Raw genomic sequence first — 72,089 nt, 5'->3', positions numbered from 1 at the left:
AGGTTATTTCCTCAAAGCAGTGCTGCTTCAGGAAAAAAAAAAAAAAAACAAAAACAACACAAAAGAATGACAAAAAACCCCAACACAACAAACCTACTCAAATCCTCTCACAGGTCAGATTTTCTGTCAGTTATTAATACACACACGGAGGGATATGAATAGAAAAAGCATTCCTGTGCCAAAGCCAACACTGTCACATGAGGAAGGGTGGGCTTTGGATGATAAAATGTTTTTTTTTTCACGGTAATAAAACTAATTATATTTCTTTTCCTCACTGCAGATGTCATTAATCAGTGTGCTCCATGGCCACTAAATGCATGCACTCACAAGATACAGCTAAGCATACAGCTAATTGCTGTAATGATCGTCCTGACTTCAATTACAGCAAAGCTCTTCAGCACGTTGGATCTCAGTGTTTTAAATGCTTAATGCACTTAAGGGCTTTGCTTAAATAAGGTTCTAGTAGATTCATACCCTTTATTTATTTATTTTTTAAAATGAAACTGCAGTAGAGCTAGACTGGAAACAGAGTGTGCTCTCATGTGGCTAAGAAACATCTTTTTTTCTTTTTTCCGCTTCACTACAGCTCCCTAGTCCTGTGATGGACACTTTAGCTTGTAAAGTACCTGTTGGTCTGAAATAGCAAAGCAAAACAAGGATTTGTACCAAAATTCACTGCTAGCAATATATGAGGGAAAAATCATAACAATAAGAAAAAGCACAATAAAAACTTCAGATCAATATGTCACGGGGAACACAGAACACCAGCATAAAAAGAGTTAGGCTGCTGTGATATCTTTCTCTCATGTTCAGTTTAAGAATACAAGAGCTAAATAATAATAAAAATTAAACATGTAGGATAAGGTATTGTAGTTGTCATCTGATAGGGGATGGAGCTGTTTTTGAAAACAAGAGCATCCATGTTTCATTTTGGCAAAGGTCCTCAAGTGATGCTGATCAACTGTTCCGCCTTTGCCCAGTGCTCTACACTCAAGTAGTTCATTTGCAACACATAGAATCATAGAATCACAGAATCAATGAGGTTGGAAGAGACCTCCAAGATCTTCCAATTCAACTGATCACCCAGCCCTAAGCAATCAACTAGACCATGACTAAGTGCCTCATCCAGTCTCCTCTTGAACATCTCCAGTGATGGCGATTCCACCACCTCCCTGGGCAGCCCATCCCAATGGGCATTCACTCTCTGTGAAGAACTTCCTCCTCACCTCCAGCCTATACCTCCCCTGGCACAGCTTGAGACTGTGTCCTCTTCTTCTGCTGCTGGTTGCCTGGGAGAAGAGACCAACCCCCACCTGGCTACAACCTCCCTTCAGGTAGTTGTAGACAGCACACTGAATGTTAGAAAGCACACTGAAACAATGACCTTAAGGCAGATGTACAGAGCTGTGAAGGGACATTTGGCTGCCTCAGGGGTCCCTATTTTGAAATCTCACTTCCAGCTGTTGCTACCTTCTGATGACCTCACTGCTGTGGAATTTCACCTCCTTTTTTTTTTTTAAATTATTTTTTTAGCCCTCCATGGATGATTGCAGCAAAAAAAAAAAAAAAAAAAAGAGACAGGCAGACTTAGGTCTATTTGTCTGTGTTTCACACATTCTTTCAGTGAGATCCTCAGGGTACCTGCCTTGGTCCTAACTATGCATTGCCAGCAAAAACAAAGCTGCATTTGGAGCAGCAGCAGGTACTGAACTGAGTTCAAGACAGAGGAGGCTCTCACAATATGTAAAGATTTGTAAATTCAGACAGATTTCTTTGGGTTATTTTCTTTTTCTGGAGCTCATGATTGCCTGAAGTTTAAAATTGTTGTTTTGAGGACCATTAGCTATGTCCCTGTCCATGGCAGGGGGGTTGGAACTAGGTGATCCTTGAGGTCACTTCCAACCCTGACTGATTCTATGATTCTAAGTGGAGGGGGCCAGGCTCTTTTGGGTGGTTCACAGTGATAAGACAAGGAACAATGGGTTCAAACTTGAACATAGAAGATTTCAGCTCAACATGAGGAGAAACTTCTTTCCAGTGAGGGTGACAGAGCACTGGAACAGGCTGCCCAGGGGGGTTGTGGAGTCTCCTTCTCTGGAGACTTTCCAACCCCACCTGGATGCATTCCTGTGCAGACTCCCCTAAGTGATCCTGCTCTGGCAGGGGGGTTGGACCTGATGATCTCTTGAGGTCCCTTCCAACCTCCGTGATACTGTGATACTGTGATTGCTACCTTGTCCTAAAGGAGTGCCTCTTGATGTGGGAAACTTTGTTTCAATAAAGGCAATTACTGAGAGATTTGTTGTCTTCCTCTGTCTCTGCAGAGAAGAACATTTTTCCTACAGATTCCTTTGCTGATGTTTTTACAAAGTTCACAGAAGAATTGTGATTTCAAATATTCAGATAATTTATTCCTAAATTAGTTTTCAGACTCCTAAAATATTGGATGTTTTCACACAGAACAATTTCAGGATCCTCTCTATTGTTTCCAGTGTAGAATTAAATATAACTGAGATTTTAATTTAGCTTTCTGTATTTTCAATAGAAAACATCCATAATCCTACAAATCATAGAATCATAGAATGGTTTGAGTTCAAAAGGACCTCTAAAGATCATCCAGTCCAACCCCCTCTGCAGTAAGCAGAGACATCCTCAGCTAGATCAGGTTGCCCAGAGCCCTCTTGAACCTCACCTTGAACGTCTCCAAGGATGGGCACCCAACCACCTCCTAGGGCAACCTGTTCCAGTGTTCCACTAACCTCATGGTAAAGAACTTCTTTCTAGCATCCAATCTAAATCTCCTCTTCTCTAATTTCAAACCACTGCCCTTCATCCTATGACTGCAAGCCTTTGTAAACAGTTCCTCTCCAGCTGTCTTGTAGCCCCCTTCAGTTACTGGAAGGTTGCTATTAGGTCTCCCCAGAGCCTCCTCTTCTCCAGGCTGAACACCCCCAGCTCCCTCAGCCTGTCTTTGTAAAATGCCCTGCACAAGATAAGTAAACCATAGAGAAAATAATTTTATCATCTCTGAAGCAAGTATTTGTTAGTTTTTAAAAGGAGGGTTGTACAACAACAGATATTGTTCTCAAGGTTAAATGTCTTCAGTTTTCTTGAGTGTTGCTTGTGGTATATTATAAAATTTGCTGGTTTCTGCCTTTTCTGTTCTGAGTTTTAACTTTGTTCTGTGTTTCACATGAGGGTTTAATGGCCATGGGAGTGGATGAAATATGGGATTTGCAGATTAAGAGAGATTTAATTTTGTGATGTATGGTTGTGGCTGTGCCTCATATCATATTCTTAACTAAGATAAAATAGAGATATAATAATTTGGTCCTTATTCTTTCCCCCCAGGATTAGTTGTCAGTTTGCCTGATATGGTATCCAATTGAAGATAAGAGTGGCTGTCAATGGCTCCATGTCCCAGTGGAGGCCAGGGACAAGTGGAGTCCCTCAGGACTCAGTCCTGGGACCAGTCTTGTTCAACATCTTTGTGGACAGAGGCATTGAGTGCACCCTCAGCAAGTTTGCTGATGACACCAAGCTGTGTGGTGCAGCAGACAGGCTGGAGGGAAGGGATCCATCCAGAGGGACCTGGACAGGCTGGAGAGGTGGGCACGAGCCAGCCTCAGGAGGTTCAACAAGACCAAGTGCAGGGTCCTGCATCTGAGTCGAGGCAATGCCAAGCACAAATCCAGGCTGGGCAGGGACTGGCTGGAGAGCAGCCCTGAGGAGAGGGACTTGGGGGTGCTGGTGGATGAGAAGATCAACATGAGCTGTCAGTGTGCACTTGCAGCCCAGAAAGCCAACCAGAGCCTGGGCTGCAGCAAGAGAAGTGTGGCCAGCAGGGCAAGGGAGGTGATTCTCCCCCTCTGCTCTGCTCTGGTGAGACCCCACCTGGAGTACTGTGTCCAGTTCTGGAGCCTCTATTACAAGAGGGATATGGACATGCTGGAAGGTGTCCAGAGAAGGCCACCAGGATGATCAGAGGGCTGGAGCACCTCTGCTATGAGGACAGACTGAAAGAGTTGGGGCTGTTCAGTCTGGAGAAGAGAAGGCTCTGAGGAGACCTTCTTGTGGCCTTCCAATATCTGAAGGGGGCTACAAGAAAGCTGGGGAGGGACTTTTTAGGCTATCAGGTAGTGACAGGACTGGGGGGAATGGAATAAAGCTGGAAGTGGGGAGATTCAGACTGGATGTGAGGAAGTTTTTCCCCATGAGAGTGGTGAGAGCCTGGAATGGGTTGTCCAGGGAGGTGGTTGAGGCCCCAGCCCTGGAGGTGTTTCAGGCCAGGCGGGATGAGGCTCTGGCCAGCCTGATGTAGTGAGGTGTCCCTGTCCATGGCAGGGGGGTTGAAACTGGCTGATCCTTGTGGTCCCTTCCAACCCTGACTGATTCTATGATTCTATGATTCTAAGTTCAACCTATCACCCAGCACCTCATGACTAACTCAACCATGGCTTCAAGTGCCACATCCAATCCTTTTTAGAACGCCTCCAGGGATGGTGACTCCACCACCTCCCTGGGCAGCACATTCCCATGGCAGATCATTCTTTCTGGGAAAAACTTTCTCCTCCCCTTGAGCCTAAACTTCTCCCTGGCACAACTTGAGACTGTGTCCTCTTGTTCTGGTGCTGGTTGCCTGGGAGAAGAGACCAACCCCCACCTGGCTACAACCTCCCTTCAGGTAGTTGTAGACAGCAATGAGGTCTCCCCTGAGCCTCCTCTTCTCCATGCTAAACACCCCCAGCTCCCTCAGCCTCTCCTCATAGGGCTTTCTTCATATTATTTTGATTTCTACAGCAAATAAAGACTAATTGAAGGGGATATTTAGCTGCAGGATATTATGGTGCCACAGTGCTTCCTCTGTTGGCTGTGGAAACAGACAGTAAGGAAAAGTTTCTACATGGTTGTGATGCCATAGTTAAGGGGAGAAGCAAGAGACCTATTGCTTATTGTTTATGCTAAACCAACCCTGTCTAGCCTAAACTGCAGTCAAGGATGTGTAACCAGGGAGATGGAGTTAATTATGAAACAAAGAATAGTGTTATATATCCTATAATCTATAAAATATCCAAGCCAGTTGCATCTAAAGAGGAGAAGGAGCAGTTTGACCTGGAACATTGTGGGCCACAACCCCCTGAGACCACCAAAAATGATGACTGAAGGTGAAAAAGTCAGGCACAAGGAAGAGAGGTTTCATGTCAAATGATGACGCCTGGAAATGATTTAGATATTTTAGCATGTCTAATGATTATGTAACATTTAGATCTATATAACCAGAAGCTTAAAGCAAGTTTGTTATGCAGGGTAGGTGGAGCTATGTGCATCTGGCACTGCAATCAAGAATGCCATTGACATGAGCCAACAGTGTGAGCTTGCAGCCCAGAAGGCCAATCCTATCCTAGGCTGCATCAAAAGAAGCATGGCCAGCAGGTCAAGAGAGGTGATTCTGCCACTTTATTCTGCTCTGGTGAGACCTTATCTGGAGTACTGTCTGGAGCCCTCAACACAGGAAGGACATGGAACTGGTGGAACAGGTCCAGAGGGAGCCACAAAAATGATCAGGGGGTTGGAGCACCTCTGCTACAAGGACAGGCTGAGGGAGCTGGGGGTGTTCAGCCTGGAGAAGACTCCTGGGAGACCTAAGAGCAACCTTCTAGTACCTGAAGGGGGTCTACAAGAATGCTGCAGAGGGACTGTTTACAAATGACTGTAGTGATGGGACAAGGACAATGGCTGGAAATGAGAGCAGAGCAGATTTAGATTGGGTGTTAGGAGCAAGTTCTTTAGCACAAGGGTGGTGAAACACTGGAACAGGTCATCCAGGGAGGCAGTTGAGGCCCCATGCCTGGAGATCTTCAAGATCAGGCTTGACAAGGCTCTGAGCAATCTGAGGATGCCTCTGGTCATTGCAGGGGGTTGGACTAGCTGACCTTTGGAGGTCCCTTCCAACCCAAACCATGCTATGATTCTAAGGTTGTATGATTCATGTATCTAGCATAATTATAGCAAATCAGATAGCCTACTTCCATGCATGATTGTCTGATCTGGTCCTGAAATCCATATTGCTGTGACCTGGGTGGATATATATTATAAACAAGACCTTTTCTGTGCATTGAAAAAGGCAGAAGGGAAAAGCAGATACGCTGTGCTAAAACGTTTTTTGATGCCTTATTATCACCTTTCAGCAGTGTGTGAAGAAACAGAATGTTTGCACCATGTCCCAAGGCATTTCTTCATGTGAAAGGAGGAGCTGACATTTATTGTGAAAAGTAGTCTTTATTTAGATTGAGAGAGTGTTAAAATATCTGAAGCACGGTGCTTGTAAACCTGATTTCTGTTCACTTAAGCACTTCAATGCTTTTCTCTGCTAAAGGTGCATCTGCCCCTTTGAGGCTACTGAAAGTCTGTCTGACTCATCTCCTTAGCTAAACTTTTACCAGTAAAATGTAATTGGCAACAGATGTGAAAGAAAGAGGATTTCTCAGATCCACTGTTACAGCTAGCCATTGAGACTGACAATATAGAAAGCTGAAGCTTAACTAAAACAGTGTAGTTCTGCATGAGCAGGTGGAAGGATGTGGGGCAAACAGGGAAAAGATCAAATAAATGGACAAAAATTCTTTTCCCAGCATAATAGGTAGAGAAACACACAAGCACACACTTGTATGTGAAGGCACTGCACAACAATGTCCTCTGCCACATCTCTATGGAATTGTGTCTCACCACAAGAAGATCTTTGCAGGAACATCACTTGATTTTTTTTTATCTGACTGAAAAATGAATCATAGAATCCCAGAATGGCCTTAGAGATCACAGAATCACAGAAACATTCAGGTTGGAAAAGACCCTCAGGATCACCAAGTCCAACCCAGAACCCTACTCTACAAGGCTCACCCCTAAACCACAGCCCCAAGCACCACAGCCAAACCATCTTGAAACGCATCCAGGCTTGGGCACTCCACCACCTCCCTGGGCAGCACATTCCAATGCCTGAACACTCTTGCTGTGAAAAAAATGTCCCTAATGTCCAGTCTAAACCTACCCAGTGGCAGCTTGAGGCCATTCCCTCTTGTTCTATCACTAATTACCTGGGAGAAGAGACCAGCACCAACCTCTCTGCAGTGTCCTTTCAGGTAATTGTAGAGAGCAATGAGGTCTTCCCTAAGCCTCCTCTTTTCCAAACTAACCATCCCCAGCTCCTTCAGTCTCTCTTCATCAGATTTATTCTCCAGGCCCTTCCCCAGCTTCCTTGCCCTCCTCTGCACTCCAGCACCTCCACATCTCTCTTGTATTGAGGTGCCCAATCATGTGCTCTAACCTCACTGCTCAAAGCCTCATCCAACCTGGCCTTCAACACGCCCAGGGAGGAGGCATTCAGAGCCTCCCTAGGCAGCCTGTTCCAGAGTGCCACCACCCTCATACTGAGGAGCTTCTTCCTAAGCTCCAGCTTGTTTCATGGTAGTTTTGTAATTCTTTCTGTGTGTTAGCAGAGCTGACCAAAATGATGACCTGTCATAGCTCCTCTTGTCTAAGGTGCTTGCTGTACCAGTGGGTGGTAGCCTGGTGATCACCTTCCAACGTTCACAAAAACCAATTCCATGTCCTGTCACTGGGCTTGAACTGAACAATCTGGAATTGGACAAGATGAGAAGATGTGATCCACAGAGAAATGTCACTCTAAGACAGCAGTAGACATACAAAACCCCTCATGCATTGCAAAAGTGGAAGGCAGCCTTCTGGAAGCTGGAGTGGATGATTGGATAAAAAAAGAGCAAAGGTGACTCTAACAGATGGAGTAAATTGGCTGCTATTAAAGCCAAGCAAAGAAAACAAGGACGGGGAGAGAGAGGTAATGTGTTGCTCCTCACATAACATAAACTTCTTTAAAAAAGCAGCTTAAAGTTGCTTTTGTTCTGATACTGAGTACAGCAAGCTTATGTCTGTCCTCTTCCAGGAAAAAGAAGCAGCAGGCTCTTACCTGTCCTCCTGGGATTACAGAAATGAGACTTGTGAGAACTGGCATTTCAGTTTTCCTAGTGAAGGTGGAAGTGCACAAGCCAGAGTCTAATTCTGGCTTTTGTGAGAAGAGTAACAAATACACAAGAGTCCTACTGCACTCTTTTTATTTTTTTTTTAACTCTTTTTATTTTTTTTAACTCTTTCTATTTTTTTTAGTCTCTAGAAATGTGGCCCATTCTAAATCACAGGAAATCAGTCCTCTGCAATTCCTTAAAAAAAAAAACACACACATACAAAAAAAAAAAAAAAAAAACCAAAGAAACCAAACCAAACATCCCAGCTGTTGCATGGATGTGCAAAAGCAGAGTTACTACAGAGTAGAAAGTGCTTGAAATTTGATGTGAAGGAATACAAAAGACATTAAGAGTAGAAGACACCATATGGGTCAGTGAGTTCAATCCCTCACAGTTCTAACCTGGCAAGCAGTCCTCACACCTGTGTGTACCTGTCTGAAAGTCAGATCATAGAATAACAGGATGGTTTGATCTGCAAGAGACCTCCAAAGGTCATCTACAACCCCCTCCAACCCCCCTGCAGTGAGCAGGAACATCCTCCACTAGATGAGGTTGCTCAGAGCCTTGTTGAGCCTGAACTTGAACAGATATGGGGCCTCAACTACCTCCCTGGGCAACTTGTTCCATTGTTCCACCACTCTCATAGTAAAGAGCCTGTTCCTAACACTCAATCTAAATCTCCTCTGATTTCAAACCATTGCCCCTCCTCCTATGACTACAAGCCTTTGTAAAAAGTCCCTCTCTAGCCTTCTTGGAGGCCCTTTTCATATACTAGAAGGCTGCTATTAGGTCTCTCTGGAACCTTCCCCAGGCTGAACAACCTTAGCTCCCTCAGCCTGTCCTCATAGTCCAGCCCCCTGATCATTTTTGTGACCCTCCTCTGGACCCACCTAAGATAGTTAGGCAGACTTCTTGCATGACTAATGAAGAGAGAAGCACTTCAAGCTGCCTTAGGGATCAACTATCTATAATCAATCTAACTTGGACTAGACACTTCAGATGTTACAACGATGCCAGGTGAGTCTTGGTTTGAGCTTTTAATGAGTCATAGAAGTTTCTCCCAACACAATGATCATCATCATATAAAAAATTATGGTGATGGAAGGTCTAGTGAAGAAGTAATCACTTTACTGGTCCTGGTATCGGTGTCTTAGAAAATATTTGTCCAGTGCCATGTGAAGTATTCATTCAGTGAATGCTTGAGAGAACCATCAAAGGTTTAGGAGATCTTTTGGAAATTGAAAGGGAAGAGAAAAAAAATCTAAGATTAAATGTATGGACATAAATTACAATTTCAGCAGATTCTTTGCATTCATTGAATCACAAATGAGATTCTCAGATCTGATAGGAAATACTAGGACGTGGTTCTGAATGTGTTATTTATCCACAGCTAAAGATGGCCTTGAAGACAATTTACATAACAAAGTGTTAAACAAAAGTAATAAAAATAATAGTTGAGTAAGGAAGAATTATTCAAGATTAAATCTCTCTTCCAAAGGCTATATCCTGTGAAACTGATATGACCACAGAGTGATTAAGAGCAAGCTTCTTTACATGCCTGTCTGGAAATTTTTGTCACTGATACAAATGCCAGGAAAGCTTTCTTTAAAAGAGAAGCTGACTTAGAGTGTGTGACAGGATATTACAGAATCACTCAATAACTGTCAGGGTTGGAAAGGACATCAAGAATCCAGTTCCAACCCCCCTGCCATGAGCAGGGACACCTCATATCAGATCACGTTGCTCAGAGACACATCCAGCCTGGCCATAAAAACCTCCAGGGATGAGGCTTCCACCACCTCCCTGGGCAACCTGTTCCAGTGTCTCACCACCCTCATGGGGAAGAATTTCTTCCTTACAGCCAATCTGAATCTACCCACTTCTAGTTTTGTGCAATCCCCTCTAGTCCTATCACTACCTGACACCCTAAAAAGTCCCTCCCCAGCTTTCTTGTAGGCTCCCTTCAGATACTGGAAGGCCACAATAAGATCTCCAATGCATGCATTGCAACATCCAAATCTTGATTCAATATCTTTATTGAATGTGCTGAAGATTATGTGCTTTGAGTAATCTATCTGTATGAGCAAGCTACTATCCTTTCTTCAGTTTATCTTTGTTACCAGTGACAGGATTATTGCTTTCTTTTTTATTTTACCCGTTGTCCATTTATCCTGGGCAAAGCATGAGTCTAAAAAAAGATCAACTTTAGATTTGTAACTCTATTACTAGCAAAAAAAAAAAAAAATAGAAGATTCCACCTCACCATTTGTAACTCTATTACAAGCAAAAAATATAGAAGAATTCACCTCACCATAACTTCTTTCCAGTGAGGGTGACAGAGCACTGGAACAGGCTGCCCAGGGGGGTTGTGGAGTCTCCTTCTCTGGAGACTTTCCAACCCCACCTGGATGCATTCCTGTGCAGACTACCCTAAGTGATGCTGCTCTGGCAGGGGGGTTGGACCTGATGATCTCTTGAGGTCCCTTCCAACCTCTGATATACTGTGAGACTGTGAAAAAAAGTGTTATTGATGTTTTGGACTAGCAACCACAATTGTCACAGGATCACAGGATGTTAGGGGTTGGAAAGGACCTCTGGAGATCTTTGTGTCCAACCCCCCTGTGCCAGAGCAGGACCATAGAATCCAGCACAGGTCACACAGGAACACATCCAGATGAGTCTGGAAAGTCTCCAGAGAAGGAGACTCCACAACCTTTCTGTTCCAGTGCTCTGTGACCCTTACAATAAAGAAGTTCTTCCTCATTTTGAGGTGGAACCTCCTGTGCTGTAGTTTACATCCATTGCCCCTTGTCCTTGTCCTGTTTTCCTTTTGGCAGTGTGAATGTTGCTGATCTTTTTTTATCATATTTTATTACACTATCAGTAAGAATTTATTTAATCTTGGAACGGGAGACTGGAGCTCTAAAATTTGCACCTGTATTCCAATTTTTCATATATTGTTGTCAGATGTATATACTCTTTCTTCAAATATTTAACAAGAAGGGAGATAATGGTGAGCTGGTGAATATTCTGGATATAAAGACAGAAAGAGAAGACAAGGATGAAAGAAAGTAAAAGAAAGAGAGAGACACTCTAAGGATGATTCTCTTTAACTGGTTTTACATCAAACAAGTAACCAATGCAGTGTCTTAGACCTTATCATTGCAACCAGACACTATTTGACCTGTTGTAAAGTGTCAAGGGTTGGGATTGCACTGCCTAGTAAATGAGTGAGAGATGCTCTCCCTTCTCAAAAGGGAAGAGAAAGGGAATAAGGGAAAGAGAGGTGTGAATAGAAAAAAAAACCTACCCAGCTGTAATGAAAACAATAATAAAATGAAATATCTGCAAACACATTAAAAACCAACATCAAACCCTACCCACTGGTGGAAATTATGTCACTAACACCACTGATGGTGTGGCAGAATGCTCAGACTGGATTCAGATGGGATTCAGGAGATGGAACTGGATTCAGAAACTCATGGATGAGAATCAAAGGACAGAAAGAGTCCTTCTCAGACATTGGCCCTTGAAGAAGAGAACTTCATCCTCATGTTTACTCAAATTTATCACAGTCTCACAGTATCACAGAGGTTGGAAGGGACCTCAAGAGATCATCAGGTCCAACCCCCCTGCCAGAGCAGCATCACTTATGGTAGTCTGCACAGGAATGCATCCAGGTGGGTTTGGAAAGTCTCCAGAGAAGGAGATTCCACAACCCCCCTGGACAGCCTGTTCCAGTGCTCTGTCACCCTCACTGGAAAGAAGTTTCTCCTCATGTTGAGATGAAATCTATGTTCAAGTTTGTATCCCTTGTTCCTTGTCTTATCACTGTGCACCACCCACAAGAGCCTGGCCCCCTCCACTTGACACCCACCCCTCAGCTATTGATAGACATTGATCAGATCCCCTCTCAGCCTTCTCTTCTCCAGACTAAACAGCCCCAGGGCTCTCAGCCTCTCTTCATAGGGAAGATACCAAATATGATGTACATTTAATGGAAGCTGGGGAGGGACTTTTTAGGGTGTCAGGCAGTGACAGGACTAGGGGGAATGAAATAAAGCTGGAAGTGGGGAGATTCAGACTGGATGTGAGGAAGAAGTTCTTCCCCATGAGAGTGGTGAGAGCCTGGAATGGGTTGTCCAGGGAGGTGGTCGAGGCCCCATCCCTGGAGGTGTTTAAGGCCAGGCTGGATGAGGCTCTGGCCAGCCTGATGTAGTGTGAGGTGTCCCTGCCCATGGCAGGGGGGTTGGAACCAAATGATCCTTGTGGTCCCTTCCAACCCTGACTGATTCTATGATTCTCTGAATACCTCTTTGGTCAGTTTAGGGTGTCCTATCCTTTCTGCTTCTCCCTGCAGGTGTGGTATTTTGCTCTGCACCCCCAATGTGGTACACAAGACTTAGCAGTGACCTTGACCTGCATACCAGTCTCTGGTACTCACCATAAACACTGAGTGTTGTCACTACTATGAGCATACACTGCTGTGCATGTCAGAAAGTGCAGTTACTCAGAGGAGACTGAGCTGAAGAGTTTGCAGTCTCAGGCAGTGTGTAAACCATAAACAGCCACTTCAAAATGATTGGTGTATTTTTTTAGGAGCAAATTCATTGCTCTAACAATGTTTCAGGCCCATTTTCAAGTGTGAAGAAAGCTATGAGCAAACTGTAGAAGTTTTCATGACTCTTGTGCTCCATCAGATACCCAATCCATGGAGAACACTTAATTTTAACAGACTAAAAATGAATTTTATCTCATTTTATTGTGTGGGGTTTTTTTTTTTGTGTGTTTTTTTGTTTTGTTTTTTTCTTTTTTTTTGGTTGGTTGATTTGTTTGGGATTTTTTTTTTTTTAGTTTTTGGTTTTTTGTTGTTGTTTGGGTTTTTTTTTAGCTGAGGGAGATTCTTACTGTGAACTTGAAGAGATTATTAGCAGCACAAGAAGTTTTTGTAAAGGACAGAGCATGTACCCATCACATCAGCCTGTTTGCAAGCCAGGGTAATGATTAGCTGCTGTTCATGAGCAGTGATCTCATGATGATCTGCGTGGTCTGGAACACCTCTCCTATGAGGACAGACTGAGGGTGCTGGGGTTGAAGAGAAGGCTCCAGAAAGACCTAACAGCAGCCTTCCAGTACCTGATGGAGGCCTACAAGAAGACTGCAGAGGGACTGTTTGCAAACAGGATGAGAGACAATGGTTTGAAATGAGAGGAGAGGAGATTTAGATTGGATGTTAGCAACAAATTCTTTAGCATCAGGGTGGTGGAACACTGAAAAAAGGTTGCCCAGGGTGGTAGTTGAGGTCCCATCCCTGGAGACATTGAAGTTCAGGTCTGAGCAGGCTCTGAGCAACCTGATCTAGTGGAGGGTGTCCCTGCTGACTGTAAGAGGGTTGGACTAGATGACCTTTGGAGGTTCCTTCCAACCCAAACCATTCCCTGATTCTATGATTATCAGTGAGGAGATAGCTGAGGAGGCAGCAGTCAACAGGGCAGAGAATAATTTGGCAAGAGTGCAGATGACAGGGCTGGGAGTTTGGGCTGCTTGGGACCCAAGTGCAGAATATCTGTTTTAATTACATTTAGCTTCTGAGACTTTGTCTTTCACAGGAAGAGAAGATAATTAGAAAGCAGTCCTGCTCCAGGCTTGAAGCTTACTTTTCACAGCCACACAGCTGAGGGTGGAGTGTCAGGACTTGTGTTAAGCATCATATTCCCAGGGGCCCCAAGCTCAGCCTCTGGAACTTAAGGATTAGCAAGTTGGACCCTTTCACTTGTGAATACTTATTAAGGCATTGCCTGGAGACATGTAGTAATAAAGCATAGGCAACAGCATTATCTTTTGCTTTTTAAGTTTTTCCTTTGTTAAAACCAGTAACCTACAGCTCCCATTCAGTTTAGATGATGAAATAAGTGTTTTGCAATAGAAGAAAAATCACTGTATTTTCAGATGAGAATATGAAGATTTTAACTGGGAACCCTTCAGGACGTTTTTTTTCTTTCACTTGTAAGCACCTCAATGTCTACATAAACAGATTCCAATTCAATATCACAATACTTGGAGACGAAGAGTAAGAATCTAGAATAAGGCTTGAAGCATAGCTGCCTTCCAGTACCTGAAGGGATCCTGCAGGAAGGCTGGAGAGGGACTTTTCCTAAGGGTGTCTAGCAACAGGACAAGGGGAAATGGTTTGAAGCTGAGGGAGAGCAGGGTTAGACTGGATCTTAGGAAGAAATTCTTCAGTATGAAGGTGGTGAGACTATGAAACAGGCTGCCCAGGGAGGTTGTGGATGCCTCCTTCCTGGGGGTGTTGAAGGCCAGGCTGGATGAGGCTTTGAGCAGCCAAGTCTAATTGAGAGGCATCCCTGCTCATGGTGGGGAGGTTGGAATAGATGATTTCTAAGGTCCCTTCCAAGCTAAGCCATTCTATGATTCCATGATTATGAGCCACATAACCCCCTGCCACCAATACCTCTTACAAGAAAATCCCATACCCTGTAGGAGCCTCAAAATTCACTGTTTCTACAGAGTTAGTTGATGGAGGTGCTGGGGATGCTGATGTGTCTTCATGCACACTGTCACATGTTAGCTGAAATAATTCTTTCAGCATCCTTGGGAATCTTCCTGCACTGAAGCCAAGGCTCACCTTTAACCCAAAGTTAAATCTTCCCTGAGCTGATGTCAAAGCATTCAGAACATTCAAGAGATAGATCATGATACCTAAACACAGCTTAACTGCTTACTTTGGAGTGCCCAGGATTGCACACTTAATGCTCCAGAAGTGTGGATCAGTAACACAGGTGAGGCAGAGAGAAAAATGCAACCTAGCAAACTCTGCTAAGAAGAAATAGATGAAAAGGATGCAGTTAGGAATCATTGCTGAAGTGGAATCAAAAATACTAAAAATCTTTGCTTTTTTTAAAAATACCTGCAGGGGGTATCTTCTACTCAGTCTTTTGAAAAGAAAGATATCTGCCATCTGAAACGATAACAAACAGACTAGAAGGAAAGGTACTTTACTACTGAAGAATTTCCCTTTGGATTTAGGTATAGAGTGGGAAAAGGCTTTACTGCTATGGGTTTTTTTGCAATATACCACCATCTGGTGGAAGACAGAGAGAAAGGCAAAGCTTTTGAGCAGAGTTCTGTCCTGGTAAGTCGAAAGCTTTAGTTTCTTAGTATTGGTTGACTTCAATGGGCTCTTAATGTTTTAGTGTACCACAGCACTCAAAACCATGTGGAAGTTCCACAGGATTCTATTCAGCTTCTTTACTACACAGCTGGAATACTCCATCCAGTTTTGGGCTCCTCAGTTCAAGAGGGACAGAGACCTGCTGGAGAGAATCCAACAGAGAGCCATGAGGATGATTAGGGGACTTGAGCATCTCCCTGTGAAGAGAGACTGAGAGCCCTGGGGCTGTTTAGCCTGGAGAAGAGAAGGCTGAGAGGGGATCTGATCAATGTCTATCAATATCTGAGGGGTGGGTGTCAAGTGGAGGGGGCCAGGCTCTTTTGGGTGGTGCACAGTGATAAGATAAGGAATACTGGATGCAAACTTGAACATAGAAGGTGACAGATCCCTGGAACAGGCTGTCCAGGGGGGTTGTGGAGTCTCCTTCTCTGGAGACTTTCCAAACCCACCTGGATGCATTCCTGTGTGAACAACCCAAAGTGATCCTGCTCTGGCAGGGGGGTTGGACCTGATGATCTCTGGAGGTACCTTCCAACCTCTGATACACTCTGAGACTGTGATACTTCAAACAGTTATTTCGTTTTAAGTTTGTTTTTGTTTTTTTTTTTAAGGGGCTTAAGGATATTCTTAAAACTGAACACAAACACACACACACTTAAATATTAATAGAAGATACTTCAAAATATTTTGCTAAATATCAAGCAGGATTTGTCACACACATGATAGGCTATTGCTTTATGTTCAAGGTATTGGTAGAATTTGAACTCTTTCTCTTTCAAAAAACAAAAATTGGTAGCAAGATCACAGACTCACAGAATTATTGAGGCTGGGATAGACCTCTGAGATCATCAAGTCCAGCCTATGACCTAACACTACCACATTGACCAGACCATGGCACTAAGTACCACATCCAATCTTGCCTTAAACACCTCCAGTGATGGTGACTCCACCACCTCCCTGGGCAGTCCATTCCAGTGCCCAATCAGCCTTTCCCTCAGGAATTGCTTCCTAACATCCAACCTAACCCTCCCCTGGCACAGCTTCAGGCCATGCCCTCTTGTCCTGTGCCAAGTTGCCTGGGAGCAGAGCCTGACCCCCACCTGACTACAACTTCCCTTCAGGTACTTGTAGAGTGTGATAAGGTCCCCCCTGAGTCCTCCTCTTCTCCAGGCTGAACACCCCCAGCTCCCTCAGCCTTTCCTCATCACTTTCCCTCCAGTCCCTTCCCCACTCTCATTGCTCTCCTCTGGACCTGCTCCAGCCCCTCAAGATCTCTCTTGCAGTGAGTGCCCAGAGCTGCACACAGTGCTGGAGGTGAGGCCTCCCCAGTGCTGAGTACAGGGCAGAATTCCATCCCTGGTGCTGCTGGCCACACTATTCCTGATCCAAGCCAAGATGCCATCAGCCTTCCATGCCCCCTGGGCACACTGCTGGCTCATGCTCAGCTGTTGTCACCTAGCAGTGCCAGGTTCCTCTCTGCCAGGCTGCTCTCCAGCCACTCATCCCCCAGTCTGTAGTGCTGCATGGGGTTGTTGTGGCCAAAGTGTAGGACCCTGCTCTTGCCCTTGTTAAGCCTCATACTGTCAGCTTCAGCCCACTGACCAATCCTGGCCAGGTCTCTCTGAAGTGTCTTCCTATCTTCAGCAGATCCACACTCCCTCCCAACTTGGTGCCCTCTGTGAATTTACTAATTGTAGACTTGATCCTCTCACCCAACTCATCTGTAAAGATGTTGACTTTGTTTTTCTTTTCATTATCTTGATGCTAATTTTATTGTGGACCTAAATATTCTGCTCTGGATTTGTTTTCCAGCATCCTCACTGTCTTAATTCTTTTTTTTTTTTTTTTTTTATTGCCAGCTGCTAGAGCTTTAAGCTAAATGCTCAAGCACCTCAAAAGTTCACCAATGTGTGTAGAGTCTTCTTTAATTACTTTGAGAGTAGTTTTAGAGCCCACCTTCCTCCACTGCTTAAACAAAGGCACTTTACAACAACTGCCCCTCTTGTACTCAGTAGAAGGTTCCCCTTTGATTTCTAGAAAGCCAGAGGGAATGGAGCTGGCAAGAGAAGTCCTTTGATGGTGTAGAGCTGCTGATCCTTTCTAGTGTGCCATGGAGGAAGAGATCACAGAATCACAGAAACAGTCAGGATGGAAAAGACCCTCAGGATCATTAAGTCCAACCCACAACCCTACTCTACAAGGGTCACCCCTAAACCAGAGCCCCAAGCACCACATCCAAACCACCTTGAAACACATCCAGGCTTGGGGACTCCACCACCTCCCTGGGCAGCACATTCCAATCCCTGAACACCCTTTCCATGAAAGAACTGTTCCTAATATAGAATCTAAACCTATCCAGTGACAGCTTGAGGCCATTCCCTCTTGTTAACTGTGAGAAGAGACCAGCACCAACCTCTCCACAACCTCCTTTCAGGTAGTTGTAGAGAGCAATGAGGTCTCCCCTCAGCCTCCTCTTTTCCAAACTAACCATCCCCAGCTCCCTCAGTCATTCCTCATCAGATTTATTCTCCAGGCCCTTCCCCAGCTTCCTTGCCCTCCTCTGCACTGGCTCCTGCTCCTCCTCTCTTGTGTTGAAGTGCCCAAAACTGGACACAATTCTCAAGGTGTGGCCTCCCCAGAGCTGATTGCAAGGGGACAATCCCCTCCCTGCTCCTGCTGGACACAGCATTTCTAATCCCAGCCAGGATGCCATTGGCTTTCCTGGCCACCTGGGCACACTGCTGGCTCCTCTTCAGCTGCTTGTCCACCAGCATCCCCAGGTCCCTTTCTGCCAGCAGCTTTCCAGCCACACTGCCCCAGGCCTGTAGCATTGCTTGGGGTTGTTGTGCCCCAAGTGCAGGACGTGGCACTTGTCCTTGTTGAAGTTCATCCTGTTAACATTGGTCATGGATCCAATCTATCCAAGTCCCTCTGTAGAGTCTCCCTACCCTCATGCAGACTTTGCACCCCCAACCTGTTCAGGGGAGGGATAGAGAAACAGAGAAGACCTTGGAGCTGTACAAGCAGAAACTTTCTCTAATGATCCTGCACCACTGTGGGTGGCTCAAGCAGAGCAGCAGCCAAAGGATTCTTCTCAGGTTGTCCTCTTGCAGTCACAGAGATGAGGATGCTGTCTGCATCTCTTGGAGCTACTTGTTTCTGCAGAGGAATGTGAAAGCCATGGTGTTTTCTGAGGGGTAGAGTTTTCTGCCAAGTAATTTTTATTTATTTCTGTCATCTGGGGGGAGAGGAGGGGAATCATCTAATGGTTAACTAAAAGAGTCCTTATTAGGAAAGATTTTGAAGATGGAAATTACTGTGAAGACTGAAGAGATTTAAAAAAGAACAGTAGGTGAGCCAGGAAGGGAAGGCAGGAAATACAGGGCAGCCAGCTAGCTAGAGTGAAATGCCATCCATCTGCCTTCTGTCAATAGAAGGCTAATCAAAGTGGATTTCAGTCTCAGGTGGCTTTGTCACTTTCCTCCCCACATCAAATGCCTTGAAAGCCCCATCAGCACATGCTTAGAGAAGTGATAAGACATTGCTTACTATAAAAAACCTATTGAGGTGTATTAAATGTGAAGAAGCAGCAGCTCCAACACACAAACCCATACTTCAGATGAGGTTTACAGCTTCACTAAGATTATGCAATGCTGTCAAGACTTGGTGTAAGTGATGCCAAGCTTTGCCTCTGAAGTAGAGCAAACCAATAGACAGGGACACAACTGTGAGAAGGGAGGCATTTTGACTTGGAGCAGACTAAGCAGTCAAGTGAACGCAGCACAACGGGGGAAGAATGAGCAGAAATTGGATCAGAGGAGAACAAATTACAGTTCCAAGGGTATGAGAATCTGACATGGTATCAGGGTAAGTACTCTTGTTGTTCTTGGTCTACATTGAACCCTTGCACTTGAACATAAAGAGAATCACAGAGTTATCAGGGTTGGAAGGGACCTCAAAGATCATCCAGCTCCAATCCCCTTGCCATGGGCAGGGACACCTCACACTGCTCACAGCCACATCCAGCCTGGCTGTAAAAACCTCCAGGGATGAGGCTTCCACCACCTCCCTGGGCAACCTGTTCCAGTCTCTCACCACCCTCATGGGGAAGAACTTCATCCTAACATCCAATCTAAATCTTGCCTCCTCTAGCTTGGATCCATTCCCCCCAGTCTTATCTCTACACAACATCCTAAGAAGTCCCTCCCCAGCTTTCCTATAGGCTCCCTTCAGATACTGGAACGCCACAATAAAGTCTCCTCAGAGCCTGCTCTTCTCCAGACTGAATAACCCCAACTCTCTCAGTTGCTTCTTAGCCTTTGTGTTACTTGCCAAAAACCAACCAAACCAAACCAAACCAAACCAAACCAAACCAAACCAAACCAAACCAAACCAAACCAAGCCAAACCAACAAAAAAAACCCAAAACTAAAAACAAAAACCCAAAAGTGTTTTTCAGTTATCTGCAAAATCCTATCCAAATATTCCCTAAAATGGACAGTGAGCCTAGCTGCTTAATGCATGTCCCACCAGGAGTGGGACTCCTTCTCTGTGTCATCAGGTAAGGGTTTTGCTCACATTGTACAAGATGCTCACCCACCCTGTGTATTCTGTGCAATCCCTGAAACGTGCTGCTAGCAGAACTCCCTTTTTCCTAGTAAATTCTACTGATGAATAGAAGCATTTCATAATCTCCAGGAGGGTTCAGCTGCAAAGGAGTCTTCCTGAAGCCAAAGATACTCTTTGCTATCAGTGTCTGCATCACAGCAGGGTGATATCTGTCTGCCAAAGCACCCTTATAACTGACTGTTCCAGTAATGGGTTAATGCTCTTCTTGGGTCACTCATCTTCCAGCTGTTTCTGTGCCTGGCCAAGAGAATGATCACACTGCACTGTGCAGAACTCCTCTGAGGTGATTGCAACTACTAATTTCCCCCTCAGGACCTGTCGTGGTCCTTTTGTCATGCGGTCACCTCTGTGCCCTGTTAGATGGTTTGTTTACTCATGGTAACATTAGAACTGGGAGGACCATTTTCATGTCCCTTGAGTTTTGCCTTTGCACAAAGAGCCTTTGGTAATTGGCTGTTATGGTGATTCTGAACACCTAGGAGCACCTTGGGACTGCTGCAGTATCACTGCCACAATAGCAGCTGCATTTTGGAGGATAATGTCCTCATTGCTTCCTTTTAAATGATAGCATTGGCTGGAAACCACAGTAAAGTGTAAGAATAGTAATGAGGGGGTGCTTTACAAATGTACACAATATCACAGCCTGTTAGAGGTTGGAAGGGACCTCCAGAGATCATCAGGTCCCTGTCAGAACAGGATCACCCAGGGTAGTCTGCACAGGAATGCATCCAGGTGGGTTGGGAAGTCTCCAGAGAAGGAGACTCCACAACCCCCCTGGGCAGCCTGTTCCAGGGCTCTGTCACCCTCATTGTAAAGAAGTTTCTCCTCATGTTGAGGTGAAATCTTCTATGTTCAAGTTTGAACCCATTGTTCCTTGGCTTATTACTGCACACCACCCAAAAGAGCCTGGCCCCCTCCTCTTGACACCCACCCCTCAGCTATTGAGAGACATTGATCAGATCCCCTCTCAGCCTTCTCTTCTCCACACTAAACAGCCCCAGGGCTCTCAGTCTCTCTTCATAGGGGAGATGCTCAAGTCCCCTAAGCATCCTCCTGGCTCTCCCTTGGATTCTCTCCAGCAGGTCTCTGTCTCTCTTGAACTGGGGAGCCCAAAACTGGACACAGTATTCCAGGTGTGTTCCCACCAGGGTGGAGTAGGGGGAGAGAAGAACCTCCTTAGCCCTGCTGGCCACACTTTTCTTGATGCACCCCAGGATCCCATTGGCTCTCTTGGCCACAAAGGCACATTGCTGTCCCATGGAGAACTTGTTCTCCACCAGGACTCCAAGGTCAGCTTCATGGAGCTGAAATAAAACACAATGAAAAGACAGACTACTGTCTGAAGAGGAAAATGTTTATAAATAAATAATAGATCAGTTATAAGGGTAATAGAAACCTGGATTTTTTTTTTTTTTTTTAGAGAGATTAAACTTCCTGTGGAGGAGAATTTCCCTGAATCAAACCTGTTTGCTTTAATCCATCTTTCTTGTTGATATGAATACTGAGTGGAGAAGTGGGCCCAGAATACTGCTGCTAAAGAACATAATTAGCATTTTAAATTTGCTAAAAAGGTGTGACAATAGTTTCCATCTAGTGCTTCACTGTAAAAAAAGAGAGAGAAGAGGCAAAGTGAAGATGTTGGCTTTGATTTCTCTTATTTTTTTTTCAATAGGGAAGTAAACTCAGTAGTCTTGCCCATGAATTCTTCCTGATTTGTGCTGTTTTAAGTGAAAAGCTTCAGATTCTTCAGTCAATGCATTTATTCTCCCAGATTCAGGAAAACTTAAAATTCAGAGCTCTAACACAGCATCAAGAACAGGACGCTCTTCCCCTCTTTACAAGTCTCCGTTTTATTGCTGCTGGTTGTGAAGGATCTGTGATCACAAGGATGTAGGTGAGGAAAAAAGAAGGGTTTGCAAATTCTGTTTTGGTTTTCTGGACTATTTCAGGGTAAAATGAACATTAACAATACTTACAGTGTGCACAGCCCATGAACAGACAGACACAGCTTATGTTCCTGAGTACCAATAATACCTACAAAATATACCAGGTATGCATCTGAATCAATCCTTGCTTCTGCTGTGCATTACTTAATTGGTGGGAAAAAGATAAGATTTTTGGAATGAGTTGTTTCACCACTGTGTTCTGCTGGATCATTTGTAAGAGGCTTTTCCATCTGTATTTCCAAATGTTTCTCTGAAATCACATGGTTCCTTCTCTTCTGCACACCATTGCCTGTGGAGAGCAGAGTGGGGCCCAGTCTTTCAGCCAGTTCACTTTGCACTTTGTCATCCACATCTTTGCAGATCTTTTCTGTAGTAATAAAGAAAATCACAGGGTAAGACTGCAGACTAATAGAATCATAGAATCATAGAATGTTCTGGGTTGGAAGGGACCACCAAAGGTCATCCAGTCCAACCCCTCCTGCAGTAAGCAGAGACATCCTCAATTAGATCAGGTTGCCCAGAGCCCTCTCGAGCCTCACCTTGAATATCTCCAGGGATGGAACCCCAACCACCTCCCTGGGCAGCCTGTTCCTGTGTTCCTTATGGTAAAGAACTTGTTCCTAACATCCAGCCTAAATGTACTCTAATTTGAAGCCATTGCCCCTTGTTCTGTAACTGCAGACCTTTGTAAACAGTCTCTCTCCTTGTTCTGTAACTGCAGACCTTTGTAAACAGTCTCTCTCCTTCCTTCCTGTAGCCCCTTCAGATACTGGAAGGTTGCTATTAGGACTCCCTGGAGCCTCCTCTTCTCCAGGATGAACAACCCCAGCTCCCTCAGCCTGTCCTCATAGCAGAGGTGCTACAACCCCCTGATCATTGTGGTGGCCCTCCTCTGTATCCACTCCATCAGGTCCATGTCCTTCCTGTGCTGGGGGCTCCAGAGCTGGACACAGCATTCCAGGTGACGTTTCACCAGAGCAGAGCAAAGTGGCAGAATCTCCTCTCTGGCAAGGCATCTTTTGATGCAGATAAACACACAATCAGCTCAAAATCATGAAAAATCAGTGTTCTGGGATCTTATAATCACCACTGATGAATTCTTTTGCTCTGAAAGTGAAGTGCACTGGGGTATGGTGTCAGACACCGTAACTGGTGTGGTGTCAGACACCATAACTCTTTTGCTGTCAGTAGGGAAAATATCTTTCTCTATGAAGCTTTAGTACTGCTATAAAGCTTCAGGAATGCATGCCTGCAAAAGTGAGAAATGGAAGCTCCATCCACCACATTCCACTGACCATCCATTATCTGCACACTGTACTGTTGATGCCAAACCTAAAACTCAGAGCAGTACATCTATGGTTTCTGCTAAAACAACCCTGTCTGGTTTAAACTGTAGTCAAGGACCTGTAACCAAGGAGACAGAGTTAATTATGAAACAAAGAAGAGTGTTATATAACCAATCTATAGAATAGCCAAAATAATTCCATATAAGGAGAAGGAACAGTCCAACTTATGGTCGTCTGGAACACTGAGGGGCTTGACCACCTGAGACCACCACAACCTGAAGATGAAAAAAGGATGCACAAGGAGGAGGGGGTTTATTTCAAATCATGCTTAGAAATAATTTGTATATTCCAGGAAATCTGATGAATATGTAACATTTGGCTCTATATAATCACAAGCTTTAAGCCAGTTTATTACGCAGGGTAAGTGGAGCTGCCCCTTGTGCATCTGGCACTGCAATAAAGAATGCCTAATTCTTAATGCTATGATGATATCAAGAAGTTTATTCCCTGGTTTTGGTAACACTATCACCTCTACTTTACTTCATACAGATGATGTTAAATATCAAGAAATACTGAGGAAAATCATAGAATCATAGAAGGGCTTAGGTTGGAAGGGACCTTAGAGATCATCTACTCCAACCTCCCCACCATGGGTAATGAATTAGTTCTCCAGGCAGCACATACTCACGAATATTCTCCTCTTCTTTATTCTCTGGTGCAGTGAAAGATCCATCACTGAGCCTTCCTGAAGTCTGTGTTTTCTGGTTTGCTCTGTATATTTCTGCTTCCTGGATCCATTCATGCTTCATTGCTTCATCAGGAGTCAAGCGCAGGGCAGGCTCCCACCTGAAATCCACAAACAGATATTAAAATATTCCTAATATTTCAAATATTTCTAACATACAAATATTTATAATAGTCTAATGTTTCAAATAGTCTAATATTTTAAATATTCTAATATCTCTAATATCTCTAATACTCTAATATTCTAATATTTCTAACATTATAATATTTCTAATATCCAAATATTTCTAATATTCTAATATTTCAAATACTTTAATAGTTGTAATATCCTAATATTTATAATATTTCAAATATTCTAATATCTCTACTATTCAAATTTTTCTAATATTCTAATATTTCTAATATAAAAATATTTCTAATATCCAAATATTTCCAATATTTTAATAGTTCTAATATCCAAATATTTCTAATATCCAAATATTTCTAATATTCTAATATTTCAAATATAAAAATATTTCTAATATCCAAATATTTCTAATATTCTAATATTTTAAATACTTTCATAGTTGTAATATCCTAATATTTATAATATTTCAAATATTCTAATATCTCTACTATTCAAATTTTTCTAATATTTCTAATATAAAAATATTTCTAATATCCAAATATTTCCAATATTTTAATAGTTATAATATCCAAATATTTCTAATATCCAAATATGTCTAATATTCTAATATTTCAAATATTTTCATAGTTCTAATATCCTAATATTTATAATATTTCACATATTCTAATATCTCTACTAATCAAATTTTTCTAATATTTCTACTATTCAAATTTTTCTAATAGTCTAATATTTCTAATATAAAAATATTTCTAATATCCAAATATTTCCAATATTTTAATATTTCTAATATCCAAATATTTCTAATATCCAAATATTTATAATATTCTAATATTTCAAATATTTTAATACTTCTAAAATCCAAATATTTCTAATATGTCAAATATTCTAATATTTCTACTATTCCAATATTTCTAATATTCTAATATTTCTAAAATCCAAATAGTTCTAATATTCTAATATTTCAAATATTTTAATATTCCTAATATCTTAATATGTCTAATATTTCAAATATTCTAATGTCTCTACTATTCAAATTTTTCTAATATTCTAATATTTCTAATATAAAAATATTTCTAATAGCCAAATATTTCTAATATTTGGCTATTATTTCAAATACTTTAATAGTTGTAATATCCTAATATTTATAATATTTCAAATATTCTAATATCTCTACTATTCAAATTTTTCTAATATTCTAATATTTCTAATATAAAAATATTTCTAATATCCAAATATTTCCAATATTTTAATAGTTATAATATCCAAATATTTCTAATATCCAAATATGTCTAATATTCTAATATTTCAAATATTTTCATAGTTCTAATATCCTAATATTTATAATATTTCACATATTCTAATATCTCTACTATTCAAATTTTTCTAATATTTCTACTATTCAAATTTTTCTAATAGTCTAATATTTCTAATATAAAAATATTTCTAGTATCCAAATATTTCCAATATTTTAATAGTTCTAATATCCAAATATTTCTAATATGTCAAATATTTCTAATATTCTAATATTTCAAATATTTTAATACTTCTAATATCCAAATATTTCTAATATGTCAAATATTCTAATATTTCTACTATTCCAATATTTCTAATATTCTAATATTTCTAATATCCAAATCGTTCTAATATTCTAATATTTCAAATACTTTAATATTCCTAATATCTTAATATGTCTAATATTTCAAATATTCTAATATCTCTACTATTCCAATATTTCTAATATTCTAATATTTCAAATATTTTAATATTTCTAATATCCTACTATTTCTAATATTGCATATATTTTAATATTTCTAATATCCTAATACTTCGAATATTTCAAATATTCTAATATCTCTACTATTCCAATATTTCTAATATTCTAATATTTCTAATACCCAAATATTTCTAGTATTCTAATATTTCAAATATTTTAATAGTTCTAATATCCTAACATTTCCAATATTTCAAATATTCGAACATCTCTACTGTTCCTATATTTCTAATAGTTTGATATTTCTTAATTTAAGCCAAAAGATTCAGCATTGCCTTCTGAAAATCAGGCCCTGAGGATATTTTCTGAGAGAAAACAATTATACCTGAAAATAAAAGAACAATCTTATGTGACCTTCAAAATTTTTTTTTTTTTGCTTCAGTGCTGTGTGCTTTCCTGATCAAGATTTCTTCATCATCAAACTATTTTTACTCTGCACTTCATGGTGTTACTAGGGTAGGGAACCCTACTGAATATGGTTTTCGTGGTTTTCATGTCCTGTCAGTGCAAGCCCCAAGAAAGGGAACATAAATGAGACATGAGGCAATTCATTAAAAGATGTCTTCCCGCATTTAACTACTTGAAACTACTGCAGAGGCTTAGAGTAACAAAACCCATATGAGATCTTATTAGAGAAATTAAAGGTGATTTTTCCTTTCACAATCTCCATACTGATTTTATCCCCTCACAGGTTTCGTTCACTCAGTTCTCGTACCTACAAGTACCAAGGGTTCTGGCCAAGACCAATTGTGCATCACAGAGAGGACAAAGGTTCTCAGCTACTGAGTCATAGAATCACAGAATGATAGAATCATAGAATCATAAAAACAAAGAATCATAGAAACATAGAAACAAAGAATCATAGAATCATTGAGTCACAGAATCATAGAAAGAATCATAGAATCATTGAGTCACAGAACCATAGAATTATGGAATCATAGAATCATAGAAAGAATCATAGAATCATTGAATCAATGAATCATAGAAACAAAGAAACAAAGAATCATAGAAACAAAGAATCATAGAATCATAGAAAGAATCATAGAATCATGGAATCATAGGATCATAGAAAGAATCATAGAATCATTGAATCATTGAATCATGGAATCACAGAAAGAATCATAGAATCATAGAAAGAATCATAGAATCATAGAATCATAGAATCATTGACTCATAGAAAGAATCATAGAATCATAGAATCATTGACTCATAGAAAGAATCATAGAATCATAGAAACAAAGAATCATAGAATCATAGAATAATAGAATTATTGAATCATTGAATCATGGAATCATTGAATCATAGAAAGAATCATAGAATCATAGAAACAAAGAATCATAGAATCATTGAATCATAGAATAATAGAATTATTGAATCATTGAATCATAGAATCATTGAATCATAGAAAGAATCATAGAATCATAGAAAAAAAGAATCATAGAAAAAAAGAATCATAGAATCATGGAATCATAGAATCATAGAATGGTCTGGGTTGGAAGGGACCTCCAAAGGTCACCCAGTCCAACTCCCACTGCAGTCAGAGGGGCATCCTCAATTAGATCACGTTGCCCAGAGCCTTGTCGAGCCTTACATGCCTCCAGAGATAGGGCTTCATCTACCTCCCTGGGCAACCTGTTCCAGTGTTTCACCACCCTCATGCTAAAGAATTGTCTTCATCACATCTCTGGAGTTCTTGATTTATTTTAGTCTCTGTAAGTCTTAGGCATGGTCGGTTTTCCCTTGAATTTGGAACTCATAGAGTCATAGAATGGTCTGGGTTGGAAGGGACCTCCAAAGGTCATCTACTCCAGCCCCCTCTGCAGTAAGCAGGGACATCCTCAATTAGATCAGGTTGCCCAATATATGTTTTTCTTTTTGGCTAACAGGAAAATGAATGGCATGTGTGACAGCCCACAACCTTGTCCCATGCAATTGCTGTTAGCTTTGAGATTTTTCACTGCTGCTCGTCTGTGCTGTGGGCTTACCAGAGTGCAGGCTTCCTGGCTGGGACACAAACAACACACTCCTCAGTTTCACCAGTGGGAAGAGTGTCCTGTTTGACCAGCCCACACCATTCTTTCAACCCCTGTTCTGCTGTTCCTTCCACTGCTCAAACACATGTGCATTTCCATTCATACTCCAGTCATATCCATCTCAGTATTTCTGTTGCTAATCTCTACATGCAGACTATTTGGTTCTAATTTGTCTTAGTTCAGTGCTGTCCAGAACTGTAGAGAAATAACTGTAGGAAAACAAACATTCTTGTAGTCACAAGGGCTTAGCAATTTAATTTATATTATTTATATTTATATTTATATCTATATTTATAATTAATTAATTAATTAATTAATTTTTTTGTCTGATGTTTTCATCCACAAACCAAGTGTGAAGAAAAGTATTTATCAAGTCATGGCAAATGTGTCAAACTGCTTTGGACAGACACAGATTGACAGCTGAAAAAGTCATAGTTCCATTCTTTTTATCTCAAAAAGAGTTTTCATTTCAAGCCTTGCTTCATTCCTTTGGAAATTTAAACAGTCTCAACATAAAACTTTTTTTGATTATTTGCTTACGTGTTTTTCGTTGGGGTTTTTTTGCTTGTTTTACTGAAATTATTTCCTAAATTTAACCAGCAACCCAAAATGGATCATAGAGATTTAGCAAATAGAGAATTTCAAAAGCAACCTTCTTCTGAAACAGAGAGGGGTGATTTTATTTTATTATTTTATTATCTTTTAGTTTTTATTTGATATTTGTCACAGATTTCTTTAGGTAAGTACTACTGAAGTGCTAGAAAGAAGACACAAAACATTAGCCTTGTGTAAGATACAGGTAACACTGAAAAAGGTGTGGGACCAGCTTCTGATGATACAAAACTGGTGGGGGGTGGCTGGCACCCTGTCAGGCAGTGCTGCCATTCAACTAGAGCTGGACAGGCTGAGAGCTGGCTGAAGGCAAACCTCATGAAGTTCAATAAGGACAAGCAGAGAGTCCTGCATCTGGGGAAGAATAACATCAGGAACCACTACAGACTAGGGGTTGTCCTGCTGGAAAGCAGCTCCATGGAGAAAGACCTCAGAGTCCCAGTGGACAGCAAGTTTTCCAAGGGACAGCAATGTGCCCTCATGTCCAAGGGGGCCAATGGCATCCTGGGGTGCATCAAGAAAATTATTCCAGAGTCTCACCACCCTCATACTGAAGAACTTCTTCCTAAAATCAAGACCAAACCTACCCTCCCTCAGCTTAAAACCATTCCCTCTAGTCCTATTGCCCTTACAAAAAGTCCCTCTCCAGCCTTCGTGTAGGACCCCTTCAGCTATTGGAAGGCAGCTTTAAGGTCCCCCTGGAGTCTTCTTTTCTCTAGGTTGAACACCCCCAGCTCCCTCATCCTATCCTCACAGCAGAGGTCTTCCAGCCCTTGGATCATCTTTGTGACCCTCCTCTGGACTGACTCCAACAGCTCTGTCTCCTTATGATGGGGACACCAGAGCTGGATGTAGTATTGGAGGTGGTGGTCACACAAGAACAGAGTGAAGGGGCAGAATCACTTCTCTTGAACTGCTGAATGTAGGATGCAGAGATGCTGAATTCAGACATGGCTGAATGCATTTTGCTTTTTTATCCTCAGCTAAGGGGCCACAGTACAGTGTATTGGAACTAAAAAGAAGGAGCATGCATGCACAAAGAGCAAGATCTTTGTGAGCAGAGATTCCAAGAAGCAGAACTGTTTTCATACATCTACCACAGGATATCGTCTGACTGCCACTTCCAAGGTCTGGAACAAATCAAGACATTCAAGCCAGCTAAGTCAGTTCCAAATATAACTCCTGCTGGAGGAAATTGGAAGACTTTTCCCACTGGAACAGGAGTTAGATTTAAGTCCAAAACCAAACCTTGATCTCAGGGTGTGCACTGCCTTGGGACAGTGCATTATCATTATCAGTGTTCTCTGAGTGAACCTTTATCTGGCAAAATAGAAAGGATTTAACAAAAAGGTCTCCACAGATTTAAAAAAAAAAAAAAAAGAAAAAAAGAAAACCACAACGTTGCTTTTGGTGTTTGGTCTCCAGAATCAGCAGAGTGATGATGTCAGCTTTCTTTTGCACCTCATCCTAATCCCACATATAGTCTTTCTGTGCAATGATTTATCCCTGCAATAGGTTGTGAATAATATTAATAATAAATAATGATGATAATATCAATAATAACAACAACAGTTATCCAAATGCTGACATGTGGGGTCAAAAAACCCCAACCAAAAAAGACAGCCCCACTAAAACTGCAAAACACCCCACCCCAAAACCTGAACATAGATTTTAAAGGTGCAAGAGAAGGAAAGCCTGCTGCACAGAAGTCAAAGCTATGAACTCACATTAGACATCCTTTCAGGAAGTCCAAGAAGCCAGCATCATGGGTTTTCAGCACTGTGCTTAGATCCTTGGAGTCTGGACATCTCTTTTTCCCCTTGCTGTTAGTTATTGATTTAGGAAAACCTTTGGAGTCTTAAAATAATAATAATAATAAATAAAGACATGATCAAAAATTACACTAAGAGTCCTTATCAAATATTTAAGAATTGCAAGAGCAGTATCCAGATCCCTCCCACTAACTCCAGTTTTCCCCTGTTGTATTGATTGTCTACCAGCATCATGGAAAACAGTGTTGGTAAATTCCTAGACTATTTTTTTGTTGTTGTTTTCTGTAATTTACACCACCAAATCATACACAGAGGAGTAAACTTCAAGTAAATTAGTTCCCAAAGCCAACTGCATCCATTCTAGCAGTAATACTTTTAAGGAGCAACAGGGCAATGGATTTTCCAATCACCTTGGTAATATGAGGGCCATAAGACATGAAAAGCACAGCAGCAGGTTCATTTTTTTTCCCTTCCTTAGTTTTGTCAACTAAGAAGTAGCTAAAGTTCTCTGAGCCTAATCTTTGCTGGTGCTTTAAGTGGGGATTAGCTGGCAGGGAAGAATCCAGCAAGGACACAAAAATAAACTCAGGAGCAGTTACCAAAGAACGTTCTCTTCCTTGATGAAGCCTGGATGAAATCAGCTGGTGGAAGACCCAATACCTTCAACAGAGGGAGGGAATTTATGAAGTTATTCCTCATTTCATAAACATGCATTAAAAACCACCAGAAGAGATGGGGTATCTCACCCTCCACTTGAAAAGAAGCTGAATGTCACAACTCGCTGTGAAATGCCTACAAACCATTTCCTTTTGTGCCACTTGTGGTGAAAGCAATTAAAAGGGCTCCTTGGAACTGTCTGCACACAGAAAATGTGAGCTTAGAAAGGATGATAGCAGGATCTTCACTACCACAGAAGGCTCTAAGAAAAATCTCTCTGTTAATGACAGCTACATGCAAAAGAAAGATCTTGCACAAACTCACTTGGCGCTTGTGGTGGGTTGAAAATTCCTCTCCCTTCCCCCCCAACATTAACTTTGCCAGGCTAGCTCAGGTGGAAGCAAATGGAAGCTGTATTTACAGGCAAAACTACAATCTCCAATGGAATGCAATGAAGATGTACAAAACCCCACAGGATTTACAATATTTACAGGTATTTACAATTAACAAACAGCACAAGGACCCCCCTAGCCAAAAAGACCAGGGGAGGTGCAACAGCTTCCCTCTCCCTGCTTCTCCCTTACCCCCCTGTACACAAGGGAAGAGAGACAGAAGCAGAGGTATTAGATTTAGCCAAAATAAAAGCAATGCAGCCAAGGTCAGGCAGAAGCACACAGTTAGTATCTCCCAGCCCCAAGCAAGAAGAGAGAGAAATTGTTCTGGGAACCAAATCTTATGGGAGATATCTCTCCAATGGAATTGTTTAGAGAAAACCTTATTTTCCTTTTTACACCCAATAGTGATTTATTTACATTTTTACTACTTTTCTGCTCAAGATCTGTGAAAAAATTTTAAAGGCACAGCCTAAATCTACCACAGCACTAGAAGGATCAGACCTGGGGCTGAGTTTAGTGGTTAGTAAGGAGTAACTAAGTACCTTGCTTTCAGGGGTCACCTATTCTAACATTTGCACTGAGCAGGTGATCTGAGGTAGGAGATGTCAAGGTACATCCCTAAACCTCTTGTAAAAACTTTCACAAAGATGACAGATCCAAACCTAGGGGCAGGCAGTATAAGAAGGGGAAACATCCACAAATTGTGGCTTGAGAAGTGCAGGGTGACTACTAGGAAAAAATTTTGTCACCAGGAGAGTAGAGCAGCATTTGAGCAGGTCACCCAGTGGGTTTCTACTCAAGCCTGTGGTGTTTTCAAGATTTATTAGACAAAGCCACAGGTGACTACTCAAACATTAGCAGAAATCTCGCTCTTAGCAGGAGTTTGGACTAAAGAGATCCAATCCCACCAACTTTGATTTATAAGAGGAATCTGTTTTAACTTGAATTGCTTCACCTTTAACTGAGATATGGTTCTTCTGTTCTAACTTCTTGTGTCAGGTTATACCCATTCCTGGAGGGGGCTGAAAAGAACCTAGTCCCCAGGTGGACAAAGAAATCTGACCCAGGTGGACAGAGAGATTTGGTTTCCCCACCCAGGGGGAGGGAGTCTCCAGGTCAAAGTCTATTTGTGGTAGTTGCAGGCTGTGCCTGGAAAATTTTCCACAGATCTTGAACAGAAAGTAGTGGAATGTAAATAAATCACCATTGGATGTAAGAAGGAAAATAACGATAAGTTCTAAACAACCCCATTGGATAGACTACTAACAAAGTTGGTTTAGATTAATTTCATAGAATCACAGAATCAATCAGGCTGGAAGAGACCTCTAAGATCATCCAGTCCAACCAATCACCCAGCCCTACCCAATCAACTAGACCATGGCACTAAGTGCCTCATCCAGGCTTTTCTTGAACACCTCCAGGGATTTGTCCCCACCACCTCCCTGGGCAGCCCATTCCAAGGGGCAATCACTCTCTCTGTGAAGAACTTCCTCCTAATATCCAGCCTATGCCTCCCCTGGTACCACTTGACTCTGTGTCCCCTAGTTCTGCCATTGGTTGCCTGGGAGAAGAGACCAACCCCTACCTGGCCACAACTTCCCTTCAGGTAGTTGTAGACAGCAATGAGGTCACCCCTGAGCCTCTCTCTCTTTTCAGCTTCCTTGCTCTGAGAGATACTAACTTGTGCTTCTGCTTGGCTTTGCTGACCTTGGCTGTGTTCTTTGTTGTGGCTGATAACTCCCTGCTCTTTCTCTTGTCTCTTGTGTACAGGGAGGGTGCGGGAGAGGTGAGGGAGTGGGGAGCAAGGAAGGGGAAGATATTAGCTCTCCTGGTTTGTCCAGGGGGGTTCTTGTGCTGTTTATCACAGTATCACAGTATATTAGAGGTTGGAAGGGACCTCAAGAGATCATCAGGTCCAACTCCCCTGCCAGAGCAGCATCACTCAGGGTAGTCCACACAGGAATGCATCCAGATGGGTTTTGAAAGTTTCCTGAGAAGGAGACTTCACAACCCCCCTGGGCAGCCTGTTCCAGTGCTCCATCACCCTCACTGTAAAGAAGTTTCTCCTCATGTTGAGAAGAAATCTTCTATGTTCAAGTTTGTACCTGTTGCTCCTTGTCTTATTAGTATGCACCACTGAAAAGAGCCTGGCCCCCTCCACTTGACACCCACCCCTTAGCTATTGATAGACATTGATCAGATCCCCTCTCAGTCTTCTCTTCTCCAGACTAAACAGCTCCAGGGCTCTCAGTCTCTCTTCATGGGGGAGATGCTTAAGTCCCCTAAGCATCCTCATGGCTCTATGTTTCCTTCAGAAGCAAGACAGTGAGTGTACAAAGCAGTGTTTGGCACATGAAATGGATAGAAGAGTTTTGTGTTAGAGCTCATTCTCACACAGAGCCCTTTGCCTGTAATAACCTCCCTCTGCAAGACCAGCCCTTAGCCAGGTATATCCCATTACCAGCCCTTAGCCAGGTATATCCCATTACCTCTTTTGGTTTCCCTTTGGATATCTTGTCAAATGAGTATGCAGTTCAAAGACAACCCCAAAGTTACCTCCATGATGCAGGCAAGTTGGTCAACTTCATTTTCACCTGGAAACAGTGGGTAGCCTGTGTAAAGCTCAGCTATGATACAGCCCAAGCTCCACATATCAACAGCCATAGCATAAGGATGGCCGAGGATCACTTCAGGAGAGCGATAGAACCGGCTCTGGACGTAGGTGTACACTGCATCAAGACAGAAAGTTGGACAAGAAGCAAAACATCACAAGTGAGACAGAAATGTGGGTTCCAGATTTCACAGAGAAAGTGCAACATGTGGTCAGGCATCACGCATCGACTCTACCCATTAGCTAACACGAAGGGATTGCTCACACAGGCTCTGAAAACCTTTTCTAATCCCATCCTAAAATCAGTGCTTTCCTCTGTTCTCTCTGGAAATTGTCCTTTGCTGGGTTTCACAGAAAGAAATCATTCTGCCAATGCTGTGTTTCTGCTTACTCCATGTTCATTTTCCTGTTTGGAAGTCTTCCCCTCGCATCAAGCAAGAGTTCATTATCACAGGCTTGCACTGTAGGAAATATTTGTTTTACTGGCACTGGGGAACATTTCCTACTGCCTTCTGACTTCCCTATTAATACAGTATAGCCCCACAGCAGATGTCAAAAGATCTCATTCCAAGATTGGAACTCATCAGAGCATGCAGGTTAATTCTTTTACCTCTTATGATTCAGACAAATGAACATAAGTACAGCACTCAAGCTCTGATGTTTTCTCACTCCCATCCCTCTGATCAACACTTTGTTTAATATGTCTGCACTCCTTTTCATTCCCATATAGCCACCATCTTTCTGGAAGGACAGTGTCCTGATCTGTACAATTAGTGCCTGTGCCCTTGTGCAATTGATCAGCTGCATTATTGTTGCTTACTCTTTGTCATTCTTGTTGCCAATAAACAGCTGATTTTTTGTTTTCTAGTCGCTGATACTCTACCACTTTGAGGGCTGTACCAATTCTTGTTTCACGTGACAGTTTCCTCAGTTGTGCTTCAGTTTTCTTTTGTCTCATTTTGTGTTTCAGTTTGTTACACTCCACAAAGATTTCAGGCTTCATCTCACCTCACATAGAGTGTGGCATCAGTAAGCTTGCAGATGACACCAAGTCAGGTGGCAGTGGTGATCTTCGTGAGGGTAGAGATACTCAATAGAGGGACTTAGATAGATTGGATCCATGGGCAGCATTAACAGGATGAGCTTCAACAAGATCAAATGCCAGGTCCTGCACTTGGGGCACAACAACCCCAAGCAATGCTACAGGCTTGGGGCAGTGTGGCTGGAAAGCTGCTGGCAGAAAGGGACCTGGGGATGCTGGTGGACAAGCAGCTGAAGAGGAGCCAGCAGTGTGCCCAGGTGGCCAAGAAAGCCAAAGGCATCCTGGCTGGGATTAGAAATGCTGTGTCCAGCAGGAGCAGGGAGGGGATTGTCCCCTTGCAATCAGCTCTGGTGAGGCCACACCTTGAATATTGTGTCCAGTTTTGGGCACCTCAATACAAGAGAGGAGGTGCTGGAGCCAGGGCAGAGGAGGGCAAGGAAGCTGTGAAGGGCCTGGGGAATAAATCTGATGAAGACTGAATGAGGGAGCTGGGGATGGTTAGTTTGGAAAAGAGGAGGCTTAGGGGAGACCTCATTGCTCTCTACAACTACCTGAAAGGAGATTGTGGTGAGGCTGCTGCTGGTCTCTTCTCACAGGTAATTAGTGATAGAACAAGAGGGAATGGCCTCAAGCTGCCACTGGATAGGTTTAGACTGGACAGTAGGAAACATTTTTTCAGGGCAAGAGTGGTCAGGGATTGGAATGTGCTGCCCAGGGAGGTGGTGGAGTCCCCAAGCCTGGCTGTATTTCAAGGTGGTTTGGCTGTGGTGCTTGGGGTTATGGTTTAGGGATGAACCTTGTAGAGTAGGGTTCTGGATTGGACTTGGTGATCCTGAGGGTCTTTTCCAACCTGAATGTTTCTGTGATTCTGTGATTCACCTTACATTCTACCCAAACACGGGCAAACCTAAAATTATCATTGTGGTGTTTGCTTTTTATAACATGATATTTTCATTCCTGATGACAACACCATTCTTGCTTCACAATATATCTATTAATGTTAAGATTTATTAGTAGATGAACTTTTGTGCATTTATTTCTCATTTTTTTTCTTATCTCATGCATATTCTATTTATATCTTTGACAGGGGAAAAGAAAATCCCCAAACTGAACTTAGACTTTCTAAACTAAAATAATGATTTCCCCTACTGTATTAATCCAAGAAGTACCAATCAAAATGTAACTATCCCACTAGGAAAGTTAAGTGAAGTGTTGGGATTGTCCTCCTAGGCCTTTTTCAGACAACCACTCTTTCAAATTCGATTCTGGATGCAACAGAAGTAGAGGAGCTGATCAGGCTTTGGATAAAGGAAAAGCATGGCAACAGCTTACTTGTCTCCTACCAGGATTTGTTCCACAACCAGTGGCTGAACAGTTCATCAGGTTCCCATTAGGGGCATAGGTAACTACAGGAGTTCAATCAAAGACACAAATTTTCCACAGTATTTAAAATCAAGAAAGCTTACTAAGAAAATTACATCAACTTGACTTTTCTGCAGACCTCTTTGGTGTTCATAGCAGCTTGATCCGAAGTCAATAACTTTAACTGAACCTTGGACATTGTGGTACAATAATATGTTCTCCTAAAGAGAAAAAAAGAGAAAACCATCACAAAGGGGAAAAGGGTTTTAAACACCACAGTAGGTGAGTGAACACTCTGAAAAATAAGCAATGCCTAACACATTGGGTTCACACTTCTCTGCATAACAAAAGCTTCAAACTACAGCTTGCTTGGCAATGCATTTGCTAACAGGAGGAGGCATCCAAGAGTGTGCAATTAACCAAAGCAGAGGGGAGATTTGTAAGGCACCCATTCTGAAGGTTAGCTAGCCAGGAACACTAGTCCTTCATGCACAGTCCAAGCCAGGGGACTGTGCAGTGTGTGGTCCTGTCAAGGCACCAACCTCCCAGAGTGTTTGCTGGTGAGTAGAATGACTTCCCCAAGACTCTTAGCTGTTAATCTAGTGAAAGGAAAACTGTATCTAGTTGCACGCTAGGATAAATTAACCAGAACCATTCTTTTGTGACCACAGAAAACCCCTGCCCCAGGATTGAGTGGTACTTCCCAGTTCTTCCTTCCATTGCTTTCAAATTTCCCCAGACTCTCTATAAGTGTACCTCTCTCCACCTCACAGAACTATGATGTAGAGATTTCAAGGAAGTGATAAATAGAAATGATATGGATCCAATGAATTCTTAGCTGGGTATGGATGAGTACAGCACTGTGTGCCTACAATTCCAGCTTAAGAAGTGATTCTGAAACAGCTGGCTCAGGAATATCTGCACTTGATGAATGCCTATTAGGTCTCTTCTGCAGAGCTGGGGGCTGGGGTTATTCAGCCTGGAGAAGATAAGGCTCCAAGGAGACCTTCTTGTGGCCTTCCAGAATCTGAAGGGGGCTACAAGAAAGCTGGGGAGGGACTTTTTAGGGTGTCAGGGAGTGACAGAACTAGGGGGAATAGAGCAAAACTAGGAATGTGTAGATTCAGATTGGATGTTAGGAAGAAGTTCTTCCCCATGAGGGTGGTGAGACACTGGAACAGGTTGCCCAGGGAGGTGGTGGAAGCCTCATCCCTGGAGGTTTTTATGGCCAGGCTGGATGCGGCTCTGAGCAACCTGATGTAGTGTGAGGTGTCCCTGCCCATGGCAAGGATGTTGGAACTGGATGATCCTTGAGGTCCCTTCCAACCCTGACAATTCTATGATTCTATGAATGTTATCCTCATTAAAAATCTAAATCAAAGATTTCCTTTGACTTCTATACAATCTTCTCCATTTCTCAGCACAGAGATAGCTCTCTTTTATCAATCAATTTTATAGTGATTATATGTTAAAGCTTTGAAGGACTGAGCAGCTCCCAGATTGATGCCAAATAATGACAAAGTAGTTCCTAGGGTAATTCGTGGATTCCTAAGGAAACACAAGAGGGAGAAGGTGCTAATGATGAAAGGCAAGACCAGGACTGACTTAGAGTACTCAGGAGCTGTCTGTTCTTTTATGAAAGAGGAACTAGATGATCCTTAAGGTCCCTTCCATTCTGTGGACATAATGCTGGCTTAATAGTGTGTAACTTTAGACTGGGAGCTTAGGAGGGGGGAGGGTGAAGCCCAAGAATTCAGCATGCTATAAAATAACTTAATTGTAAGCTCAGAATTTCATAGGACTCCATTCAGGCATTGGAATGTGCTGTCCAGGGAGGTGGTTGAGTCCCCAGCCTGGATGTGTTTAAAGGTGGTTTGGATGTGGTGTTTGGGGGTATGGTTTAAGGGGTGAGCCTTGTAGAGCAGGGTTCTGGGTTGGACTTGGTGATGCTGAGGGTCTTTTCCAACCTGAATGTTTCTGTGATTCATGCTCATGGTAGGACTCTGTCTCTAGCACTGAATCTCTCACAATACAGGGCAGCTGACTAACAGCTAACTCAGGTTCTGGGGGCAGTGGTTACCTAGAATCAAGTCCAGAGATACTCCATACTCTACCTAACATTGAGAAATATCACAGCAGGCAGATGGAATAATACACACGAGTTTCAGGCAACATAAATTCATGAAACTGTGCAATTGTAGAATGAGAACAAAATTCCCTCACAGCTAACTCACTAAATGTTCAGTAACAGGTTACTCTCTTTAAACACAGACTGTACTCATTCATCTTGCCAGCCTCATTCCTTGTCAGTGGCTGCCTGGATATAGTTTTCCCATTGGGCTAATTTGTTGTTGATTAAGATATTCTGCTTATTTTGCAGCCTTCACTTCTCACTGTCAATGGAGCTGGCAAAGATGCTGGCAAGACAATGGGTACAGACAGCATGTGACTCTTCAGACATCTCAGTCAAGGCACAGGAAGGAAAATGAGAGCAGATTTTCATCAGCAGCATTTTTACTTGAGAGGTGGCTTATTGATTGATTGATTGGTTGATTGGTTCAGTTGCTACTTTGCAAAAGGATTCAAAAGAAACATTGACCTGAAATGAAAATGTAAATAAATTACTTCAGAATTCTTAGAAAACTGAAAAAAAAAAATTGGGACTTAAGGATAATGGAAGGATAATGGAAGTGTTTCCCCTGGAATGAATTGCTTAACAGCTAGAGCAGCAGAAATTGCATCACAGATGTTCCTCCAAAAACTGGTGAGTACTCTAAATACTATACTGTAGAATTGCTTTGTCCTGGTCTCAGCTGGCTACTTAATTTTATAGCACTGCATATGAAGCTAAATAGCCTTAACAGGATAACCTGAAACAAGCTGCCTTGTGAATGTCTCCTTGAATTACAATGTCCCTCATATTGAAATACTTAATTTCACAAGCAGGTTTTTTTTTTTCCCTTTCTCTAAGCAAAATGTCATTGCCTGAATCCAATTCATATTTGCATGCATTTTAGCAACCAGACAACATTGCAGTGAATGAACTGAATCAATGGCAAGAGTCACTTAATTCTAGTTCTAATAGAGTCTGAGATAAACCACAGCTTCTGTACCAATACCCTCCTGGGTTTGTAAGGATTCTGAGAGCTCCTCTGGATCAGTAAAAAAAAGCAGGATAAAGCTAATGTATTCTGTACAGAATAACAGGTTGTGAAAGGACTGTACTTACAGGCTTCAGATCACAGTGAATGATTCTTTCCTGGTAGAGCACTTGCAAACATCTCAGCACACCCTGAGTGAAGTGGCGGATTAAAGACAAACTGAAACCTTGGAAATTGTTCTTTTTGATCAACTCATACAAATTTATTCTGCGAGGGTTGTGGGAGTGGAAGAAGAAGACAGAAGGCAGAAAAGAGATTAGGGAACTTATTTTTAAAGGCATGATTAGCTCACAGTTCATCAAGAGAGTATTTAGCCTGTCTTCCTACATGAGGGAGGACTCATGCAGAAGAAAATGACTTAGCTATTTTCCTCCTTGAGAAAGCTCTTCTGCATGTAATATGCACAAACACCTCCAGATCTAAAGAAGACATAATGTCATCAATGGACTTGCTTGCTTGCTGAACTCAGTGCTACATTATGTGCTCAGCTGATTTTCATCAAGAACAGCTATCATTCAGGAACTGAGAGGATTACATTTTCTTCAGCTTCTTCTCATTCCCACTTGCCTTCTCCTTGGCACCTTCTGTAAACCCTTTTTCTCCAAAGAGTCTTTAATCAGCAGCAGATCTCTCTAGACAAATACTCCCATAAATTCAGGTCTCATTAGCTTTCTGTATCCCTCCTGTCACTGTTCATATCTGAGCCCCATCCAGCAGAGCATTAATTGATGCTGCCAACTTCTGCCAAGCTTGGTTAGCAACACGTGAGCGTTGCCCTGAGACCTTGAGGGCAGCTTTAGTAGCCCTACCCAGCAGCCTGGGTTTCCTCCAACCTGCCCACAGCCCAGAACCCCATGTCAAACCCTCAGGACTGTCATTCCCTGATCCAGCAACACCACAGCAGGGATGGTCTCCAGCTCCACACAACCCTGCTGTGCACCCTACCAAGCCAGGCCCATGTCCCAGTGCAGCCTTGGTCCATCTCTGTACTCCCTCCTGCTGCCCTTCTCCTGTGTGTCAGGTTCTGCCCTCAAGGACTCCATAGCTCCTATTGCCAGAGGCCCAGGAAGCCCTCAGGCTGTGCCCTGACAAGTACTGAGTGCTCAATGTGTGGTTGTTCTTCAGAGGAGGAAAGGACCACAGCGATGGTGGCTGTTGAAAGGCTGCACAGGCATGTCTTCAGCAACATTGCTCTCAAGAGTTGTCCTCAGCAGGACCAGAAACATCTGCAAGAACATCAACAACTGTAGCTTTCTGCCTTCCCACCTTGTGCATCCACTGGTGTCAGGCAAGGGTTGTTGCTCCAGAAGTAACCCAAGTTACCAGGGCTTGATGAAGAGGAATTTAGGGGTCTCCACTATATTTTAGAAGCAATAAATATTTTACCAGACAAATATTTTTATATTACAACTAGTCTTCAGCCCCTTCATGAAGAGCTGAAACACAATGGCTATCCCATGAAGGTTTTCCTATGAGTTTCCATAGCAGCTTTCTGAAAAGCCAGGTCTGTGTCAATGCCTATCCCTGTCTGTCTGGAAAACTCCCATGCAGCAACACACTGAATTTAGGTCTCTTTGAGATCAAGCCTTCCATACAAAGATGAATCTTCAGCCAGGGCTATGACAGATGCAGCAACTGGAGCTTCACTTTAAGAGATGGGGAACTGTGGGTAACCTCCACAGTTCCAGTTTGACACTCTGATTACAGGGAAGCTGGTGAATAAAATGATCTGGCTTCTCTAAAGTGTCTCCAAAATTCCTAGGATATGTCCTGCAGCACAAGGCATAGAAATCAAGAAGAAGCTGTATTTTTAAATTATTTCATATTATTTATATTTATATACCCTGAAGCTTACAAGTCCTGAATTCATTGGGTTTTTTTTTTGGTTGTTTTGTTGTTGTTGTTGGTTTTTTTTTTGTTGTTTTTTTGTTTGTTTGTTTGTTTGTTTTTGTTTTGTTTTGTTTTGTTTTTTTGTTTTTTTTTGTCAAGGAAGGCTCTGGCCAACCTGATCTAGTGTGAAGTGTCCCTGCCCATGGCAGGGGGGTTGGAACTAGACGATCCTTGTGGTCTCTTCCAACCCTGACTGATTCTATGATTCTATAAGCCTTCACTACATAGAACAAAAAATAAGGGATGGATTCTGTCCTTGTCTTGATTTTTATCACTTCACCTTTGGTGATCAAAGGCTCACTTCTACAGTCTGTATTTTGACAGGATTCCTTCCTTCTAACATTAAGAGCTGCAAATTCCTCTGAAGAAGACATAAAAATGGAAGTTTGGAAGGCACAAGGTTTACACTGCTCCCTAAGGTTTGTGTAAAGGAAAATGTACTTTACCCCAGCAGTTCAAAGGAGATGCAGAAGTGGTTGCGAAAGTAGAAGTATTCCTTCATGTGGATGATATTGTGAGTGTCATCTTTGTCCTTCTTCAGGAGAGCATCAAGGATCTTCACTTCCACCAAAGCCTGGCTGTGAAATCTGAAATGTTACATGGCACAGGAAACCATAACATTAGCTCAGTCTGTTTGCCACTCTTGTACAAGCAGCAACATCTTAAGCTAATCTCAACACGTGGGACAATGATTAAAAATTTACCATCCATCCCTGGTACCTACTGCAACTTTGGCTCTTGTTTCCTAGTCTAAATATTCTGGCTTTCCATGACACTTAAGTGTAGTTATTTTGACTTGGCTGAAAAAAATGTTTACAAGGACAAAGTTTCAAATGAGCATCCAGTGTAAAGTCCTAGTGCCTTTCAAATCCATAGGATTGCTTTTCTTGACTTGACCAGGACCATATTTCACACCTACCACTGTAAGACAGTCAGTACTGAAGACTGGCTTTATATTTAGGATTCACTTGATGAGGCAGCTGAAGAGTTAAGACTATGGTTGTATTCAATAGCATCATTGACCCTGCTTCAACCTAAACTCAACTAAAAAAAAAATGGTAATCATTCACATTCCATCCCACCAGTTGAAGGGAGTGATAAGGGTTTAGAGAGAAAGAGTCACCAGATAAATTCCTGGCTTTGAAGATGGTGTTATCAGCAGGACTTAGGTGATCCTGCTCTGGTTGGGTGATCTTCAAAGGCTTTTTCCAACCCCTACCCTTCTGTGATTCTGTATGAATGTAGCCTCTCAGCTCTCAGTTGTGTGTGTAAGAGATACAGAGACCTCCTCCTTGTAAGTCAGAAATAAGTGTGCCTGCTCACATAGACAATGTCTCCAGTGGATCAGGCCAGTTCTGAGTCCCTCACACCACCTTTCCTCACTCAGTTCTCACTGTCTTTAATGGAAGTCTAATACAGAGGGGGTTTGATTTCACTTTCTTCACACTATCCCAAAATGTCACTGCCTATAGAACAAGAAACTGATTGTATTGGTTTAAAGCCAACAGACATCTCACCTTTTCTTATTCCTTATTATTTTCAGTGCCACTAATTCATTGGTTTTATGATCCAAGCATTTAGCCACCTGCCCAAATGACCCTTTCCCAATGACCTCCAACACTTCATATCGGTATGCAATGTGGTCATGTAAAACCTTCAAAAGAAAACAAATAATTCAGATTCAAGCAGCAAGACAAAGGTGGACAGCAAGTTACCCATGGGACAGCAATGTGCCCTTGTGGCCAACAAGGCTGATGGGATCCTGGGGTGCATTCAAAGGAGTATGTCCAGCAGATCCAGGGAGGTTCTCCTCCCCCTCTACTCTATCCTAGTGAGGCCCCACCCAGAATATTGCATCCAGTTCTGGGCTCCCCAGCTCAAGAGGGACAGGGATCTGTTGGAGAGAGTCCAACAGAGGGCTACAAGGATGATGAAGGGACTGGAGCATATGCCCTGTGAGGAGAGGCTGACAGACCTGGAGCTGCTTAGTCTGGGGAGGAGAAGACTAAGAGGGGATCTAATCAGTGTCTATAAATATCTGAGGGCTGGGGGTCAAGAGGGAGGGGACAGCCTCTGCTCAGTTGTACCCTGTGATAGGACAAAGGGCAATGGATCTAAACTACAGCACAGGAGGTTCCACCTCAACATGAGGAGGAACTTCTTCACTGTGAGGGTGACAGAGCACTGGAACAGGCTGCCCAGAGAGGTTGTGGAGTCTCCTTCTCTGGAGACTTTCCAGCCCTGTCTGGATGTGTTCCTGTGCCACCTGTGCTGGATTCTATGGTCCTACTCTGGCAGGGGGGTTGGACTCCAGATCTCCAGAGGTCCCTCCCAACCCCCAACATCCTGTGATTCTGTGCTGAGGCTTTAAAATAGTTCATTTGTGGGCAAGTTTACTGGCCAAGAGAGATGCTGAGCTGGTAGAAAGTGAAGTCTACACTAAACAAGGGTGACAGAGAAAAATAACAACTCTCTGCTTCATCAGTCCACCTACCTTGCATCAATCCTGAATGAGGTGCAAAGTAGGTCTCTCTTTAGGATTCTCTTCTGAGCTTTAAAGGGATTGGAACTGATGTTTTCACTATGTCAGTATCAATCTTCTAGGAACAACATTTCTCTCACAGAGATCTCTTAAGAGCTGGCAGATAGTCACTACAAACTTATTGAGCTGAAAATGAACACCTTAATTTTTCCACTTACCTTTAAGTAGGAGCCATGCTCATCATCATAGCAATTATTACTCTGGGTTTCAGGCAAGACTTCAATCTTTTTAGCTTCCAGCCCAAGAAACCACAGCTCTGCATAATTGAAAATTTCTTTTTGCTCATAGACTGTTAACTGGTTCCTAAAATACTTCAAGGCTTCTAAACAAGAAAAGAAAAATATAAAATGAAAAAAAAAAAGGAAAAAAATCAATAAAATGGCAGAAATTGAATGGCAAATTGCTTTTGCAACAGAACATTTGACTGTAAATTAGGCTGCTTTGGGCAGGAGGCTGAGCAGCTGCCAGCTAGAGGCCAGAATTTCTACAATTTTGCACAAATTTCTGGTTCTTTTTTCTTTCTTTTTTTTTTTCCTGACTTCCAGTATTCTGTTTCACAAAGCATTCTTCATCTGTCAGCCAGACTTTTTAAGAATGCTTGGGTAAAAATTACTTGATCCTGAGCAAAGTTATGTACCCGGGGAGGGGGTTGAAAATCCCATCTGTTACTTCAGCAAACTTCACAGCTTACATTTCTTTGTGGTTTTTTTTTTTTTTTATTGGTTTGATTGCCATGGTTATAATCATGGCAGGAAGCTTTAGGTAACTAAAGCTTTCAGGCACTCGTCTTGTCTTTTTGGTCTCTTCTCCCAGGCAAGCAGCACCAGAACAAGAGGACACAGTCTCAAGCTGTGCCAGGGGAGGTTTAGGCTGGAGGTGAGGAGAAAGTTTTCCCTAGAAAGAGTAATTTGCCATTGGAATGTGCTGCCCAGGGAGGTGGTGGAGTCACCATTCCTGGAGGTGTTCAAATAAGGATTGGATGTGGCACTTGGAGCCATGGTTTGGTTAGTCATGAGGTGCTGGGTGATAGGTTGGACTTGATGATCTCTGAGGTCTTTCCCAACCTTGTTGATTCTGTGGTTCTATGAAAATGTCAAGTTAGGAATTAAACAGAACCCAAATCTGCAGTTCTTCTAGCACTGATTCTTCCTTCACAGCAACATTTCAGCTACTCTTAACACCTCTGCTTATGTAATTTACATCCAGAGAACTAATCATCCAGCAGCATTTACAACCCAGGGTGCTCTCTAGGTGTGCCTGTGGGTGTTTGGTAAACCCTGGCATACCTTCACCCCCTAATGCAGGGATGCTAAATCCTTTCAAAGCAAAAGACCACTGCATTATTTTTCTCCCCTAGCTTAACTCCACCTTAATCTTTCTAGATCTGAGGACCCCCCCCAAAATGCAGTTTAGCCCACAGAGATAAAATGTGACACAGTTGCAAGCAAGTGGAGAAAGCATTTTGTCATTATGCTGGACTATTGCTGTCCACCAAATGACCTGGCATAACTTTAAGGCAAACCTGTCAAACTTTAAGACTTTCAGAGGGCTGGAGCTCCTCTCCTATGGAGACAGGCTGAGTTGGGGTTATTCAGTCTGGAGAGGAGAAGGCTCTGAGGAGACATTCTTGTGGCCTTCCACTATCTGAAGGGGGCTGCAAGAAAGCTGGAGAGGGACTTTTTGGGGTGTCAGGTAGTAACAGGACTAGGGGGAATGGAACAAAGCTGGAAGTGGGGAGATTCAGGTTGGATGTAAGGAAGAAGTTCTTCCCCATGAGGGTGGTGAGACTCTGGAACAGGTTGCCCAGGGAGGTGGTGGAAGCCTCATCCCTGGAGGTGTTTCAGGCCAGGCTGGATGTGGCTCTGAGCAACCTGATGTAGTGTGAGGTGTCCCTGCCCATGGCAGGGAGGTTGGAACTAGATGATCCTTGAGGTCCCTTCCAACCCTGACAATTCTGTGATTTTAGGAAATACATTTTGTTGTCATGTACATAATGCACACTCCTCTCATTTGTCTTTATGCTATTCATCCTCCTTCTGTGTTCATCCCCAAGTAGGATTTTGAGAAATCACTGAGCTTATCCACTTCCCTGTCCTCCAAATGGTTTGTTCTGCTTTTCAGTGGCCATTTAGTATGGGACCTCTGGACACTGAGGACCCTGGCTACATACACTCCTGCAGGCAGCCTGTCCCTCCAGTCTTTTTAGCATGTTCTGTTCTATTCTACCTGTAGCTGTCATAGGCAGTTTGACACAGATGCTGGTGCTTTCTGGTTCTGGTGGTTTTGTCTGGGTTCTGGCATCACTCTCAGGAAGACAATCTGGAAGAGCAAATTGGGAAATATTGCCTGGAGTTCCATTTTCCTGCGAAAACCAAAACCAACCAAACAAAACAACAACAAAAAAACAAACAACACCAACAAAAAGAGAAAGAAAGTTTGTTTTCAGATATTTTCATGAACATTGAGTTGATCTAGAATTATATAAATACATGCAAAAAGAAGATATCTAAAATGTTACATTCCCAAAGACAAAGCTGCAAGATATTTATTCTGGATTTGTTGAGTGATCTTTATGCTAATTTTGTGCAGAGACAGTAGAAGCATGCCTGGGGACTAGGACACTCTGTTACCCAGAAAGCAAATTCTGCTAATAGCATCAGATTTTATAGGACCATGGAAAGAAAAATCTCTCAATAGAATCATAGAGTTGTCAGGGTTGGAAGGAACTTCAAGGATCATCCAGTTCCAACCCCCCTGCCATGGGCAGGGACATCTCACACTACAGCAGGTTGCTCACAGTCACATCCAGCCTGGCCTTAAAAACCTCCAGGGATGAGGCTTCAATCACCTCCCTGGGCAACCTGTTCCAGTGTCTCACCACCCTCATGGGGAAGAATTTCTTCCTAACATCCAATCTGAATCTACCCATTTCTAGTTTTGCTCCATTCCCCCTAGTCTTATCACTCCCTGACACCCTAAAAAGTCCCTCCCCAGCTTTCTTGTAGCCCCCTTCAGATTCTGGAAGGCACAATAAGGTCTCCTTTGAGCCTTCTCTTCTCCAGACTGAACAGCCCCAACTCTTTCAGTCTGTCTCCATAGCAGAGCAGCTCCAGCCCTCTGATCATCCTGGTGGCCCTTCTCTGGACACCTTCCAGCATGTCCATATCCCTCTTGTAATAGGGGCTCCAGAACTGGATGCAGTACTCCAGGTGGGGTCTCATCAGAGCTGAGCAGAGGGGGAGAATCACCTCCCTCACCCTGCTGGCCACACTTCTCTTGATGCAGCCCAGGCTCTGGTTGGCTTTCTGGGCTGCAAGTGCTCACTGCTGGCTCATGTTGAGCTTCTCATCCACCAGCACCCCCAAGTCCTTTTCTTCAGGGCTGCTCTCAAGCCAGTCACTGCCCAGCCTATATTTGTGTTGTTGCTTGGGATTGCCTCCACCCAGACCTTGCACTTGGTCTTGTTGAACTTCACAAGAGAAGGAAGTTTATCTTCCAGGTTCATTCATTACATGGGTTCTCACTACAAATGGCTATGTTGTGATTGAGTTGCAGTAACCTGCATGAGCTAGTACAGAGGGGCAGGAAGGGAAGGATAAAAAGGCATTAGCCATTTTGGGTTGCTGTGTGGGCACATCTGCTGAAGAGTTTTGCTAGAAGCCTTAAAACTGCTTGCACAGCCCACACTGCTACAGGCACAGCGCTCGGATCTGCACACATAAATATTTATAGCAGAAACATCAAGAGTGGTATGAATGGGGAATGAATGGGCCTGTGTGGGTGGAGAAGCACTGGAAGGAAGAAATTGCAGGAGAAAAAGCTATGTGGATGTCACCTGTATCAATAGATGATCAGGAAGATTTCAGCTCAACCTGAGGAGAAATTTCTTTACAGCGAGGGTATTGGAGCTCTAGAACAGGCTGCCCAGAGAGGTTGTGGAGTCTCCTTCTCTGGAGACTTTCCAACCCCACCTGGATGCATTCCTGTGTGGACTACCCTAAGTGATCCTGCTTTTGGCAGGGAAGTTGGACTGTATGATCTCTGGAGCTCCCTTCCAACCTCTAATGTATTGTGATACTGTCATCCTGGAGCACAGAAATTCTCAGGGCCTCCAGAATGGGAAAACAAAGGACAGACTGCAGAATCAAGCCATGAAGAGATGATGGAGGGCTGGAGATAATAGAGCAAGAGATAAAGTGACAGAAGACACTGTGCTGAGAGGGTTATCAAACACTGGACTGGTCTGCCCAGGGCAGTGGTGGAGTCACCATCCCTGGAGATGATTAAGCAGTGTGTGGACCTGGCACTTAGGGACATGGTTTAGTGTTCACCCTTCAGTGCTGGGTTGAGGGTTGGACTGGATAACCTTTGAGAGCTCTTCCAAAAGGATGTTTTCTGCAATTCTGTGATGTTGGGGGCAAAGAGGGGGCCAGGACATGTTCTGAATCACTTCACTGAGGAGAAAGGACTTAGCTGGAGTGATGCATTCAGTGGATCCAGTGGATCAACACCTGGCTGAACCTAAAGAGAGGGCTATGGTTTCTACAACCACAGGATGAAGAACAAGAACATCTGAGCAAAACCAGGATGCATCTGGTGAAGTAGGTCAAGAGGGTCTGCTATAAAAGCTTTACTAACTAGTGAGAGGGGTTTTAATTAGGTGCAGAAGGAAGGCTAATCAATACCTAAAGGCCCTGACACTCATGGGGTAATTCAATCACCTCAGTATCTGCTGAAGTGGAAAAAGCATTCTGGGAGATTTCTGGATTGTGTTCTTAATGCAAGTGATCTGAGATGCACTGCTGGACCTCTTACTCATGTGCAAGGAACAAGTGGTTGAGGATATGAAGGTCAAGGTAAGAGCAGACTTGGCTGCAGTGACAATGTGATTGTCACTCAGATCCTCAGGGAAGTGAGTGAGACAGCAGAATTACAAACCCTGGTCTTCAGGAAAGTACCTTTTGGCTTGTTCAGGGGTGTCCTTTATCATAAACCTATGGAAGGCTGCCTTGGAGGAAAGGAAATCAGGGGAACTCACTATCTTTGAAGTCAGTCTCCTTGAAGCATAAGAGCAGTCCATTCTAACATGCACAAAGTTGAGCAAACATTGCTGAAGGCCATCATGGATGAAAAGGGAACCTCTGACCAGGCACAAACACAGTAAAGAATAAAAAATAAGGTAGAAGCAGGGGTTGTTTATCTGGACCACATACAAGAGATGCTACCTGAATATGCAGGTATGTTTGGGAAAGCCAAAGCTCAGCTGGAAGCTGAACACATCACTAGCAAAACAAATAAGGTTAAGGAAAATGGAGGTGCTGGTGGGCAAGAAGCTGGACACGAGCCAACAATACACAACCATGCTGGTAAGGAATTAAGTCTGTTTCACAGCCTCACAGAATCATTTTGGTTGGAAAAGACCTTGAAGATCGTCAAGCCAAACCATTATTTACCAAGGCTTGGTGCTAAACCACATCCTCAGCACCCCATATCTGCATCCTTTAAACACCTCCAGGGGTAGGGATTCAACCACCTCCCTCTTGATCCCATTCCAGTGTTTGATAACCCCTTCAGCATTTGACTGTTTATAGTTCTTCTTTTTCTTTCTTTTTCTTTTTTTTCCCCCTCCCCTTCCTTTTTAGCTATAGCTGAAAATGAAAGCTGATGCAAATGCTCACACCAAATTATTTCTCTTCCCACACACAAACGCATTTGTGAAGCTGAGCCACTGACACTCTTTAGAGAGGAGCTGATTTACCGGGTGGATACAAGATGTCTAAGAGCTTTGCAACTCACCTGAAGAGAGGGAAGGATGTTCTGCAAGCTCTTGTTTGCTATCTGAGGCAGGCTGCTTTCAAGGAGAAGAGGGTTTGCAGTGTCTGCAACCAAACCACTCTTTGCTTGACCTTCCAGAGGTGGGAGGGGAAGAACACCACGACTGACTTTCTAAATTGAAAGCAGAAGTTTGCATAATGACCTAGAAAGCAATTCTGTGTTACACCTTCAAAAAAAAAAAAAAAAAAAAAACAACCAAAACCCTGAGGGATCTAAAACCTTGGAAAATGGGTATGGTTCAATTCTGACACCTAATGATGACTCTTTGGCAGCTAGCAATCGTACTAATGGGCAGGAGGAGGTTGTCCAGGCAGCCTGGCATGTTTTAGGGCATGAAATTTTCCCCACCAGAACCACAAGCATTGGAGAAGTGGGAAAGGTGGAAAAGGTGCGTGGGGAGGACTGCTTTGAGTGGGGAAAATACAGCACATGTAGGGTAATAAGCAGGCATGTATTGTAAGTGGCAGGCAACATCATTAGCTATTCCCAGTGGAAGAAGAGAAATTGAGACTGGACTGCTGCCAAACACCATGGGTGGAGATAGTGGGAGGGTCTTCCTTGTACTGGTTTCTCATTATTTCCTTCCCCCTCATGTCTAATGAAGATCACTTTGCCCAGGCCTCTTAGTTGCACTACTCATTAGTGAGGAAAGGGCAAGCTCTGTGCCAGCTTTACTGAAAAAAATAAATGCTTATACCAATTGGAAAACTCCAGGCTTATCAAGCCTTTCTTTAGCCTTCTCCCTCTTTGTTTAACTGCAAAACATTTCTACTTCACTCATTCTTTCAAGTCAGTCGTTGGAGGAAGTGGTTTTGTGGATGTTTGAACTTCTAATCTTCTTGGATAGCTGAACTGAGAGAAATCACACTCTTAGCAGCAAAGAAAAACTTTGAGGTAGACAATTTCTTTGGCAAATAATAAGAAGAAAAAGTTTGGAAACAGCTCTGAAGTAGATCAACCATGCACTACCAAATCAAGGTTTAGAGTGTTAAGGCTACAGTCCATGTACATCCTTGTGATGTTTTTGTCATCAGGAAAGGGTAGAAATATATTTGTCAGGCTTTAGACACAAAGGAAAGGTTTGGTATATCCTCACAAAAACCAAAGACACAAAGCTCTCCATCCAATCAACTTGACTGAGAAAGTTTTTCTTTTCCAGTACTATGGAAAAGCTTTTAAGACCTTAGCCCTAAGATTCCAGCGGACTTTTCATGGAAACTTCAAGAAACAAAAGCAGCTATGCAGAGGTGACTCAAATTCTCTGATCATCTAGCAAAGCCAAAATACTTGCAAGCATTTGGGAGACCCATACAGCTGCAGGGGAAATGGAAGAGGGCAGGCCATAAAGGAGTTCTCTCTGCTCAGATTTCATGCATTGTAGGGGATCTCTTAGAAAACAAGCACTCAGGTATTTTTTAAAGTCAGCTGAAGAGTCACATACCTGATGGAAGACTCTGTTAGGTCTCAGATGATCTCTCTCTTGAACAGTCAGCTGAGACTGAGAAAATGCATCCACATGGGAAGACTGCAAAAAAATAAAATGAAGCTCTAATAAAAGTTGTTCTGGAAGAAAAAAAAAAAAATCCTGGACTCTCTGTTTGGTTTTCAAGTTTCTTTGCTTTGTGGCAATGTTTATTCCAACACAGTGTATGAGAGAGGACCGCAAAGGCTGCTGAAACCATGCAATGCTCTAGCAATGCTTCTCCCAGTCAGACAGCTGTTTGGTGAGCAGGTGCAGAGACTTTTGCCTATTGTGCTTCTCAGCATGCTTGATCTACCCATGTGGTCACTGGAAGGGAAGGGGGAGGCCATTGCCACCCCTAAGTACACCCTCGAAAGCCAGTAGTGAGCCTGCTTGGAAAGATGGCTTTAAACTGCCTCCAAGGCAGATTGTGAGCCCAGCCATTGCTGCCAGGCCCTTTATTCATAGAATCACAGAACTGTCAGGGTTGGAAGGGATCTCAAGGATCATCTAGTTCCAACCTCCCTACCATGGGCAGGGCACCTCACACCAGATCAGGTTGCTCAGAGCCACAGCCAGCCTGGCCTTAAAAACCTCCAGGGATGAGGCTTCCACCACCTCCCTGGGCAACCAGTTCCAGTGTCTCACCATCCTCATGGGGAAGAATTTCTTCCTAACATCCAATCTAAATCTGCCCTCCTCTACCTTGGATGCATTCCCCTAGTCCTATCACTCCCTGACACCCTAAAAAGTCCCTCCCCAGCTTTCTTGTAGCCCCCTTCAGATAGTGGAAGGCCACAAGAAGGTCCCCTCAGAGCCTTCTCTTCTACAGGCTGAACAGCCCCAACTCTCTCAGCCTGTCCTCATAGGAGAGGCACTCCAATTGCTCTTCAGCAAATGAAGACACCATTAAAGCTGGGCAGATCAGCTAGAAACTGGCCATGGACAACTGTGCTGTTAGTGTCCATGGATGTTAGTGTCCATGGCAGGTGTTTTCTCTTCCTTTTCATTTGAAAAACCAGGAGGGAAAAAAAAAAAAACAAGCAAAAATAAAGAAGTCCTTGAGCAAACTTAAAGTGGAAACTTCAGAATCAAGAAAAGCTGAAAGCAGCTCTGGGTTTACTCTTGTTACAGAATCACAGAATATTAGAGGTTGGAAGGGACCTCAAGAGATCATCAGGTCCAACCCCCCTGCCAGAGCAGGATCACTTAGGGTAGTCTGCACAGGAATGCATCCAGGTGGGGTTGGAAAGTCTCCAGAGAAGGAGACTCCACAACCCCCCTGGGCAGCCTGTTCCAGTGCTCTGTCACCCTCACAGTGAAGAAGTTCCTCCTCATGTTGAGCTGAAATCTTCTATGTTCAAGCTTGAAGCTGTTGTTTCTTATCACTGTGCACCACCCAAAAGAGCCTGGCCCCCTCCACTTGACATCCACCCCTCAGCTATTGATAGACATTAATCAGATCCCCTCTCAATCTTCTCTTCTCCAGACTGAACAGCCCCAGGGCTCTCAGTCTCTCTTCATAGGGGAGATGCTCAAGTCCCCTAAGCATCCTCATATTATGCTAATTGAGTACAGTTTGAGAGGAAAAATTATGGCTTTCTATGGAGCAGAGGAGAACAGTAGGAAAGAGAAAGATCCTAAGTCCTGTCAACGCAGGACATAATAATTCTGTTCTTTGGAACTGAAGATCAGCTGGCTGGGGATAAGGGATTGTGAGCTGCAAATCCAAAACATCCCCAGAGTCACCTCAACAAAAGCCCCTAAGTACAGAACTACAGGATTACTGCATCCTAGAATCATAGAATCACAGAATCACAGAATCAGTCAGGGTTGGAAGTGACCACAAGGATCAACCAGTTCCAACCCCCTTGCCGTGGGCAGGGACACCTCACACTACATCAGGCTGCCCAGAGCCTCATGCAGCCTGGCTGCAAACACCTCCAGGGATGGGACCTCAACCACCTCCCTGGACAACTCATTCCATGCTCTCACCACTCTCATGGAGAAGAACTTCTTCCTCACATCCAGCCTGAATCTCCCCACTTCCAGCTTTGTTCCATTCCCTCTAGTCCTGTCACTACCTGATAGCCTAAAAAGTCCCTCCCCAGCTTTCTTGGAGCTCCCTTCAGATACTGGAAGGCCACAAGAAGGTCACCTCGGAGCCTTCTCCTCTCCAGACTGAACAGCCCCAACTCTTTCAGTCTGTCCTCATAGCAGAGCAGCTCCAGCCTTCTGCTCATCCTGGTGGCCTTCTCTGGACACCTTCCAGCATGTCCATAGCCCTCTTGTAACAGGGGCTCCAGAACTGGATGCAGTACTTCAGGTGGGGTCTCATCAGAGCTGAGCAGAGGGGGAAAATCACCTCCCTTGCCCTGCTGGCCACACTTCTCTTGCTGCAGCCCAGGCTCTGGTTGGCTCTCTGGGCTGCAAGTGCTCACTGCTGGCTTATGTTGAGCTTCTCATCCACCAGCACCCCCAAGTTCCCTCTCCTCAGGGCTGCTTTCCAACCAGTCCCTGCCCAGCCTGGATTTGTGCCTGGGATTGCCTTGACCCAGATGCAGGACCCTGCACTTGGTCTTGATCATCAAGTCTATCCTGTGCCTTTACAGACTGCAGCCTTCATGCTGAAATGTTTTATTTATTTATTTATATATTTCTTAGCAATCCTTTTTTTTTTTTTAATGCTATGCAGCGATGCTGATATTATTAAATGTAAATTCCAAACACTGCTGTATTTACTAACAGAGCATGAAGAATGTCTTTAAAATCCAGCAAGATCTAAGGGAGCAGCTAAATAAGCCCCAAGATGTCCTGCCAGCATTTGGAATCTATTTCATTTGCATGGACTGGGGATAAATTGACACATTAAATTTTACACTGTGCAAAATCAAAGTCAGTCCATCTGCCCAAAGCTGTGCCTTGATTTCATCATGGGAATTTGTGATTCATTTCATTTCTCTTTCTCAAAACTCACTTAGTAAGGGCTTCAGTGCTGCTTAGGGAATTGATTCAACCTCCTCCCCCCTTAAAATCAATCAATAATCAATCCTCATAACGTTACCTCAAGCAGGTAAAGAGACTCATCTTTCATCTGTGGAAAAAGATTGATCTGCTGATGGCTAAATGAGGAGCAGGTGGATTGATCTGTTAGTCCCCACAGTGACTTATTTGATGATCTGGATCCAGATGATGCATCAGCTGCTGCTCTAGCAAAATCCTGCACACCTAGTGTGGGATCTACAGCTGAGCTGGTTTCATCCTGCCAGGTGCATTCCAGACAAAAAACTGCATCAACTGTTACTATTCCACTCCATTTCACTCCTGGCTGTCCTACTTAGAGAGCATTGAGCCTGCCCTGCAGCTCTGATTGTTGCACTTCAATCTCAGATTGTCATCTCCTGCTATTCTAACCCTTCAAATCCTGTATTACCTTGCTGATTCCAGTTGCCATTCAAGAAACAGAACAATGTCCTCATTCACTGCTTAATCTGCAGCCTAGAGTTTTAGGCACTGAGCACACAACATCCTGCAAAACCAGAAACTGTGGCACATCTTCCTAATTCCCCAAATGCCATCTTATTCCTCTTTTTCTTTTTTCTTTTTTTTTCCTCCCAGTACCTTTTTGAGCAGAGAACTCAGAAATGCATGGAAATTTTAGAGATTATTAAATGCACAGCTTTAGAACTCCAGACAGACTATGCAGACTGCATGGTCTCCTCATGGTAAATGGTCACTTCTCTTCTCTCTGCCCTCAAAACTGATTAAAGCCTCTAGAAATACACAGAGAAAACACAATGCAGGTGCCAAATCATGCAACACATCAAAAATCCACAGCAAATGGACTCTCACTCACTCAGAAATGCAGTAGGAACATGAACATTTTTCCCCACCTTGTCAACTATTTCTGTCAGCATAACTGCCAGGGCTGTTAACTGCAGGATGGAAGTTGTTTATTCCCTTCAGAGAATGCATTTCAGGGATCCCACCTTCATCTAGTCAGAGCATAGCAGGATCACTTTCATCCACAGTACCCTGATCAGAAAAAAAAAAAAATTAAAAAAAAAAAATTGGATAATGCTTCTGCTTGGCTTCAGATTTCAATTTTTGTCCCAGAAATACGCCAGTGCCTATTAGCTGCTCTAGTATTCTTTTTGGTGGCCATCTGTTCCCTTTCTCAGCCTCCTTCTAGCCAAATATAATTTTCCATATTTATCAAGGCAAGTCAGTAATAAGAAAGACAAATATAACAGGATTGGCTGTTCCCCTTGCCATCTCAGCCTGCTCCCTCTCACTGAGCTCCTGTGGTTGTGAAACCAAAAAATTTAAAAAAAAAAAATTAAAAAAGGCTTGAACTCATATTTCTTTCAAAATTTGTCACACTGACCTTGCTATACAGTGAGAAAAATCTATTCACCAAGACTCCTGGTCTAGAAAAACGAGGATAAATTAATGCCTCAAGGGCGGATTCTTCGTCGGATGTTGCTTATTGTTTATCGAGGACCGAACTACGGCGCCTTGCTTTGTGGTTCTTCATGACATCAGTGGAACAGAGCTTAGCTGTCATCCTGCCTTTCCTTTTCCTCTTTTGGGTGTTGTGCATGTGTGACAGAGCAGCGATGGAGGCGTCCCTATCCCCTCAGCATGCTAGGGGATGTATCTAAAACTGCAAATACAGTGTGCTCTCCTCCTTCACGCAGCCAAGTATTGGCATGTTCCCCGCCGGTCTTAAATCTGTCAGCAGCCCACCAGAGTTCTACTTTTCACTCAGAAACCAGTTTTCAAAGAAGAAATGCATGCTCACCCGCAGAAGCTGTTGCAGAAGGCCTCTCCTGGAATGAGCACTGCTTTTTACAGGGTGCTCAAAGGACAAACAGCTGTTCTTGTGCGTTCACGGTGGTCCATGCAATGTCTTTGCCTGATTTAAGAGCTGAGGGGCCCCACTCTAAAAGGCACATCCCTGCCATTTCCATTCTTCCAAGCTTGATAACTCTCAAATCACAGAATCATGGAATCATTCAGGTTGGAAAAGACCTCCAAGATCATCAAGTCCCACCATCCACCTCACACCAGCATGCCCACTGTGTCCTGAATTGTTGTGTCTGTATGTTTTTTGAACACCTCCAGGGATGGTGACTCCACCACCTCCCTGGGCATCCTGTTCCACTCCTTCAATAAAGCTATTTTTCCTAATATAGTCAACAAATCCTTTCCAGTATTACACCTCACACAGAAGAGAAACTCCAATGTTTATAGATATCTAAAAGCTGGATGTCAAGAGGGCTAGGACAGGCTCTGCTCAGTTGCACCCTGTGAAAGGACACCAAGCAATGGATATAAACTACAGCACAGGAGGTTCCACCTCAACATGAGGAGGAACTTCTTCACTGTGAGGGTGACAGAGCACTGGAACAGGCTGCCCAGAGAGGTTGTGGAGTCTCCTTCTCTGGAGACTTTCCAGCCCTGTCTGGATGCATTCCTGTGTGACCTGTGCTAGATTCTATGGTCCTGTTCTAGCAGGAGGGTTGGACTCGATGATGTCCAGAGGTCCCTTCCAACCCCTAGCATCCTGTGAGCCTGTGATCCTCATTCTCTAGCCAAATACCCACACAGACTCTCATGCTCAGCAGAGTAGGTTCAGCATGGAGGTGCCACGTGCTGGTATACAAATCAAACAGCACAAACATGCAGGAAGTGTATTTAAGTCACTCCCACACAAGCATACCCAGGCAAACTGGCATGTGTGAACACACACAGCTGGTTACACTCTAATTCTTCTCTCACAGGTATACCTAGCTTGTCTGAGTAATTACAGAATCACAGAATCAGCCAGGTTGGAAGAGACCTCCAAGCTCATCAAGTCCAACTGATCACCCAACCCTATCTAATCAACCAGACCATGGCACTGAGTGCCTCAGCCAGGCTTTGCTTGAACACCTCCAGGGACATCAACCCCAGCACCTCCCTGGGCAGCACATTCCAATGGCCAATCTCTTTTTCTGGGAAGAACTTCTTTCTCAGATCAAGCCTAATCTTCCCCCTGCACAGCTTGAGACTGTGTCTTCTTGTTCTGTTGCTGGCTGCCTGGGAGAAGAAACCAACCCCCACCTGGCTACAACCTCCCTTCAGGTAGTTGTAGACAGCAAGGTTCACAAGAAGGGATTTAACTAATGCAGTGTGTGACATCTAACTGTGAAAATACAGATTCTGATAGTGGAAACTAACACTATTACTGTTGATAAAAATGTTTATGCGCTACATAGATAAGGAAGTATTGGAATCACTACTAGCACTTATTAATAGCACTTGGTGCTCTTCTTTTAACCAGGTATATGAGGTGGGGTAGATGACAGAAAGCTGCACACTGCCTTCCCTCTGTTTTTTTGTAGCACAGCCACTCTTTTCATAGAATCATAGAATCATAGAATCATAGAATCAGTCAGGGTTGGAAGGGACCACAAGGATCATCCAGTTCCAACCCCCCTGCCATGGGCAGGGACACCTCACACTAGAAGATTTCTAACACAGCTTGACTTAGCTCCACAGCCTTTTGGCCATATCTTTCCATCTCAGGCTTTGACTTAATTTGTTCAGAAAAATCTTAACTTTCTCAGGATAGCTTACACAGAAAGGAGCAAAAAATAGATCTGGTCACACATTCAGCTGTCTCCCTTTAAGAAGAATGCCCTCTACTTTATTTCCTTTGATTTATTTCTGTTCCTCATGATGCTTTCCATGCTCCTCATTTTATTTTAAGGCACTCTTGTAAACACATTCAAGTTTCCTGTGCTACATCTTGCAGGAATAAAAGCATTTTTTTTGGATGATTCTCCTCTCACAGCTGAAGAGCACTACCTAATTTTTGACAGCACAAGAAAATGCATACAATTTTCTCCTACATTCTTTAACAACACTCTCAGGGTAAAAGAAACCTGCCAGGTCTACTACTAATTTTCAGTCATGATGTACTGAAGTGAAAACCAATGAATAAGAAGTCTCAGTTATAAATTGCAAAGCAATTCTCTTAAGTTTGAAGGAAATATTTCTGGTCTTTGTAACTCAGTATTAAAAGAAAACCCAAAAAATCAATTTCTGATAAATATTTAATTAAACAAGCTAAGGGTAATGCTAAATAAATGTCTTTTGGATCCAGTCACTGGCTGTGATCATCATGTGGACAAAAGATGATGATACAAAATTGGGGGGATGGCTGACACCCCATTAGGCTGTGTTGCCATCTAATGAGATCTGGACAGGCTGAGAGCTGAGTGAAGGCAAACCTCAGGAAGTTCAATAAGGACAAGAGCAGGGTGCTGCACCTCTAGAGGAATAACAGCAGGCAATAGTAGAGCTTAGGGGCTGCCCTACTGCAGAGTAGGACCTTGGAGTCCTGGTGGACAAGAAGTTCTCCATGGGACAGCAATGTGCCCTTTTGGCCAAGAGAGCCAATGGGATCCTGGGGTGCGGCAAGAAAAATGTGTTCAGCAGGGCTAGGGAGCTTCTTCTCCCCCTCTACTCTGCACTGCTGAGACCACACCTGGAATCCTGTGTCCAGTTTTGGGTTCTCCAGTTCAAGAGAGACAGAGACCTGCTGAAGAGAATCCAATGGAGAGCCATGAGGAAGATTAGGGGACTTGAGCATCTCCCTGTGAAGAGAGACTGAGAGCCCTGGGGCTGTTTAGTCTGGAGAAGAGAAGGCTGAGAGGGGATCTGATCAATGTCTATCAATATCTGAGGGGTGGGGGTCAAGTGGAGGGGGCCAGGCTCTTTTGGGTGGTGCACAGGAATAAGACAAGGAACAACAGATACAAACTTGAACATAGAAGATTTCAGTTCAACATGAGGAGAAACTTCTTCACTGTGAGGGTGACAGAGGCCTGGAACAGGCTGCCCAGGGGGGTTGTGGAGTCTCCTTCTCTGGAGACTTTCAAAACCTACCTGGATGCTAGGAAGTTGGCTATTTAAAGTTTATTAACAATTCTTGTCATGGTTAGGATCTGCCCTTTCTCCTAGCAAACAAGAAAACCAAATGAATAATACAGTTCAGTCCTAAAAACTGAGTAAGATTCATGAATGCAATTTTTACTTAGGAAGAAATTAAAGCATTATATATCCAAGGACATAAGTACTATGACCTTGGAGGTAACTCCTGACATCTGACCTTGGAGATAACTCCTGACATCCATGACTGAATTCAAGTAGTATTTGGGGACAGGGGGATTTTCCAACAAACTGCTTGGTTGTATGAAACCACCAGGACCCTAGCAATATCGTCATTTCCAGGAAACAAATTGAGCAAACAAAGGACAGCCTCAAAATGCTCAAACAGGGTTTTTTTTTAAAGCACCAATCTGTTCTTAGGAATGCTCCAAGAACATTGGTTGTCCTTGAACTCACAGACTGAAAAGGAATCATGTGCAAAGCAGGAACTGGAGATGGACAAGGAAAGTCCATTTATAGAGAGTGGGCTGCACAGATGCTAGGTAGCTCTCACTATGTTGACAAGTCATAAGCAAAAAATAAAACAGTTGATAGGCAAATAATATTAATGTCATGACAGAAAAGAATTTTTAGCTTTCCTATCAAGACTCAAAAGCCTTGCAAAGTCTTCCTATCAAGAAAGAATCATAGAATGGCTTAGGTTGGAAGGGACCTTAGACATCATCTACTCCAACCTCCCCATCATTGGCAGGGATGCCTCTCAGCTAGGCTCAGCTGCTCAAAGCCTCATCCAACCTGGCCTTGAACCAGGCAAGAGGCATCCACAGCCCCCCTTGGCATCCTGTTCCAGAGCCTCACCACCTTTGTACTGAAGAACTTCTTCCTAAGATCCAGTCTAAACCTACTCTCCCTCAGCTTCAAACCATTCCCTCTTGCTCTATTGCTAGACACCCTTATGAAAAGTCCCTCTCCAGCATTCCTGCAGGACATTGAGGTGATGGAGTGGGTCCAGAGAAGGGCAACAAAGCTTGTGAAGGGTCTGGAGAACAGGTCTGGTGAGGAGCAGCTGAGGGAACTGGGCTTGTTTAGTCTGGAGAAAAGGAGGCTGAGGGAAGACCTTCTGGCTCTCTACAACTCCCTGAAAAGAGGCTGGGGCCAATTGGGAGTCAGTCTCTTCATCCTAGGAACAAGTGATGGAAGGAGAGGGAGTGGTCTCAAGTTGCACAAGGGGAGTTTCAGGCTAGACATCAGAAGAAACTTCTTGATTGAAATGGTTCTCAAAGCCTGGAACACGGGGAGGTGGTTGAATCCCCATCCCTGGAAATGTTCCAAAGAGGCAGAGATGTGGCACTGAGGGACATGGCTTAGCCCCAGCCTTGGTAGAGTTGGATAATGGTTGGACTTTGAAGGTCTTGAAGGTCTTTTCCAACCAGAACCTGTGATTTTAAATAAATTACAAAGCCTTTCACATAAACCTAGGCAGGCTGAAATCTTTTGCAGAGCCCTAGGGTGTGCTGGGATTCCACAAATTAATTATTTGCTCACCCTTTATAGAATCATAAAATGGTCTGGGCTGGAAGGGATCTCCAGAGGTCATCCAGTCTGACCTCCCCGCAGTCAGCAGGGACATCCCCAACTAGATCAGGCTGCCCAGGGCCCTGTTGAGCATCACCTTGAATATCTCCAGGGAAGGAGCTTCAACCACCTCCCTGGGCAACCTGTTCCAGTATTCCACCACCCTCATAGCAAAGAACTTGCTCCTAACATCCAATCTAAATCTGCCCTTCTCTAGTTTGAAGCCATTGCCCCTCATCCTGTCACTGCAGCCCTTTGCAAAGTCTCTCTCCATCCTTCCTGTAGCCCCCTTCAGGTACTGGCAGGCTGCTATTAGGTCTCCCTGGAGCCTCCTCTTCTCCAGGTTGAACACCCCCAGCTCCCTCAGCCTGTCCTTGCAGCAGAGGTGCTCCAACCCCCTGATCATTTTTGTGGCCCTCCTCTGGACCTGAAGAAGCCTGTGCAGAAGCCTGTAAGATACTCCTGTAACTTGCAAATGGAAACAACTTCTATCTTTGCAGCTTTAATAACCTTCATGATTTCATTCAAAAATTGTCATCTTAATTCCACTTCTCCAAACGAATTTGACAGAATCACAGAATCACAGAATGTTAAGGATCATCTAGTCCAACCCTGCTGCCAGAGCAGGATCACGTAGAGTAAATTACAGTATCAGAGTACATTAGAGGTTGGAAGGGACCTCAAGAGATCATCAGGTCCAATCCCCCTGCCAGAGCAGGATCACTTAAGGTAGTCCACACAGGAATACATCCAGGTGGGTTTGGAAAGTCTCCAGAGAAGGAGACTCCACAACCCCCCATGGCAGCCTGTTCCAGTGCTTTGTCACTCTCACTTTTGTCACACCTCACTCATGTTGAGGTGAAATCTTCTATGTTCAAGCTTGTACCTGTTGTTCCTTGTCTCATTAGTGTGTACCACCAAAAAGAGCTTGGCCCCCTCCACTTGACACCCACTTCTGAGATATTGATACACATTGCTCAGATCCCCTCTCAGTCTTCTCTTCTGCCATAAATTAATTTATGGCAGATTGTCCAACTGACCAAGCTGCCTCCTGTCTGTTTTCTGTCAGTTCTTTTCCGTTTCCTCCTCCCCCCCCCCCCCCCCCCCCCCCGCAACAGATATGTCACAACTGAATCCAAACATCAAACAATAAAACCAAACACTGTTACCTGAGGCTGGATTCTCCTATTTCTTCTCATTTGTAAACATGAGCTATTGGAGAAGTTGCAATCACAGCAGCTCTGGCTGGATCTTTCTTTCCCCATGATGGCAAAGCTCCATGTTTTAAACCTGCCCCCACTAAATCGCTCTTCTTGTCATTTCAACGTTGGTCTCATCCAGCTCAGCTGCACTGGGGCCCCTCTGTGAAGAGCAGCATGGGCTGATTGATGGGTTTTAGGGAATCAAATGACATGTGGTTTTACCACAACATTGACACCACCCCAATACTAATCACACTGAGCTGTTAATAGTAGCATCTTTGCTGACGTGCTAGGAAACCTTTGAGGACTTAGCACAAGCACAACACGTTCATTAATTAGGCTCAGCATGGTTGCAAAACCATCCCTTGAGGCACATTAAGGTGCACCATGTGCTTTATTTTCTTTCTTCCTTTTGTTTTTTTTTTACCTTTTTCTTTCCTCTTTCTGAAAGACACAGCCACAGCTTTAGATCTCCTGCTACGAGCATGAAGTGCCTAATGAAGGCAATTCGAAGGTAATTCAGAGTTTGACTGCAAATCCTAAAAGTACCCCCAAGCATTTCACAGAATCACAGAATCAACCAGGTTGGAAGAGACTTCCAAGATCATCAAGTCCAACCAATCACCCAACCCTAACTAATCAACCAGACCATGGTACTAAGTGCCTCAGCCAGGCTTTGTTTAAACATCTCCAGAGCCGTTGACCTCACCACCTCCCTGGGCAGCCCATTCCAGTGGGCTTCTCTTTCTGGGAAGAACTTCCTTCTAAGATCAAGCCTAAACTTCCCCCTGCACAGCTTGAGACTGTGTCCTCTCCTTCTGTCACTGGTTGCCTGGAAGAAGAGCCCAACCCCCACCTGGCTACAACCTCCCTTCAGGTAGTTGTAGACAGCAATGAGGTCTCCCCTGAGCCTCCTCTTCTCCAGGCTAAACACCCCCAGCTCCCTCAGCCTCTCCTCATAGGGTTTGTGCTCCAGACCCCTCCCCAGCTTTGTTGTCCTTCTCTGGACACATTCCAGCATCTCAACATCTTTCTTGAATTGAGGGGCCCAGAACTGGACACAGTACTCAAAGTGTGGCCTCACAGCCATTCCCCTCACAGCTCCTCTTAGCCCTCAAAACTGCTTGCATTCTACTTCTAGGTAGTCCTGTCTCTGTTTAAATTTTAATCCTCTGTGTGCCTTGACAGCCTCTTAGATATTTAATCAGCAAAACAAATGTTTGCATCAGGAACAAATAATCAAAATATTAATAACCTTAACCTCAAAATGATGGGAGGGAATATAGAACTTAATGGGTATATGAGGCAGATAGGTAGGGGTACAAGGTGTGGGGGTACAATGACAAAGGCAGACAAAAAGAAGAGTGTGGAGGATATTTATAGCTACATTTTAGTATCTGAAGGGTACCTACAAGAAGGCTGGGGAAGGACTGTTTGGAAGGACTGTTTAGAAGGGCTTGGAGTGATAGGACGAGGGGCAGTGTTTTGAAACTGAAGCAGGGCAGATTTAGGTTGGACATAAGTAGGAAATTCTTTGCAATTAGAGTGGTAAAATACTGGAACAGGTTGCCCAGGGCTGTGGTTGAGGCCCCATCCTTGGTGGCATTCAAGATCGGACTTGATGTGGCCCTGGGCAGCCTGATCTGGTTTGGAGGTGTCCCTGCTGACTGCAGGGGGGTTGGGCAAGATGACCTTTGAGGGTTCTTTCCAACCCAATGCAATCGGTGAAGCTTGGCAGACCTCCTTGATCCACCTCTGATGTTGCTGTGCATCATTGGCTGGCAAACAATGACCCAGCAAGGCATTTCTCCGTGCCTGGACACTTCAGGAAACCCCTGGGATTCAGATTGCAGTCTACGTTTCATGTGCTGTCACTAAACTGAGCAGTCAACTATGACTTGAATAACGTGTGGCTAAGGCAACACCTCTGTGGGGGAGACATAACTTCATTAGGAGTCTGAGGCATAGATTCAGTAAGGTACTTCAGCACACAGAAAGTCTGAAGTATGCAACTTTCTGCCTTGCTCTGTCTTTCTGCTGCCCTTGGCTCTCTGCTGGTGCTGCGAGCTGCTAACCACATGGCCCAACCTGCTCCACGTGGTTCCAGACATCTAAGGGGACTGCATCCAAAGAGAATCCATCTCCCATCCAGAGAATCCTTTGCCAGATGCCTCTGCTTTTGTATATATTTTTATTTATCCCTTTCCCTTATACCTCTGTAACCTTCCCTTACTTAAATACCTTTTATTTTCTGTTAAAAGTAACCTTCTGTCCTTCCATATCAGTGCAAGACTGTTCTTTCGTTGTTTTACCTCTCTCTTCTCCTCCTGCCCAATTTTCTTTCCTTACTGGGAAAAGGGGAGAGGAGAGGCAACCTAAAATCTGTTCCATTAGGCTTTTGGGCTCTGGGAAAAGCTGAAACAGCTACACTCATAAATCCCTTTTTCTATTACAGGGAGATGCAGAGAAAGCATGAAGAGAGTACAGAGAAGCTACTGCAGCGCTGGGCAATATGCCTCAGGAAGGACATGGATCAAAATTCAGGAGTTAGCCACAGTTCCTGCTAAGGAACAAGCTGGCTGTGATGTGTGGAGGATGGAATGGCTCACATCACTTTGGTACCATACTTCCCCACTCTTTTAGGAGCAGCTGGAAAAATCTGCCTCCAAATTTACTTGGCAAGAAAAATGAATCAAAGCAAATGCAAAAAAAAGAAAAAAAATAAAGGGGAGGAGGGGGGGGAAAGCAGCAGCTGATCTCAGTAGACACAAACTCACTCCTATTCCAAAGTGTACATAGAATCATAGAATCATAGAATTGTTAGGGTTGGAAGGGACCTCAAGGATCATCTAGTTCCAAGCCTCCTGCCATGGGCAGGGACACCTCACACTAGAGCAGGTTGCTCAGAGCCACATCCAGCCTGGCCTTAAAAACTTCCAGGGATGAGGCTTCTACCACCTCCCTGGGCTACCTGTTCCAGTGTCTCACCACCCTCATGGGGCAGAAGAGAACACACATTCTATTATCACTTATTTTTGACTACAAACTGGGGGCTAATGGGGCTAATTTTTTACTACAGGCTGGGGCTAATGAAGATACAGAGCACAACAGTGATACATGAAGAGAATCAGACTTTCTGCACACAGCCACATAAATTAAGAGTGGAAAACTCCATCTGGCACAGACCATGATTTTTCTTTAAATGACAGTTTCAAAACTCTTCAGTGCCCTATCTATATCTTGCTGACTTAAATGTTGCCAGGAACTTTGGCAGCTCTCCACATTAGCAGCTCCTCTGCAGGTAGGCTAAATTCAGGCAAGCTCTGAGCAAACACATCTCATCTGCCTTTGCTTTAGGAGCACACTTCTAGAAAAGGCTTTGAGCCATCATGTCTGCCCAATGCTGCCTGCAGGGATCTGTCAGAAGGGCAGATGGAGAGGGTGGGAGCAGCCAGGCGAGGCACAAGAGCACTAAGACCCCATCAACGTGACAGGAAAGTGGGCTCAGAAGCATTCCCTTACTGATCTTCATCTCAGGCATGCCAGCTGGTCTGTTTCTCCAAAGCTGGCAGTGGCTTCATGGATGCTTCTGCATAGCCATGTGAACACAACCAAAGAGAGTATATTTTAGAAGGGATTTGAGTTCCAACCACTACAAAAGAAGTGGATATTATTAAAATCACAGGGAGATGAATCTGCTGGGTCTTCCTATACACAGATACAGAGCTTTAGCATACATCATCTCCTCTAGAAATGTAATGCCTTTTACAGAATCAAGAAATCATAGGATGGCTTGAATTGGATGGGATGTCCAGAGGTCAGCCAATCCATCCCCCTTACTGCAGGGACATCCTCCACTAGATCAGGTTGCAGACCAGAGGAACAGCTAACTACAGAATCACAGAATACATCCTCCAAGATCATCCAGTCCAACCTTCAATCCAGCACTGAAGGGTCAACACTAAACCACGTCCCCAAGCACTACATCTATAGGCTGCTTAAATACCTCCAGGGATGGTGACTCCACCATTGCCCTGGGCAGACCATTCCAGTGTTTGAGAACCTTTTTAGTGAAGAAATATTTCTTAATATCCAGCCTGAACTTCCCTGGCACAGCTTGGAACCATTTCCTCTGGTCCTGTCCCTTGCCACCAAGGAGAAGAGGCTGCTCCCTCCTCACTCCAACCTCTCTTCAGGTAGTTGTAGAGAGCAATGAGGTCTCCCCTTAGCCTCCTCTTCTCCAGACTGCATAACCCCAGCTCCCTCAGATGCTTCTCATAGGCCCTGTGCTCCAGGACCTTCTCCAGTCTCATTGCCCTTCTCTGGACATGCTCCAGCACCACAATGTCTTTCCTGTAGTGAGGGGCCCAGAGCTGAACACAACACTCGAGGTGTGGCCTCACAGTGCTGAGCACAGGGGGATGATCACCTCCCTGTCCCTGCTGGCCACGGTGTTTCTAACCCAAGCCAGGATGCCATTGGCTTTCTTGGCCACCTGGGCACTGCTGACTCATGTTCAGTCAACTACCAACGAGTACCCCCAGGTCCCTCTCCAATTTGCAGCTTTCCAACCACAATGCCAACTACCATCTAATACTCTCTCATTGCCTGTTTTTATTCTTTTTCTGATCTCATTGCAGTCCATTATTCTCCTCAAGATGAGGAGAAACTTCTTTACAGTGAGGGTGACAGAGCCCTGGAACAGGCTGCCCAGGGGGTTGTGGAGTCTCCTTCTCTGGAGACTTTCCAAACCCACCTGGATGCATTCCTGTGCAGACTCCCCTAAGTGATGCTGCTCTGGCAGAGGGGTTGGACCTGATGATCTCTGGAGGTCCCTTCCAACCTCTGATATACCGTGAGACTGTGATACTGTGATTATTTCTGTTATATCCTCTGGTGCTCACACATCACCCAGCTCTTTGCAAATCCGACTGTGAACCACATAACTCTGCAGTACTGGAATTATTTCACTTACTGCCCTCTAAAGTTTGATTTCCCACATAGCTACAAGCTCCTGTTTGCCTGCTGAGAAATGTGTGCCTGTCCTAATACTTCTGCTGAGATGGGGGCCACAATATATTTCTAAAAGAACTACCTGATTAAAACTCTTCAGAATGAAAGAAACTACCAAAACTAAATAAAGTTTTACACAGATTTAGTGAAAGTTAAGCTAAAAAATAAAAAGAGAGAGAGTAATTTGAATCTTTTTTCTGTTCAAGGAGGGGAAAAAAAAGTAAGATAGTCTTTGGCTCCACTTTATATGATGGTCTATCTCCAAGCAGATAAATATCACCTGTCTTTCATGTTTCATCAGATCTATATTTCACACAATCACAGAATGTTAGGGGTTGGAAGGAACCTTGAAAGATCATCTAGTCCAAATCCTGTCCCAGAGCAGGATCACCTAAAGTAGATCACACAGGAACACATCCAGACAAGGTTTGAATGTCTCCAGAGAAGGAGACTCCACAACCTCTCTGGGCAGCCTGTTCCAGGGCTCTGGCACCCTCAGAGGGAAAAAGTTTTTCCTTCTGTTCACATGGAGCCTCCTCTGCTCCAGCTTGTCCCCGTTGCCCCTTGTCCTATCATTGGACATCCTTGGCTCTGTCCACCAACACTGCCCTTCACATATTTATCAACATGAATGAAGTCACCCCTCAGGCTCCTCCAAGCTGAAGAGCTCCAGCTCCCTCAGCCTTTCCTCATCAGGGAGAAGTTCCACTGCCTTCAGCAGCTTTGTGGCTTTCTGCTGGACTCTCTCAAGCTGCTCCCTGAGGTTCTTCTTGAACTGATGGCTCAGAACTGGACACAATATTCCTGATGTGGCCTCACCAGGGCATGTGACTGACTTAGTCACATGAAGTGTAATTATGGAAAAGAATTTGGTGAAAGAGACTGAGATGCCTGAGGATTAGACAGAAATTAGACTAAGGAACATGTAGATCCTGACTTTTACACACAATGACGGTTACTCAAGCTTCAGGCCCTTTTGTGCTCTTATTCAGTTAAGGCTAAGGAAAACTAATTTTTCAGTCTTAAGAAATTGAGAGATTGAAAAGCAATTAAAATAAAAACAAATGGGGGTGGAGGGAAGTTATATGTTGTGTATGGCAACAACACAGTCTCCAAGTCCTTGTTTAAAATGTACACAAGCATGGTGAATGCTGTGTGAGGAAGGAAAGATTCAGCACAGTAGCAACAGCCTTAATTCAAGTAAGAGCTGTTTTATTCATAGCTTTTGGGCTTCCTCTGAGACAGAGCAGTAATTCTTTGATGTAGCAAGACTAACTGTTCTAAAATCCAAAGAGCAGGTTCCTGCCCAGAGGATCTCAGGAAGTGGTAACATTGTTTTTTTCATCTTTGTGGTTTGCACTGACTGTTAATGGTCTGTCCGGTAAAAGTAAGCCAAGAGAACAAAAAGGATCAAGCATGAGAAAGCCAGATTACATTTATCTGATCAGAGAGAAATTATATCCAACCCCTCCATGGAAAGTTAAACAGCACCTTCATAGAATGGCTTAGGTTGGAAGGGACCTTAGACATCATCTTACTCCAATCTCCCCACCATGGGCAGGGATGCCTCACTGGAATCTGCTGCTCAAGGCCTCATCCAGCCTGGCCTTGAACATCCCCTGGGAGCAGGCATCCACAACCTCCCTGGGCAGCCTATTCCAGAGTCCTCACCACCCTCACGCTGAAGAACTTCTTCCTAAGACCCAGTCTAACCCTGCTCTCCCTCAGCTTCAAACCCTTCTCCCTTGTCCTATTGCTAGACGCCCTTAGGAAAAGTCTCCCTCCAGCCTTCCTGCAAGATCCCTTCAGGTGTTGCACAGCAGCTGTAAGGAGCCTTCTCCAGATGTAAGGAGCAGCTGGAGCCTTCTCATCTCCAGGCTGACCAACCCAACTTCCTCAGCCTATCCTCACAGCAGAGGTGTTCCAGCCCTTGGATCATCTTCATGGCCCTCCTCTGGACTCACTCCAACAGCTCTATGTCCTTCTTATGATGGGGACACCAGAACTGGATTTGCAGTATTTGAGGTAGGGGTCTCACAAGAGAAGAGCAAGTTTTGTGGAGGGAAAAAAAAATGGGATGAAAGGAGAATGAGGGAAAAGGGGAGTTAGTGTATCTAGCAGCTGCAAAAGTGTTTTCCCAAAGCACCTTGTTGAGAAAATACTTTGCATTGTTACACGTATTTCCCTGCAGCAAGAAAATGCACAATCACATGAAATTGGTATTTATTCCAGAAAAAAAAAGGAAACATAAAGGCAAAACAATTCATGCCAGTTTAATACAATGAGACTTGTGATGCAGTGATGGAAGCTGTTCTTCTGCATGACCACTCCCAGTGGAAAGAAAAGGACCGAAGCAAGAAAGGGGGGGGACAATGGATTGGGATGCTGCAAGGAGCCACACTGGGGCCCAGAGCTCTGTGTTTCCCATTTCACTGCAGCTGGTTATCCACTGTGTAAGTATGCACAAAGAAAAGGAATCAGGCAAAGGAGTAACACAACACAGGTATTACACACTAGTTATCACAGGCATTACTCTTGGATACTTGCCTTTCCTCCTGCTTCACCCTTGTTCCTGAGAAACAGGCTTTCATCAACAAATTCCTTCTCATTCCTTCCATAATGGTTTTACTAAATGTGCATTTATTAGTTTTAATATTGTAAATACTATACAGTTAAAAGGCAATTTATCATGCCATAGTTTTCCTTTGGGCAGCAGCATGCTTTTGGCTGTGTAATTACTCTGCATAATAGGGTTATACAGTTCTTTGTTAATGCAGTTCCCTCAGTCCCTTAAGTGACACAGGGGTGGAAATGCATCTGCTGTGTTATCTGACACATCAGTATCAGCTTAGATAGGAAATTATTTACATTGTGGACCAATAAACTCAAAAATTTAGTCTCATTACTCAGTAAATATCATGCAACACTTTAGAAAATCCACTAACACTTCCACTAGCAGTGTAACAATTTCTTCTTGAAGACGTGCCAGATATGAAATTTCTAAGGGAAGATTCTTCTGTCAGCTACACAAAGCAAACCACCCCTTGTTGTAACTAAAACTAATTTTAAACTAAATTATATGTTTTGAACTCAAGCCTCAAATTAAAAGACATTACCAAGTCAGACAGGAGATTAACATGGTATATCACAGTCCTCAGGCAAGACTGAGGGAGCTCAGAGCAAAACCCTCACTGTCTGAGCCTGAAAATGCTGCAGACTTCCAGTAAGAGCATGCACATACAAAAATATTTGCCAGATGGTACTCAGAAGTTTTGAAGTGATTTTCAAAATCAGTAAAATCAATTAATAGAATTAATTTAATTATATAGAATTTATTTTTTAAAAAATACAACATTCTAAAAAAACATTTCTCTATATAATACATTTTAAAACCCACATTTTAACATCCACGTATGTGATATGCAAACATGAACAGACTTTGAGAGACTAGGGACAAACTTGCCAGGAAATGGTAACTTAACTCTTGCAAGAAAGATTTGTGAACCATAACTTTCCTTTGTTTTAAGAATCCATTTGAGATATTGAATTCTACAGCTGACATAGCACTCTCTAGGCTATTTTAATGCCAAGATTTTAAACGTAAGCAATTAAAACTGACACAAACACAGGTCTCTGAGTATAATACATGGGCTGGTGACACAGATGTCACCTTAATTAAATAATAATATTATTTAATAGCACTTAAGGATGCCTAGCACTTTGCAGAATAAAAACTCATTATAGTATTAAACATGTACATAACAGTCCTCCAGACTGGATGATGCCAAAAAGCTTTCACTGCTCACCATTTATTCATAAGCAAAACACTTTCCAAAGTCTTCTCCTCCAGGTGACACATCATCACTTGCCACTTAACTGCTGGTAGCACTGGGATGCAGTGGTTTGACTCTTGCTAGTCTGGAGAGTGAAACACTTTCTTAATTCGTTTCCTCCAGGTGGCACCTTGTCACTTGCCACTTAACTGCTGGTAGCACTGGGATGAAGTGGTTTGACTCTTGCTAGTCTGGACAGGCCAAGTCTAAGGCACTGAGTAGGTGACTTAACTGAAACATATTTCGTAGGGTTATTGCTGCTTCCTGAGGCAGCTGAAAATAATTTTAAAACAAAAAGAAGGTGTAAGAAGATTAAAGAAGAAAAAAAGGAAATCATACAACTGTTTTCTTTTTATAGTTTTTATAGCAGAACAAAAAAAAAGGTATTTTAAAGATCATGCAAAAAGGTCTGAAGAAGACACCACAGAAGCACATGGAAACCAGCATACTCACTGGGAATCAGCTTGTTTGGGAGCCAATGCAGCAGGGATGGTGCACAGTTTTAACTAACACACTGGAGCAACACTGGGTAAGAACATAAAAACTTTTCCCAGTGTACTCAAATTCACATGCCTAAACACAATTCCAAGTGGAAAAAGGCAGCTTGGAAGAAAGGAGATGAACAGAAAGTGTACAGAAGATTAAATATGAAGGAAAATCAGGGACAGGAATCAGCAAGAGCATGCACAAACACTTTATAATAAAATTTCTAAGCTTTACTAGAGTTAAAGCACTCCAATATTTTTCTAATCTTATTTGTTTAGAATAGATAATAATGCAGCAAATACAAGAGATAAATGAAGCTCTTAGGAAGACAGAAATGGCCACTAGACTGTTAAGATTTGATGCACATTGGAAAATATTATATTAACCTCCCCACATAAAGGATTAAAGAGGAAAGGAGGGAAAAGAGGAAAGAGGAAAGGAGGGAAAAGAGGAAAGAGGAAAGGAGGGAAAAGAGGGAAGAGGAAAGGAGGGAAAAGAGGGAAGAGGAAAGGAGGGAAAAGAGGGAAGAGGAAAAGTAGCACAGAGAACTTTTATTTCCTTTTTCTTTTTAGATCTACTGCCCAAAGAATACCTTTCACCATAAAAGGTTAGTCATTTTTCTGAAATACTGCTTATTTGTTTGCTTTTAGGAGAGACTGCTAAAAACTTATGCCAACTAATCTATCTGTTTATAGTTACAATCTTACAGGTACCTGGAGGTATCCATTTAGGCTTCTTGTCTGTTACTGGACTTGATGTATGCAGAGGCCTCCCAATTGGTTGTGAAGAACTGGACATCTTTTGTGTCGGCTCAGATTTGTGTTCCCTTACCGGTGAAGGAGAAGCTAGAGGTGATACTTAGTTGGAAAATAAAGTGGCTTTAGAAAGATATTCATCACACTGCATAAGATGACAGGTCATGGTACAGGATGAGC

General features: G+C 43.3%; 2 protein-coding genes across 2 annotated transcripts in view; both read right to left on the bottom strand.

Annotated features, from left to right (window-relative positions):
* Positions 1–21,942: 21,942 nt before the first annotated feature.
* DYRK4 (dual specificity tyrosine phosphorylation regulated kinase 4) lies at positions 21,943–55,021 on the bottom strand. The gene is made up of 14 exons (XM_054399588.1): positions 54,998–55,021; positions 51,084–51,167; positions 49,604–49,753; positions 46,034–46,169; positions 43,966–44,129; positions 42,783–42,919; positions 41,712–41,852; positions 39,444–39,582; positions 36,354–36,435; positions 33,756–33,928; positions 30,747–30,807; positions 30,103–30,232; positions 23,777–23,934; positions 21,943–22,169 (listed from the first exon to the last, which is right to left on the bottom strand). The coding sequence occupies exons 1-14, from the start codon at positions 55,019–55,021 to the stop codon at positions 21,943–21,945; spliced, it is 1,806 nt and encodes a 601-aa protein (XP_054255563.1).
* A 15,785-nt stretch (positions 55,022–70,806) lies between these two features.
* The window catches only part of RAD51AP1 (RAD51 associated protein 1), a 9,834-nt gene continuing 8,551 nt past the window's right edge, over positions 70,807–72,089 (bottom strand). The window contains exons 7-8 of the mRNA XM_054399863.1: positions 71,868–71,980; positions 70,807–70,941 (exon numbers count right to left, since the gene is read on the bottom strand). Coding sequence (XP_054255838.1) covers positions 70,814–70,941; positions 71,868–71,980 — 241 coding nt within the window. The 3' untranslated portion in view covers positions 70,807–70,813. The remainder of the gene's footprint in view (positions 70,942–71,867; positions 71,981–72,089) is intronic.

This window comes from Indicator indicator, chromosome 3 (assembly GCF_027791375.1).
Source record: "Indicator indicator isolate 239-I01 chromosome 3, UM_Iind_1.1, whole genome shotgun sequence".
NCBI classification, from domain to species: Eukaryota; Metazoa; Chordata; class Aves; order Piciformes; family Indicatoridae; genus Indicator; species Indicator indicator.
This window is presented reverse-complemented; position numbering and strand designations above follow the sequence as displayed.

Coding starts and splice junctions, on each gene's coding strand:
- DYRK4 (XM_054399588.1), bottom strand. CDS start 55,021: ATGCTGACAGAAATAGTTGACAAG. Junction 30,233..30,746: donor AAGGAAGAGAACGTTCTTTG/GTAACTGCTCCT, acceptor TATTATTTTAAG/ACTCCAAAGGTTTTCCTAAA. Junction 23,935..30,102: donor TTCCTGAAAGGATGTCTAAT/GTGAGTTCATAG, acceptor TGTGGATTTCAG/GTGGGAGCCTGCCCTGCGCT.